This window comes from Mya arenaria, chromosome 5 (assembly GCF_026914265.1).
Source record: "Mya arenaria isolate MELC-2E11 chromosome 5, ASM2691426v1".
In the NCBI taxonomy this organism is placed as follows: domain Eukaryota; kingdom Metazoa; phylum Mollusca; class Bivalvia; order Myida; family Myidae; genus Mya; species Mya arenaria.
The window spans coordinates 56,687,276-56,748,223 of NC_069126.1; the positions used below are offsets into that span (position 1 = coordinate 56,687,276).

Consider the following 60,948-nt stretch of genomic DNA (forward strand, 5'->3'; position numbering starts at 1 on the left):
GGTCAATTTTCTTTAAACCACCAATAACATAAAATATATTCAATGTATTTCGTCTTTTACAATATATGATGCTTACGTGCAAATAACGCTTGTGCTTCTGAGTAATCTTTACTACACAATGTATTAAATCGATTTGATTCGCTAAAGGTTTTCTGCTTTCAAAGAGAGATCATAAATATTTTTGTAAAAAATGATTTATCTTTCAGATCCACCAAAAATAGCAATTCTTCACTCTTCTGTTGAGGTCATTGAAGGTGTTAATTTTAGTTTAATTTGTGATGCGAGGCCAGGAAATCCAAATGTTACAACATTTTATTGGACAAGTACACAACTGTCTGGAAGAAATACATCTGGCCAATACCTCATCATGCTGAACATTTCTCGAACCGATGAAAGCATATTTACTTGTTTAGCCCAACATATCATGCAACCAACCTGATGTACGGACATTAAAGGAAGCGATATGCAAACAGTTACTATCGATGTACAATGTATGTATTTTAATTTGAATTACAATTGTAAATTCGCATCCCATTATTGAACGTTAAGATTAGATTTGCATATCGCCATGTTTGCAAAAATACTTAAAACCAATGCTCCGAAATGTGCTTCTTAATCAATTATGTACTAAGCATAGATGTATGGCTCACCAGAACACATATCAAGTTCGATCGGTTATTATGATAACTGTTATGTAGTTCATGATCGACCACAATTGGTCTGTTAAGCGATGCTGTGGCTGTAATTTTAAAAACGTGATACTGCTGCATGAACTTAGCCTTTTTTTAGAGTTCGAATAAGACGTATAGCTCTTATACTGACTTGCAACCTTATTTATGCGTTAACAATTATATCCACGAAAGGTAACGTAAAACGAGATATGTTTATTTAAAGTATTGCATTGGCTGAGTAGAAATATAAATAACCAAAACTATCAATTTAATGTTTATAATTAATTGTCAATACTACAGGGTTCAAACAACTATTTGAATTATTAAGGAAAGATGATAGCTGTATGTTACTAACTGTCCAATCTATGATGCTCATTTAGCATTGTTATCAATGAAACAGAACTACGAAACAATGATAATACACTCTCAAAATACATCGACAAAAACGGTATGTCTGTAAATTTGACTAATATTAACAGTTCTAAAAAGTGGAATAATTTCAAATACTTTTTTATAAAGACAGGTAAATAAAGCTTATTACGACATATAGATTTCTATGGAATTTCTCTTATCTAAAATATGTCTTCACTGTCCGAACGGTATTTTTAAAAGAACATAAAATAATTTCAAATTGCATAATAGTGGAGACTATCAATACAAGCCCATTGAGAGCAAACTTTTAAGTACAGCAGTGATATTCCTTGCGAAAAGCTAGTATAAATGTATGCGATATGGGATAAACGAGGCAAAAGAAACAATATTTATTGAGAGCGAAGAATTACAAATAATATTACTGTGAATTTATCTATATTTTACAATACGAATACATTATGTACCACATATTCTTCCTCATATGACCCATGAATTGAAAATATATTAATTTAAGTTGTATTATAAAACGAAGATAACAACGAAAGTTTACATTTTGTTCCATTAATCTGTATTAGTTAAACTGTTTATAGATCTCGTTTCTTATCCTCATGCAACGCAACGTTACAGTGGATGTAAAATGTTAGTGCTCACGTTCGTCTTTTGAACATTCTAGAAAAATATGTATTAAATAATATAAATATAAAATGGTCCCCGACTCGAGATTTTGGTCTTCCGACAAAGTTGTTACTTTTTAGATAAGTTCAATTGAAAAATAATTTATAATATTTAATTAAATGCGTTTCCATATTTATGCAAAAAGCTACAGAAACAAGCTCAGTAGCAAAAAGTTTAAACATAAACCCGGTTTAGTGGCACTGGGCAAACGCCAAAGACATATAACACAATATCACAGACAAGAAACCTATATATATATTACTCTCATAGCAACTAATATTAGAAAGATAATATTATAAACAAGATATAAAAGCAGTCAGTATAAAAATCTTGCATTCAGGTTTTATGTCAGCCTTGTATTATGGTTACTTGCTCTCATCATTTGTAAATTATGTGTAAAAAAATAATAATAAAATTTTAAAAAAAATAATATTAAAATGGGTAGACCCAAAGCCTAGCGTCGTGGAAATTAATTCATTTACTTTAAAATCACAACTTACGAACGATATGCATTAAGAATATTTCTATTTGGGTTTGTTTTGATATTAGTATGTCAGTCTGATTATGCCTCCTCTTCTGTAATATTCATGAGAAACACTACAGAAACGAGCACAGTAGTTGAAACTTTAAAGATAAACATTTAAATATTTAACTTTTAAAATTGTATTTACAGGTTCACCTTTATATCGACCAAATTATTTCCAAAAAACAACTTTCAAAACTAAACAAGGAAGAAAGGTAGAAGTCATTTTTATATTTTCGAACCCTCAACCAACTCAGTTTTCATGGACAAACATATCTAACATTATGCAACTTCCAATTGACCCAACAACATCTGACAGGGTGTTAATCAACACTACAGATGACATGTCTTCTGCACTCATTATAACACGCGTAGAGCCCTGGGACAGTATCTATTCTGTAAGGGTTCGGAAGGAAATTGCGGCAAAACCGAAACGTTTCTCATTGTTGTAGATAGTAAGTATGGATAAATACCGTTACTTCAATCTTTCCTAATTCTATATCGCTTCAATTGTAAACGTAAAAAATGGTTAAAGTGGGAGTCACACTAATCATTATCAACTATTAACACGTCATCATGTTTAATATCACGGTCTACTAAAACAAGCTTTAATGCAGCAAATTTTTAAAAGGTTATAACTCATTAAACAGGAGATTGGAATTCGCGATTCAGATTCTAGGTCGGACGGACACCTTAGAATGTCGTCATTAGCGTACATACAACACATGGTTATTTTGACTCCATGATAGGATTTTAAATTTATTAAATGTCACTCTTCGTTGTAATCATGAAATAATTTATATAGAATGTTAGCATCATGATAAACTTGATGTAAATGGAAATGTGTGAATGTATTCTACGGATGTTTACCTTTGCGATAACCTTGGATTTTTATTTGGCTTGTTAATACTTATTTTAATTTGCTCGTCTGTGTTTCGTCTTGCCCTAACATTGACATCGATGGCGGTGTCGTTGGCCTACTGGCCATTACTAAAATGTCAAGATATACACGTGTAAATCTACCATGCTCATGTGTATTAGATCCATAGCTTTGACATTAATAATCTTTGAGTTGTGTTCCTTGTTTGAGTGGGAAAAACAACAGAAAAAATTTGGCATACGTTAGTGGTATCCTTTTTCTTTTTAGATATACGTTTATTGTTTAACACAATAAATGTTTCATAAATATAAAGAACATCAATGTATTAAATGAACGTCGAAATGTATTGTAGTTTACACTGAACATTCCGTTGGAAGCTCTACGTCAGCCAATTCTGACAATGGTACTGGAAGACTGGTAGGAGGTACAGTCTGTGGTTATTGCAGCGGTTCTGCTTGCTATATTTGTCCATAGAAAAAGACAAAGTCGTTCCGGTAATGACATAAACGTTTCATAAATGGTAAATATATTTCATATGCTAAAGGAAATTTTCTAAGTTGTGTCATATGGCACAAGTCATAGACTTCGACTGTCCTTTTGTAAATTACGTAAATATAGTCCTTGAAATGACAGTATAATACAGCTATGATAGGGCATAAACTCAGCACCGTAAAAGAAATGATTAAATACTGAATTGCCTAATGACTGTAATTCGTCAACACTTACTTACATAATAAAGCATATGTCATAAATAGTATAATACACATGTCATAAGTTTCGATAACATCGAAATAAAATCTAGGTGAAATGTTCTCCAGACGTGTTATACAATTCGTTCATTTTTCACGGTGTGTCAACATATTTTTCTCACTTGACCGTATTCTCATCTTGAATCGTTTGGCCAATTTCGTAGTCTTTTGAACCGAAGCTTCATATAACTGACCTTACTCAAGCTATTTGAATAGTTCCGGTTCATGATCGCAATATCCAATCATATCTAATCGTCATATCCAAAACAGCATGTCCTACCTTTCCGGTTTGGTGACAACCAACCAATCACACATGCAGGGAATCTCAGTTTATTATTCCGAACAATCTTGTTATGACTGTATTTTAATTACTTTACATACATAAATATCATATTTTATTTTTATACTTTGTCAACTGTTGTTATTGAATTTTAGACAATGACCGACTGAGAGATGAAAGTACATTGAAAGAGGAAACTCGATAAGTTTAAACTTGCTTAACGACCATATCAATGCAATAAAGGGACTTTAATAAGCACTCTACATAGGTTACTTGAAAATTGACCGATTATGCTGTTTTTGTAGGTACAAAGACATTGATATGGCTCCCAGTCGAACACCAACCGAATATTCTGACCTTGGTATTTATGAGTTTCTTTTCAAACTGGAATTACTATTTCCTATAAGGATTATTGTCATTTTTTTTTTCAAAAACGATTTAAAATTTAACATTACAAGAATTAAAGTGAAAAAGATATTATTAATTGTGAATTGTTTTTCAATTAAACAAATTGCTAAAGTTTTAAAACAAGGATGTAACAAGTACAAGTTTTATGTGGGTTTTTTTTCCGAATAGGCTTGTAGCGGTGGTAAATTCCATAAAAAAATGACGTATCTAAATACCCTAATATATATGGCCTCCGTTAAATATTTTGAGGCGGCTGCAAAAAAATCGCAACTACTGCTTTCACAGTCTAGTTATAATGACGGGATCATTGAGAGCGGAGGCAATCGTTCAAACCGATGTCAATGGCGTGACAGTGTTTCATAGTGTAAAGACCATATTGTCAAAACTGCCAAACTGCTTTTGTCATATTTCCGATGTTGTTGATGCTTCCAATAGATCACTTGTCAGGATTGTATAAAAGGCTGTATAATGCGGCCTAGTAAAATTTTAAATCAGCAAATGTTGAAGTCTGGCAGTCTTATGCTTCAGTACCACAAACAAATTCAAATAACAAACGATATCAGTTTCGATTTTGAGTGGAAAAATCATGGTGATAACAACAAATGGTATTTGAACATGATATCTCCTTGTTTCGTCCGAAGCGGTATTGAAATATGTATTAGCGTTGAGATAAATGTATTAATGTGTACTCCCTTTTCCCGCGGATACTTCTAGGAGTTTATATTCCTTTGGAGAGAAATCAAATCGTGTACTTTGAAAAGATGACAAAATGTAGAGGAAAAATTAAATTCTTAAAATGCCGTCCATCAATTCAGATTCCGATTTCCGTTTCACATCTACAATTCTATATACATTATATGTCCCAAACATTTACAACTCGAATGAAACACACTAAATTATTTCTGTTTCGTTTTAGATTTTCAAACCGAAACGAGCAGGAAGCAGATTCCATTGAAGGAAAGATATGTGTATGAAAATTTAAAATAAATTAACAGCAACAAAAAGCCGTACATTTACGTGAACTTCCTGTTTGCGATGGACGTACAGATGTGTCAATATCTTCAAAGAGATTCAAGGACAATTTAAAACTTAATCCTTTGTATAAAAATGCATCCCCAAACCCTTTTATTATTATATTTACATGTATATATTTTTAAGAAACGTCTACTCTAGGTTGGTCAGGTGCAATTATGTAAAGAAATCTCATAGAACTATTATTAAATTATGTTATGAACCCATCTTATATCAATAAGAAAATTCTGGAATGATAGATGCTATGTCAAGTCTTTGGCTTCGATTGTATGGGAATCATTATCAGATGATAACTTTATCATGGTTAAGATATAAAACAAAATACTGTCGAAACAAAAGCATTTCATGATGATATATCCATAATAAAAACATAAAATGTCGATACACTTAATTATACTAATCAATTTTGACCATGATTGAAATATTTCTGACGATCATAACTACTTAATCATTGTAATGAGTTGTATTTGATAATGGCCAAACAGTTTTGGAAGTGGGAGTCAATTTACGAACGTAATAAGTTATGTCATGACATCACTTCATCATTGTTAGAAGTGTAACCATAACAAACCCATGTAATAGGCATGTGCATAAGCAAAGCACAGATAGTTTGGGGTATCAGGTATCACACCATTCATTTTTGTACATTAACTTCTTTCGTATTTTAACATATTGTTAACGTAAAGTTGTTTCTAACTTTCCGCCTATGTATTTTGAGGTTATTCTTAAGTTCTGAATTAAAGAAGGTAAAAAAATATTTTTTAAACTAATGGTATGTTCTAGAGTAAGTAATTTTCTGTTCAGATTAAATCGGAGGCCCACAAAGAATCTGTCTTTTTATGATTATATGATGAATAGGATAATTTAATTTTGCTGAGCGAAAATTGTACTAACCAGTCTAGTTAAGTATTACCAACTGCATGATTTTATTTTGATCGTTGATTGATGAACACACATTTTATTTTAAATTATAAATTGTATTAATTAACACAATTTTCGTAAGTTGTTTTGAATAGACATGATGCCATGTTCTCTGACTTAGGGAAATAAAAAGCGGACGGCGTATCCAATGATCGAGCTGTTCTGACCCAGTTGCCCGAAAAATCTCAAGATATCACTTGATTAAGGCATGTGGGTAGTGTAAATGAAACGGAAATAAACGTTGTTTCTTCATATGTTTAATTTGTGTTTTTCACTTTTTAATATTTCATCCAAGTTATGTGTGTTTACTTCACTTACAAGGTCTTTAAATACGGGCACATTTGTCTATTAAATATAAAGAGGATCTGTCAAGGGTCGTCATTTTAAACACACAGGTCAGTAAATAAGCTAGTTGTCCATCTTACTAACATACTTCTTGAGCAAGTTAAATACAAGTATGTATCATAGGATGATGTCAGATTCTTTTTTTCACATGCGATTTTCAAGTAAAACAGTAAATACGACCGACCTGTTTCATCTGCTATAGTGATAAGCCAAATACCACAAAGCAATCCCATTTCCCGCGCTTCTTGCGTTGCAGAAATGTAGGTACTGGTACCATTTAAATCACAGAAACATCCGACATGATGGCAACATATCAGCTAACTTGTGAAGTCATGATTTGATTAAGTTCACGAAATCATTTTCTGTTTGAACATATAATGCTCTGAACGTCTTCTATTTATCGAACAATCGGGAATCAATGTCAGCATGTTCTATTTCGGCAAAAAACAAACTGATAAGGTTGGTTGGATTCCAACGACAAACTGCCGATTCGCTTGAAAAACATTCCACTGTATCATTTCGATTGAGAATTGTTAGCATTGTATTTGCATTTATCATTGTAATAAGTGTTATAATTCTTATCATTGTGACCATTGTGAGCATTGTGAGCATTGTAAGCATTGTGAGCATTGTGAGCATTGTGAGCATTGCAACCACAGTCATCATTGCAATGGTTGTACACATTGTCAGAATTGTTACCACAGTCAATGTTGTAATCATTGTAATTATTGTAATCAGTAATCACTGTTGTCGTAGTAATCATGGAAATAGTTGTTATCATCATCGGCATTGTGACCATTGTCAGCATTGTAACTATTTTCATCAATACACATATTTTAATCATTGTAGTCAATACCATCATTGTAATCATGCTGACTGGCTTTAATGTAATAGTTGTAATCATTGTCGCGATTGGAATCCATGTCGTAACTGTAATCATAGTCAGTATTGTAATAACTGTTATCATTTTTTAATGTAATAGTTGTAATCATTGTCGCGATTGGAATCCATGTCGTAACTGTAATCATTGTCAGTATTGTAATAACTGTTATCATTTTTTAATGTAATAGTTGTAATCATTGTCGCGATTGGAATCCATGTCGTAACTGTAATCATTGTCAGTATTGTAATAAATGTTATCATTTTTTAATGTAATAGTTGTAATCATTGTCGCCATTGGAATCCATGTCGTAACTGTAATCATTGTCAGTATTGTAGTAACTGTAATCTTTTCTCTGATTATATCATCGTAAACATTACAATCAAAGTCATTATTCTACTAGTTGTGTTTGCTATCATAATTGTACTCATTGTCAAAGGTGTTATCAGTTTAATTATTGCAATAATTGAAATTTGTCTAATCAATGAAATCATTGCAGTGATAGTCCTCATTTGAATAGTTATATTCTTTGTCATCAGTGTAATCACTGATTGCAATCATAGTAACTTATCATATTGTAATCGTAGTCATCTTTGTATTTATTGTCATCAGTGTCATCAGTGTGATATTTGTATTAAGTTCTAAACGTAGCCATCATAATTGTTGTGGTCATTGTCATTTTGAAATCAATGGAGTCTATGGCATAATAGTCTATGACACCAAAGTCATCATTGTAATCAATGTAATCAGTCTCATTTAATATTTATTGTAGTAGTTGAAAGCATTGCCATAGTTGTGTTCATCGTCATCATTGAACACGTTGTAATCATTGAAATTATCGTCATCATTGCAATCAGGTCATCAGAGACACTGCTATCATATTCATCATTGTAAAAGTTGTTATTGTGTCAAAACTGTATATTTACACCTCAACTTCCATTCCTTAAATGAACTGCCTTTCGGCAATTGCGTTAATCAATCGATGAACGCAACATCTTCGGATATGTTCGGATCGCAATTCATCGCATAACAATATACATGCAACCTATTGATCTTGTTTTGTTTGTATTGTATCAGCAGGTCCCGTAAAATATAAATCAACTTTTTAGAAAGTGCTAAGTTATTATATTTTAAACGTTTTGTTGCCAAAAGTGTTTTAATTTTACGTTTAAAAGTAATTTCAAGTGGTTGATCTTTTCGCGCGTTATTGTGGCGTCATTTGAAAAAAAATGTTTCCGGTAACAGTCGGGTCGTCCTATTTACAGAATAGGTAAGAAAGGATTACTGAAAGGTATTTCGAAATGAAATGAAGTATTTTTCTAACGTTTCTTGAATAAAATAATGAACTATTGGTGTAAATATAAGGAATGAATTGCGGGGTTGATGTCATTATCGGGGATATGAACGCAATTGGGTTGGTCAAAGTACGCGTGGAGTTCGGACTCCACACACTTAGACCAGCCCAATTGCGTTCATACCCCGATAATGACATCAACCCCGCAATTCATTTCTTAAATAAAGCGTCATAGCTACCATTTCCATCATCGTCATTATTGAAGACATTTTAATTATCACTCATCGTCATAGTAAAGTCATCGTTTTTAGCCTTGCACCATTTAGATATTGTCATCTTCTTCATTGTTAATCAGTGCAATTGCCGTCAACATTATCATCATTTTAATAATTTCCATCACCTCTTTTGTTAATCAGTGCCATCATCATCATCATCATCATCATCATCATCATCATCATCATCATCATCATCATCATCATTGTCATTGTCATCATTTTTATCAGAGTAATTATGGTCGTCATTGTCATCTTATTAATCATTGTCATCGTGGTCAACAAGCTAGTCATGTGGGGTTTCTCCTCGCGCAACATCTTGCCAACGAGAGATACTTAGCATCAGTTCGCATAACTTTCTTCAGAATCTTTGTCAAATATAAAATGTTAAGACTAATCATTGTCATCTTCATAATTGTAAATCAGAGAATATATGGTCATCATTGTCATCATTTTAATCATCGTCGTAGTTGCATCATCATCATTTTATCTTGATTGTAAAGACAGCTGAAAGCTGATATAAATCACTCTACGGTCCTGTGAGCAGAAACCAGTACTGTGTCATTTTTTGGGGGGCCATGAGAAAGTACCCTTGGTTGGACCTGATTCCACAACCCCAATCTAGGGTGAAAGGCGGATGCGTATACCATTAGGAAACACTTACCCCTTGGTACGATTACGAATGAAGATCAAAAAATGCAATTAGATACATTTAAAATATGAACAAACAAAATATCATGACAATATTGGAAGCGTTAACAACAGCGGTAATCTAGTTCGAGTCGCTTGCGTGTGAGTTAATGCTGTCTTAATTTCAATGCGTATATATTCTAATCATGGTCTTAATATTTAATGACCTACATAATTATATTAGTCATAGTGATAGGAAAGAAGAATGATTCACATATTTATTCTATCAAACTGTTGGTATACAGTTTAAAATATCAATTTAGAACCAATTAAATTATTTGTCAGTTATTAAACATAATTGATGCCAGCTGACTGATATTTTTCTTGCTTGTATTAAGCACACGACTCAAGTTTGAAGTTGTCAAAATCCACGTCACCATTGCCATTCCGGAACATAGCATAACAGTTGGCTTGTTTGATGGGCTGAAAACAAATACGCTTTCAATATGTTAGCCACATACTAAAGCTCTCCGTTAGCAACTGTTGTTTACACTAAATAGTATAAGTGAGGGGTTTGTTGCAGTACAATACCATATGCGTTTATTAAATTGTGCTTAAGCCGATACTTTTGATAGAAGTCTTGTTAATGAACAGTTTCAATACAAACGAGACTGATACTTGCTAGTGTATCCTTTAATTGTATTTTGTGCTTCGGAAGAATGAATCCTTTCAGAACATGATCAGGTATATAAATGATTGAGATTTGTTTATTTCAAAAAAAACTTAACCGTGTGCACATCCGCGTGAGATTGAATTTGATAGCATTAAATATAAATATTAACATTACATACACGCACACACACACAGGCGCGCGGTACACGCACACGCGCACGCACCCAAACATACATACATATATACATGGAATATCAAAGTATACCTTAGTTTCTTTCACGTGAAGTGAGACGTTATGCCAGGACGTTAAAATACTAAAGCGGGCAATTTTGCCATAGCCGCTGTTGCCGTCTGTGTACTACAACGTAATAATGTGGAAAACGTTCATAAAGAAATAATTGAGAACCAAAATTATTTTACGTTTGTGACGTCGTTCGCGATCGTGTTTCCTGTCAAGGTATTATCAAAACAAATTAATGGCAATGTGAACAAGTAAATCTAAGATATTTTTATGACAATTCATCAACATTATTTATCCTGCTTATGAAGTAAAACATCATTTTTCCTCTACATGACTTATTCTCACTGACCACGTCACATTTGTAAGCATATAACATGACGAGTGTACATATGCAATATGCGGAAGTTGGCCAAATATCCGATTCATATAAATGGATATGAGATGGGTCTCTTCATCTCGAACCTCACCATCCCAGCTTACGGTGTGACGTGTCACAACCGTAACGTAATGGTTTTCTTTACAATTAGCGCAATAGTTACAAAAGTAACCCTGACAATCAATTCAAAGTATATATACTTACAATCAGGTTATAGTAGACGGAAGTCATCGTCAGTATATGGAGCAGTCTTCAGGGTATCTTTCAAGTCACATTAAATAGAGTAGTCGTACGGGAAAATGTCAATCAAGTTACAGAAGATGAATAAGTCGTCCGGGTCAATGACAAATAAAAAGCCCATATTAAAGGTTGACGCAAAACAGGTTTAAATGAATAATCAGGTTTTATTCATTGGACTTGCATGGTCAAAACCAAAAAGAAATGTATTAGCATTTATGAATAGGTTTTATGAATTAATAGCTACGCGACCGCACATTCCACAGTTAATAAAGCGCCAAAATATCGCTCGTATTTGTATCGGTACCTAGTCGCAGTAGAGTCAAGGTCATACACATTCAAGACAAAGTAGTTAGAGTAATAGTCAAGTCAAGGCTACTTACAACCAAGTCGCAGTAGAGTCAAGGTCATACACATTCAAGACAAAGTAGTTAGAGTAATAGTCAAGTCAAGGCTACTTACAACCAAGTCGCAGTAGAGTCAAGGTCATACACATTCAAGACAAAGTAGTTAGAGTAATAGTCAAGTCAAGGCTACTTACAACCAAGTCGCAGTAGAGTCAAGGTCATACACATTCAAGACAAAGTAGTTAGAGTAATAGTCAAGTCAAGGCTACTTACAACCAAGTCGCAGTAGAGTCAGGGTCATATACATTCAAGACAAAGTAGTAAGAAATATAGTTAGGGCTACTTACAATCAAGTCGCACTAGAGTCAGGGTCGTACACATTCAAGACAAAGTAGTAAGAGTAATAGTCAGGGCTATTTACAACCAAGTCGCAGTAGAGGCAGGGTCGTACACATTCAAGACAAAGTAGTTAGAGTAATAGTCAGGGCTACTTACAACTAAGTCGCAGTAGAGTCAGGGTCGTACACATTCAAGACAAAGTAGTAAGAGTAATAGTCAGGGCTACTGACAACCAAGTCGCAGTAGAGTCAGGGTCGTACACATTCAAGACAAAGTAGTTAGAGTAATAGTCAAGTCAAGGCTACTTACAACCAAGTCGCAGTAGAGTAAGGGTCATACATAGTCAAGACAAAGTAGTAAGAGTAATAGTCAAGTCAATGCTACTTACAACCAAGTCGCAGTAGAGTCAGGGTCATACACATTCAAGACAAAGTAGTTAGAGTAATAGTCAAGTCAAGGCTACTTACAACCAATTCGCAGTAGAGTCAGGGTCAAACACATTCAAGATAAAGTAGTAAGAGTAATAGTCAAGGCTACTTACAACCAAGTCGCAGTAGAGTCAGGGTCATACACATTCAAGACAAAGTAGTCAGAGTAATAGTCAAGTCAAGGCTACTTACAACCAAGTCGCAGTAGAGTCAGGGGCGTACACATTCAAGACAAAGTAGTAAGAGTAATAATCAGGGCTACTTACAATCAAGTCGCAGTAGAGTCAGGGTCATTCACATTCAAGACAAAGTAGTTAGAGTAATAGTCAGGGCTACTTACAACTAAGTCGCTGTAGAGTTAGGGTCGTACACATTCAAGACAAAGTAGTTAGAGTAATAGTCAGGGCTACTTACAATCAAGTCGCAGTAGAGTTAGGGTCGTACAAATTCAAGACAACGTAGTAAGAGTAATAGTCAGGGCTACTTACAATCAAGTCGCAGTAGAGTCAGGGTCATGCACATTCAAGACAAAGTAGTTAGAGTACTAGTCAGGGCTACTTACAACCAAGTCGCAGTAGAGTCAGGGTCGTACACATTCAAGACAAAGTAGTTAGAGTACTAGTCAGGGCTACTTACAACCAAGTCGCAGTAGATGGAGTAGTCGTCAGGGTTAGTGACGGCCGGAGAATAGTGTGCCCTGCTGTAGCCGCTCAGGGTGAACTCAGTAACGGGTGCACTGAAACAAATGACAGTCTTGACTGTTTCCATGTTTATGGACTACAATATTCGTAAAAGCTATAAAGGACTTTTGGTTTCTTTTTCCCCCTTTTCAGACAAATGAAGTGTCTATTTTGGTTTGTCATGCATGCAAACTTCTTATGGAATACGCCTGAGGAATACCTGTATTTACTCCATCCGTTAATATCTGAATATCTGTGTGAGAAATGGCTTTATTGTTATGCAAACTTTAACACAAACTGATGTATGTAGTTGAACATAAAAAACAACTCTTTTTTTTCAAGCACACTGTAGTTAAATGTTTTCATATAAATGGCAGCCAGTATTATTGAAAATATTGATAATGTGTTTGAGATACGTGTATTTTCTGGTATATGTCGAACTTGAAATGTAGGCAAGTAGGAAGTTTAAACTGATAACGTAACTTAAACATTTGTCTTTTTTCCATTCTTTTATCTTACCAGGCTACTATAAACATCCAAAGGTGACTCATATTTCAGCAACAATATCAACGACCATATTAGCAATATAATGTGCTTTAATGAGGCTCTTGTGTTTACCCGTCAAAGTGTATATCCTGCTCCGCCCCACCGTTGGCTACCCTGATGTAGCGACTTCCGTCTTGTGGCGCGGTACCATGAGAAGTGTATCCACCTTGGTATTGGGTCCATGCGGATGTTCCTTCGAACGATCCGTCCTTCAAGGAGTATGGGCAACCTGTAGAAAGCAATGTTTTGCGATCAATTTTCTTAGCTTTGAAAATGTTGCCTTTTGACGAAGCCATTCTATAGAGACATATACGTAGTTGAGATGTACAAAACTAATTATTGTTAATTTCATTACAGCCTAGCCTGCTCTACCCAAACACACTATGTAAATGTTTTTCAAGAAAAATTGTACCCGTTGGAATGAACCAGCATTTAATGCCAATTAAGTTGAATTAACTGATCTGACATCTACTGCAAACATGTCAGACATGTTGAAATAGGTAAGAAGTATAAGTAGTACATGTACGTGATACTGAACCGATTCTGAAAGGGTCTATTATATAATTCAAGTAAGCTTTTCGCATAAATGTTGAAGAGAGCACATGTATTAATCGGTTATTGGCCGATTCATTGCATGCCATAATAAAAGGGGTTTGCATTTTGTTTATAATTGATTTGACACTTATTTCATGTATTCAATGAAGACTAGAAGTCGGCACATTTACGATGACTCAGATCAAGGGCACAAGATTACTTAAGGCCTAACATACACCAACCAGGTAACAGAACAACACAGACATTGAACCATGCATCGAAGTTTTACAAATACAAGTCTTATATATAATATAGATGCAATCTGATCAAACCTTTTCAAAACGGGGGGTCAATCACCAAGACAACATGTTGTCCAACATTCTTTAATAAGCAGTCAAGAATAAATTTTATATAGCGTTTAAAAAGCTTATTTTTTAATATTGGTCTTAAATTATACCCTTTACAACGTGGTTTCATAATCGTCCGATAAAATGTTCACCATACTTTTCCATAGATAAAACCTAGACACCAATATGTCATCCCATTTAAGTCTGTTCCAAATAACATTTTATATTTTATCAAGAGGAACAATGTGAACACGATTGATAAAGATTGGGATAATAGCCACTAAAATGTTCACAAGATTCCCCTGATATTTGCCCATTTAATTTTGAAACCCATGATCCACTCTTTGCCAATTCAAGAGCCATAACCCCTGAGTGACTGACGTGACAATGCTGGTTATCGAACTTGACCGACATAATTTGCCGATGTATTATCTTACCAAATTAAATGCTGATTTGAAAAAAGTGTCTTCTGTTATTGACCGATTTAAAGTTATTTCCATAAAAAAGATTGGAAACTCTCGAGTGGCTCAAATGATATGTCTGTTAATCGAACGTATCTTATGTATTATAACGATACACATTTTCACAAAATTGGTGATGATTGGACAAAGGCTTTTAAAGATTTTGATCGGCAAAACAGATTTGAAGAAATTTCTATAATCGAGGGTGATTTATCACACGTATCTCAAGTGATAATAGGGGAAATCTACATGTCCGAGATATAATTTCCATACACATTCTTGCCGTAATTTGTGATAGTTGAACAAAGGATACTAAAGGATATTGATTAAACATTACCGAAATTTGATAATTTCTAAAATTTAAAGGCGATAACTATCGAATGACTAATGCGATATGACTGGTTATGGCATTACGAACAATTGGTGATGATTAATTGAAGGCTTCTAAAGATATTTTTGGTCACCATTCTTGACGCCGCCCGACTGCCCGTCCGCCCGCAAATACACCGTAGGTAAAAAAGTAATACGTCCGGTTCTATGAATGGGTGTATAAAAATTAATGCCAGGGAAACCGTTTTTTATCGAACCTGACCCAGTTTTGCTACGTCCGAGCGTTCATTTAGAAGATTATTTAAAGCAAATTTCGTAAAATGCACTTTGCATAAAATTTAGCCTGAGGAATGTTCTATTGACGGTTGGGGACCGACGCCGCCACACAAAAAGCAACATCCTTATAGCTCACCAGGGTGAGCTCATAAATAAAATGAAAATGGAGATGGGCATTACATAATTGTTTAGCCTAGGCTACTTATTACTGTTCGTTTATGTAATAACCTGCACACGTGGTCAATTTGAATTGGTCGAAATCAGCTGATCCATGGCCATGTCGGAACATTGCATAACACCATGCTTCCCGTATGGGCTAGTAAATAGATAGTTAAAGTATTCATATAAGTTGGATTACATATTCAAGAAAATACATAAAGTTTGAAGTGATTTACTAACCTATTAATAGTATGTGGATTATTAGACCGCTTGTATATATCAGCATGCATGTATAGTTTTATGAAGAAAAGTTAAAAACATTAACGCAAGTAAAGTTCAGAAAGACGCTAGACGGACTTTCCGTACAAATTAAGATTTGTATTTGGTATTACTGTTGATGAGACGACATGGAGTTCCCTTTGGTGCCAAGAGCCGGAAGACCCAGTCGGAAAATCCTTGTGTTGGGCATCCAGTGACGATCCATCGGTCAGCTGAAACGGGCATTTTAATACTATACTAGTGTGTAAGAGAATACGAAAATACATATGTTAGAGAGTCATCGATACTAGTTGAGAGCTTGCTTTTAACATTAGACTTACGAGCCAATACTGTTTAGTTTGATACACCTGTCAACAATTATAATTTTGTTTGAATGTTCATTAATGCTCCAAATGTCATATATTTATTTATTCGATTATTTTCAACACGTGATTGCATAACGGACGCGCATGCTTCGCATGGCATACAATTATTCCGCAATGTTCACTTCAAATGTCCTAAGTTAAACCAAGGATAAAGACCAAAACGCTTGAAAAGGGTGCGAAATAAATCGGGATCGTCAGACACTCATTTTTAGAGTGACATAAATCCTCTACAATGACTTTAATCCATTTTCGTTTGTTTACAAACAAAACGTCGAAAATTTGTCAGAATCATATACCAACTACTTTGTTGATAAAATATGTAAAATCGTGTAGGTAAATAATGAATAAGTTATCTTACATTGTTCTGTACAATATGGAATATATTTTAACTTGTACCTGAGTAAAACACATTTTACTCGCCTATCGACTTGACCAATATAGTTTATAAGCTGTGAATTTGTACAAATGTATGTCTGTATTGATGAGAAACAGTGTCAAATTGCCTATGAATATTCCAATAGTTTTTATTGTTATTGTAAATTCTTTTAGATGATTTTCATTCTATTTTTATTGGTGTCTAGTCTTTTTTCAGATGTCTTTGTTCACTATGCAATATATCTGCTTTGATTTTATGTATTGTATTGCTAAACAATATAATGATCTCTATATCATGGCTAGAGCGCTTGTACCTGGATGTGTTCATGTTCTGTGTACCGGTATTATTTTTAAATGTCACACACTTACTTAATTGAATGCATAATCAAGCATGTCCTAATCAATCTTTGCAATGGCTATCCATTGCAACCACTTCGTATATTTATCAAATTTAGCTCAAAATCAGTTTTAAGCAAATAATAAGAAACTATACAAATGTTCATACCGTAACATCACAATATATACTGTAATCCGCACTGTTGCTGACCGAGGAACCAGAATTGAAACGGCTGTATCCACTGAGGTAGAACTCAGTAACTGGAGATCTGCAAATAGTCCCAAGGACTAAGTGGAAACAATCATTATGTCTACAGAGTCCGCAGGCTTTTGTTATTCAATTCTAAATTAACAGTGGTACAAAACAAGCCAAACAAACAAATAAGTCCGTTTCATAAAACAACTGAATTTGCGTGTCGATATTAGTGTGTCCTGGGTAAGTTTTTTTTCTTTTTATCAACAGACAAATAACTCACAATGAAAAGTCAATCACTTGTCTAGCACCACCATCAGTCACTTGAATGAAGTTTGTACCGTCGTGGCCGCCTGGGGATTCTACCGTAAACCCGCCCGAATATCTTTGCCACTGCTGACCACCACTTTCAAACGAACCATCTTTTATTGAGAAGGATGACTGACAGCTACCACCTGAACTGCCTCCTGTACAACATATGTTTATTAGACCATTAGATAACCTTACCCGCCAAGTTAGATTGTGATTAAACATGCAATGTATTAGACAAGAAACACATGTTACCTCTAATATTATTCTCGAATCAATGTAATTGAATAGTGATTTTAAAGTCTTTTTGCGCATACAACATTAGATATAAAAGTTAAAAAATAGTTTCCGTGTGTATACCACCTGATAATAAAAGCTTCGTCGGAAGGCAATATTTTGACTGGAATAAATATTTTGAACAAATATAACTTTACTATTTCAGCACCATTTTAAATGAAACATAGCACAATATAGGCCTCTTACAGAGCCTCGCCTTCGGTCTATTACCAGAGTTTGATTGAAAGTTTAGTTTCTTACGTTGACAAACCTTTCCACAAAACCGCTGCCTGATGGAGCACTGCTAAAACATTACTTTGAAAACAGGTTTTTCGAAGTATTTGAGGAACCTAATTACTAAATCAAACTCCAGTAATAAATGTATGTTGTGTATGTTGTGTTCTTTCAGCAGCATAGACTGCTCTTTGTTTCATTTAAAATGGTGAAGAAAATAAAAAGTTATCTTTGTTTTAAGTCATCATTTGGTGCACAAAGCTGCCCTCCCATTTAACGTTCATGACGTAATTTATCCCGTTGTTTACACCCGCTGCTATATATGCGGGTCCAGGATTTGACGTTAAAGTGGGCGTTACCTTTTGACTTGCGGTTCTTCCTCAGAACCGGAATTAATAAACCTAAAAGATACTCCTACTAAGAAGATTTGAACATTTTCAAGTTCGAAATGGTGCAATTTTGGAGTACTTTATTACATTTGTCTACTTTATTGAAAAAACGATTCTTTAAATACAAAAAAGGAGCCCATGATTATGTAACCCGCAAACCTAAAAACTATGTGTACAAGATTCAGAGGCTCATAACTGCACTAGCGGATTCTGTAATACTCAACCAAATAGAATACAATTATTCGATATTTACCAGTCGAAATATCAGTCCTATCTGAAACCGGGAAACGTCCAATCGAAGCTGGCCAACCTCGCAATAAAGGCTCTGTGGTAAGGCTACATTGGCCAGACGTAATTGTTATGGTGTGTTTGAGGTTGTTCTCACGTCGTGCAGTGTCCTGAACGTTACCACCGTTCGCCAATAGAACGTTGTACTTCATGTTGTACGAATTGTCTCTTTCAACGGCTTTATGCAGAATTACGAGGAGAACCTGCGCATATTTAACCGTTTAAATAAAAACAAAACAAAAACAGTCCCCTAAATAGTTTTTATGAAAACCAGTTTAAACCATTTAGCCGCTTCAAAAACAACATATCGAAACACGCACACCATATATCAAACATAATAAACGTTCTTATAAAATAATGACAAACACAAATCTAAACCCTTAATTAAAGCTTGTATATAGCTTTAATCTAATCCAAAAAAAAGTGCAGTTATATAAAAAAAGGCAGATATGAAACAGGAAGTTGTCTAAACATTGTATCTAGAAAACATAGCATGGCGACTGTTTCATTCCTACGATGCACATTTTATGAATATATATACCTGATAGTCACCATTCGGCAAAGTTGCGGGAACAGTGACGGAGCCCTTTTGGGAATACGTGGCTCCCGGCTGCATCCGTCTCGTGTCCATTGGTATAACTGCGCTATAGCGATGCCTGACAGAAAACAGTAGTATGTCACAAAAAGAGCATGCATACATTACAACGACAGTTTCTTTGATACTGTTTGTTAAATTAGTCTCCATATTTATGTTTCCAAATGCGTTAGTTGCTTATTTTACTACGAGTTGAGCGATGAGGATGCACATATAAAACATATTTTCATTGAAAATTTAGACGGGTTTGTAAACAGTATAAACAGATTATAGACTTTCGTTCAGATTAGTTATACGTATAAAACAATGTAGAGAGAGTACCCGTCAATCGAATTTTTCAGCATGAGATGGGCCTCAAAGTCCTTGTGTGGTGCTGCATACCCATCATTGCCTATGTCTATCTTATAACACAGTTCTTCACCACGCTTCACTTGTGGTGGCAGAACAGCCTAAACATAAAACAAACATCTGCATGTAATGAACCATACTCCGTCAGCCCATTCCATCATACGGTTTATAATATAAATGTCTGAGATGTTTTATGAGTATAGGAATACTGAACTATTGACTTTTTTAATATTCATGTATTGTATCAGTGTCGCCGGAAAGATTAGGCAATTGTTACAATGTAGCGGTCTTTTATATGTATAGAAATTGTTAACTAGTGCTTGAGACAAAGACACAGCTAGTGTTGTTTTCCAATAGCTTATTGGTGGTCATGTGGCCGGAGTCTTATATGTTCCGGAAATATGATACCACAATAATAACAATAATAACAAGAGACTTATTGACCATAGCGCTCACCTGAGTCGCGTTCATTTACAGAGAAATGCATTTCATACAGTTTGTCACAAGTGAGCTATACCGTAAACTGCATTAGTAATTTGCATCATAATACAGGTTATCACACATCAATAGTATATATTAGGTTTGGTGTCTTTCTCTTTATGAAACTTTTAAATTTTAGCGGAAGTGAATCAATAGTGTGGCCCTACCCCGATAGACATGATTAGAACACATTTGAACACACTTCATGATGGTGCTTGTACTTTACTGTGACATTTGTTAGCTCTGTTGAGGATGTTGTTATTGTAAAGTTCCGTCTATATATATATCTGTGAAACTTTCGACTACTATTGCGGCCAATCCATGGTCCATGGTCCTATCACCTAAGTTATGTCTCTTCTGGCGCTTTGATCCAAGAGAAGAAGAATTTTAATAACCCTATATATTTTTGGAAAAGTCTTGAACTTCCCTTATCTAATTTGGGCAAAGAATGGTTGAAAATGATCATGCGGTTCAGAAGTAGACGATTTTTTGAACGGTTTACGCCGTCATACTGATACAAATAGAAACAAACATTCCCTGGACAATATTTGACCAGAAAGGCCCGATTGAGGCTAAGGTGACGTTAAAACGTTACAAAAACCATCCGTATAAGAAACTTCCAAATGCATCACCTGTTTCAGAAACAGACGGTAACCAAGATGTGCGGCTATTTCAGGGTAACATCCGTCACTTTTCCATCTGTTGGTAACGTTTTCATTATAACCGCCGTTTAACATTGAGAAATGTAATTCCGCCAGTCTTTGTTTCGCTATTGGACAGCCATACCTTAATTCGATCAAAAGAAATCAGATATTGTAAACTTCATCAGCCAGAAACAGGTATCATGTTTGATTAAAACATAAAGTTCTTAAATATTTGATTCGCCTTTTTGAATCATATAGTTATCAAAATGAAATATACCAGTAACAGATAACCAAAAGTGTTTGCATAATATTTCGTTTTTGGACTAGGGCACTTGTGGCCTAGTTCATAGCCGTAAACGCGCTATCTGCATTCTCAAGCCGCATCTGGGGGTTTATTCATATGCTGTATTTTGATTGGATTGCCGTTAGCGAAATTGAATAAACAAAGTAGTACCGGAACTGATTACAATGAAAACATCCAATAAAAATAGTTCTACTAACAATTCAAGCTAACTGTACGTTTTTTAATGAAACACAAGAAATTCATACGTAGCGAGTGAGTTAATCGGGTTAACTACATGAATGTTCCTGCATACGGTCAGATTATATGAATAAGAATATAAACATATTGGAAAAGTACGCATCGAAATTTTTCCGTTCAATGGTCTGTATTGATAGACTGGTACCCTCTTTCTCTTTTATCCGAAAAGAAACCAGTATCAGCTAACCGCGGTGCCCGTCGCGCATTCGAAATGTCTTGTGAATTCATACGTATTAAAAGCGAATAAAGCGTGCGGTCTAAGTGGTAAACAACCAGGAAAGTTGGTTTAAAAAAGTATTGGTATCCTTTGTATACAATGTTGGTATTCCGAAGTCGGTCCCTGATCTTTTTTTCGACATAATTTGCATGTCTCCGTGATATTTTCTTTTCGATACAAAGTTTTTTTTAACTAATCATCGCATGGCACTTAGCACTTTTTTTAAATACAACATGATTTTTGGTATTTATTGTTCAAATACTATTAATGTTAACTAAAAACCATATGCCGCATACCTGTATAACTTTATATTTTTGAGGAAAAGTAAATCAGGGTACCAGTCTACTTATTGACTTAAAAATTCTATCTGATCAGAGCGGCCGAATGATTCAGACATGTATGTTATCACTACTTCCGGATGCTGATGATGTGAATTTCATAGTGTTTCTGTAGCTTTTTGCATATTTATTGAGGAAATTTATCAATAAAGCCGCCATCGAATGATAACCACCACCAAACGGATTTATTCTCATCTTACCGTGGGCAGCATTTTTAATTTGACACGTAAATTTTCAAGCAATACAAGTTCGTTTGAAAAAATCATGTGATTTCAATTTTGCAAAATGGAGATAAAAAATATCAAATATGAGCATACTTATTTATGAAGTTTCATTCTAAATGAATCCAAATGTATGTATATGTGCACAGCATCTGTGAATAAGATGATTGTTTACCTATGTGCATAGAAAAATCTTGGAGCCACTCTCAGTGTAAGTACATGACATTGTGATAAACCATCGCCATTGATAAAACAATCTTGCATGCTCAATTTGTATTTCCTCTCTTATATAATGCACCAGTCAATTGTTACCACGGCCCCCGGGGATATACCAGGGAAAAGGGCTGTGTTTTTACCTTTCAGGTGTCCTCGTAGCTAAAGAACTTCAGCGAAAACATTATATATTGCCTGTTGTAAACATCAAAAAAATAAATATCAACATTAAAGTTATGGAAGCCAAAACTAGTGTCCTCGCAAAGCCGGGTGATTGCGGTGGTTTTGTCTTCCCTCAAATTATATCAGGCAATTCCTCTTACCTTAGATCCCCGGGGTGTGGGGTTATTCAGGGGATTTTACCACCAGTTCGTTCTCGCAAGGCATGGATTTTACCGGGGATTGGCTGGATGGAAATCCGGGGGGGGGGGCGTGGTTTAAATTGACTGGTGCATACTTTACAAGTTCTTTTACTGAAGACGCTCTGTGCTCACTTTTTGTTTTCTAGCCAAAAATGAAAATCAAAAATCAGTCAGAGATACAGTATGGTGATGCATTGTTGTTGATAGATCAATATAATTTTGTGAAATATTTGAGGGAAAGGTATTTGGTTAAATAATTTACAAAAGTGTAACTATTGAGTTGTATTTAACAATGCAGTGCCGAATATTGGGCATATAGAATTGAATTTGTATTAATTAATTAGTTGACTTGTGGCGTTTAGGGAACAAAATAAAAATATTCAATAAAGATCCCTTATCACCGAATGTTGTGGAATAGTAAAGTAATGAAGATTTAATCTCACAACAGTCTTTCTCAAATGCTGTCAAGGCTTTTTTATGCTTAAGAAAATCTAACCTCGCGATGTCAGACCAGAAATCATCTTGGCATGAGATTGGATCACTATGTATCATTATGCACCAGTCAATTGTAATCACGACTCCCACATCCAGGGGTATACCGGGGATAGCCGGCGAAATGGGCCATGTTTTTACCTTTCAGGTGGCCCCGCATTGCCAGGTCTTCCCGGAAAATACAGTGTGGATGGGGCTTAACCTAATGTCCCTTGGGTGGGGGCATTTGGTGGGGACTTTACCATCAGATTATCTCCGCAGGGCGGGGATTTTAGCTGGGGTTGGCTAGACCGAAAGTAAAAGTCCCCGCTATTCCGGAACCGGGGGGCGGGCGACATGCTTACATGCTTGACTGATGCATTAGCTTGTGTATTTAGATAAAGTTAAGAATATATATTTATTTATATAAGTTATACTTTGTAATCTAAATCAAAGATTTGAAAATGGTATCCTTTATCAATAAATGCAAGTATACATAAACGACTGTGCAAATCTTTATATATCATCCAAATATGTGTACCTTGCAGGGTGAATGTTATTTGTAAAAATTATACTAAGTGAGCTTTCAAGATTACCCTTCGAATCGCATACACAATGCAATTTGAAACCTGAATAATTAAAACAAATCTTGGTTGTAGACCATTACTTTTAAATATTTGATAAGTCACAGACATTATGAGGTACAGTTTAAAGGGGCTGTACTCGGTTAATGATGAAAAAGCAAAAATTTAAAGAAATTTGTAGAAAATTGACATAAACTTGGTATCGATGTGTACAATTAATGCATTGAAACTATTAACTGATGATCTCCATAGTTTACAAATGATTTATTAATAGCAGTTATTTCGTGTTTTTTCATTAAAAAAAGATTACTAGGTATGTCTACCGTTGATGTTATTACATGATATTAGCGAGTTAGGTATACATCTGGAAAATTCCACCCAGTAAAAGTAAGTCTTCATAGCATAGTGGATACGACACTTCACTGCATTTTTTTTTCATTTTGGTATTGAATTACAATAACGATATCAAAGAGTAAAATATTTTATTTAAAAAGTGTCCTTAGATTCGTTACAGGAAAAAAAACACTTGTTGGTGCCAATTTGGTGTACAGTCCCTTTGTGAAGTGAAGTGCTGTATTAATTTGAGACAAACAAAAAGAAGACAGCACAAAGTTCAAAAAGTGTGACCAATGTCAGAATACCTTACATAAATTATAAATTTCAATGCGATTCAGAAAATTTTAATGCTAGAAATCAAAAAATAATCTTTCCCTTGAATTATTTCTGTCATAGTTTAAAGCTACACTCTCACAGATTTACCGTTTTTACAACTTTTTTTTGTCTTGGAAAGAGCAAATTTTTGCGTAAACATCTTCAAACCAATGATATCAGATTGCTGACAAGCAATCAGCTCGTAGTTTGTTATATTTCCGTTCGAAAATTAATGTTTTATGGCTTAAACAGTTACTAACAGTTACTAACAGTTAAAGAATAATGCTTAAAACACCAATTTTTTAACTTTAATGTAAAAATCTGCATCTAAATTTTGGTCAGCAGACTTATATAACTGGTTTCCATGGATTTTCGCAAAAAATGGCTCGTTCCAAGACAAAAATTAAAAAAAGTTGTCAAAATGAAAGTGCAGCTTTAAACTCATAATAAAATGTCAATGCACTTCGTTTGACATAATTTTAAACAGATGAAAAAAAATATATTTTTTAAAAAGCACAATTTATCCTTTATGTGACCTTACATTATAATGAATTTATTCAGATCAGTGACTTTTCTTATACTTAAATGTGAACAAGAAAGCTTCGGATTGAACACTTAATGAAACAAGAATGAAATTAAATGAATCACAAAATATCATCAAAATTATACACACAAATGTTCTTTGACATACCAAAAAACGAAACTTTTTAGACTTTCAAAAATTTAACATTTACTAGATATGGTTATATAAAATGATGAATACATTTGTAGGATTTGATATCCTACTAGATGTAACTCGGCTTCGTTCATTTTTCTAAACATTCTCTCAGTGATGAGAAATGAATTTTATTCACTGCAGTTGTTTTCTAAGTTGATGAAAATAAGAACAATTGAAACAATTCATTAACTACTGTTGATCAGTGCAGATTGTGGGAGGTCATAGTTGATTTCAATGAACCACCAATAAGACCTGCCAAAATTGAATACTGATTGGTCAGTCAGTTGCTTTTGATAGGCATATGAATGTTTACACAATCATTGAATATTGAAATAACAAGCGAAATGTTAGTTTGAATGATGAAAGCCATGAAATATGTGAAGTATTCAAAAAGAGACCATTTTATCAGCTTGTTTAAAAAATAACAAAATTGATAAGTAAAATTATTTATTGTTTATCAGAAAAATGTTGAAATCTCATGTTTAGGCCTATAGTGATCATACTTGATTGCTATGTTATTGGCACTTATTGCAATATGTTTTATTCATTGCAATATTTATGTAAAACATTAATTATTATGTTGACTTAAGTTTGTAGATAAGAACTAATGGTATAGGTGATGTGAGGATGATCTCATAAGTCTTTAAAAACCCTTTTGGTATTGCTCAAGTCTTGTTCAGTTAAGCTTTTGAAGATTTTCAAAGTAACTGCAAAACAAGTCCACTTGTCTAGAAAGACTATGTCAAACCCTGACCAGATATAATTTCTTGTCTTTTCAAATTACCAACTTGGCAATGGTTTTATCATAACATAGGATATTGGTTTGAACATGTTAGTGTTTTTGTATGTGGAATGAAATATCATAAGTGGCACTAAATTGAACATAATTTATAGTTCTCATTGATATTACACATAGCCCCAAGTACATGTTGATCTAAGATTTAAGACTTGGATAGAGTCAGGGCAAGAAAAATGCATGTTAATACATTGTACTTTCCAACATAAGAACTGTTTGTTTGTTCAAATAAATAAAACAATCCAAACACCAAGGAACTGCAGTATTGCATAAACAGCTTAATTGACATTATGAGTTGGAGTTCAAATTGCTGCAATTAAAGGAACATCTAGTTTTCAGAATTATTCAAACTCTGATTTAGCAACCTTAATTTAGTTATATGAACTACTTTTGCGAAATGAAAGCTTTTTTAGATTTACAAGGACGGGTGATAGTATTTGCCAAATGTACTGCAACACCTGATACCTGTTGCCTAGGAATTCAACAAATTCTTGGCACTCCAAATGTTACAGTACTATTCAATTTAAGTGCCTGTAAAGAAAGCTTTTTGATTCTACATTCAACATCTTCTTTCTGTATGACATATTGGACCAGGAGAATCATGAACCTACAAACTTTTGCATCTATTGAGATAGGGAGCTATCAGGACAGTGACAAAGGACAATACAAGAATGGCCAACTGCTGCATTTATTGAGTTATCTAATGCATACAAATTAGGGCGGAGAAAATAATTCTTAATTTTTCCAAACTACTTCCTTAAGCATCTTGTACATGTATGTAGTTGTCTTTTACAATGATTGTTCAAAGTTACAATGGTCCTGTGGGTTAAAGATGCTCTGTCCACGGGGTAACAGGTTTTGTACATAATAGGGTTATAAGTACTGCGTTTTGATTCAGGAGGTTGTATTCTATTTAGATTTTTGCAGATTCGGATACCATAAGGCACAAGCCGAGTAAAATCAAAATCTACAAAAAACTACCAGAATCAAATATGACATTCCGCCATATCCGGATCAAAACGCAGTACTAATAACCCTTTTATTATATACATTACTGATTAGATGACTTAGAAGCCACATCTTTGCATAATAAATATCATTTTAAGAATGCACTCATTTGTTTAATGACGTCAACTTAATATTGCGCAACATACTTGTTATGACGTGACGTCACAGGAGTGGTATATGGCCGTATTGCACTGGAGCGGAATATGGGTTAAAGTATTTTGTGATATGTATTGCATGTGGATTGATGATGGGTATAAAATAAAGAATAAAATTATGTTTGGTATTCCATTTTCACTAGCAGTGTGATGAACTGCTGGCACCATATTATGACATTTGATGGTCAAAGCATTTTAAAGACATTTCAATATTTCATACTTTAAAAACGATATTCATCTCATCTTTGCCTACTCAACTTGCTTTGCTATGTACAAAAGTCTGCAGCAGTTATATGAATAGCATTAGACAGAAGGCAGTGCCTAATATTTATCAACAACACTAAGTTATCAAGGTAACATGTTATATGCACAAATTAAGAGGGAGAAAATAATTCTTCTCTTTTTAAATAAAAACTACTTCCTAATAGCATTGTGTATGCAGTCTGACATAGGTGTACAATGTAGATGTCTTTTACAAAGATTGTTCAAAGTATGGCCCTGTGGTTTAAAGCTCCCCTGAAAAAGAGGTGACAGGTTTTCTATATACTTTATAATTACATCATTGAAACTCGTCTCAGAAACCGCAAATAACAGTCCTTTGATATAAAAGGAATTGATCAAATTAAAGAAGTATGTGTGCCAACCACGTAAATTAATTTGTACAAGACTGATTTAACGACTTTGAGAAATTCGAAAGAACTATGACTTTATCTGATTTAATGCTTTAGCCCCCCCCCCCCACCCCCCTCACTCTACACACACTTAACTAGATTTTTCAAATTTTCTTTGCAGCTTGCAAGCAGTTTTAGTCTAAAGTTTAAGCTAACCCATTAAACAGTGACCCCTTGTGATGTGAGCCGATATTTTCAATGCTTAGAACATGGTTGTCAACATTCCCCTGAATGAAGCCCTAGTTCAACAGTGCTTTTAGCACTTTGATTTATTTGTGTTATTAGTAAAGCGAATACCTACGTGTTTCCCTTTTTATGTCGTCATTGTAATAAATATGAATACATTAATTTTGACGACATGTAAAACCTTCTTTGAATATTCATTATTGTACATATATCACCAAACTGAATTAGCAAATATTTTACTTGTTGTGTCAGTTTTCGTTTATCAACTCAAGCAAAAACGTACTTACAAGGTGTGAATGGTTTTAAGAGAGCAATTTCCAAACAAAATAGATATTCATTTCAAGACCCTCATTTCAACTCAATTCAAACCATATATCATTTATATACCTGACATAATTAATTATGTTCCTTCTCCACTTAAATAAGTGACAGCGGGCCGTATAAAAACAACATTAGTTAAAAAATATATATGACAGGTCACTATTTTTATAAGGCCCGATTTAGACCAATTGTGTGTTACCATTTAGTGGATTTTACAAACAAAACTGTCGTCGGAATAAGAACTTGCGTGTATAACATATGTCAAAGAGGTCTCTATATCTTTTTCAGTCTAATATAACATGCAGTATAAAATAAAACAGTACAGACGACCCCTGAAAGCATTACAGTGTGCTTTCAGTTAGCCCAACACAGTAAACAGACCTCAGCTTTCGGCTTCGGGTTAAGGTCTGATGATCGGCCACTATAACGCAAGGCAGACCTCAGTGGTCTGTCCTATTCCTCAATTATGCATATAAATGGCCAATGCATTGCCATAACACTGCCTTGACAAACCTGATGTGCCCGACCTTAATTTATTAGTATACATTAGTTGGTAGTGAAAAGATATACTTAGTATGCATTAAACTTGGTGATAATAATTCAACACTTGTGCTTGCCAGTCTAGTTCGTTGTAAAATTTAGTTCGACGATCACCGATCGAATATACGAATACATCCGATACAACAGATTTAACAAAAATATTTGACTGGTCCAGAGAAGTTCGTTATAAGCGTAATGTACTGTTACATGAAATAGCAATACATATAAGTCACAAAAACTCACATTTTTATTGATTGATTAGCACTGTTTGTTTCTCCTATAACGACGTTGTACAAACTATCGTTTTCCATGTTTTCTCTCTCATTTGGACATCGGAATGTGCCTTCATCGCTGTCGCCATTTAAAAATGCATCATTGTGGTAAGCTGAAGAAGAAACAGCAGCATAACAGCTTAAGAATGGAATGAAAGAAATCTCTTACTTTCAAAACAAACTTGGCGATAGTGTTAAATGTTTCCTTACTTCCAGTGCCGGTCTCAGTAAAACTTTGACTCGCATATAACAGGAGACACAGACGTTGTCTACCCAGAAAACTCGCATATAACAGGAGACACAGACATTGTCTACTCAGAAAACTCGCATATAACAGGAGACAGTGACGTTGTCTACCCAGAAAACTCGCATATAAAAGGAGACACAGACATTGTCTATCCAGAAAACTCACATATAACAGGGGACACAGACGTTGTGTACCCTTAAACAATCATAAGCATATATAATTCAACAAAACATCAAAAACACAAAACAAATAATTTTTATTTCCAAACAAACTCGAAAGCCCAAAGGTTAATAGCCTTTAGTTTTTAGCATAAACGAGAATGAGCAGTAAAAATAACATACGATAACATCGATGCACAAAATAATCCTACATAAGGAAATGATATACCTATTCTAGACTTGTCATTCATGCTTTCGTCCTCTTGTAGTGTGGTAGAGGTTTTGCCCCAAATTCCATACTTGAACAGAGGTCTTCTGACACATATTTCTCTGTCAAAACGTGGCAAACAAGTTTAAACATAAAATAAAGTATTCGACCAATACATAAACTAAGCAGTATTAACTTGCTTTAAATCAATATTTAAAAAATGACCGAAAATTGTATGTTTGTTCTTTATTCAATTGAAATCCGACGAGAACTGGCCTGTCTATAAGTTATTTGAGACAAAAAGCGTCTTTTTATATTTAATTTGTCGGGTTTTTTACTCGTTTTTTCTGCATATGAAACTCTTTCAAAGGATTGTGAAATTATGTGTTGCTTATCGGATATCTTAATTCCATAAGTAATAAAGCGTGATTCCAGTTTTAAAATTGATAACTTGCTTCGGACCGTGTGCTGAAGTAAATAAAGTGATTTGCTATAAAGCTATAATTATGTCCATGATTCTTGATATTAAAAGACTCCATGGTTACAAAATAAGGTATGTTATATCAAAATGCTAAATGCCCGAATGTGGCTCTATTTTTCAGATTGAGAATCACATTTTACGTTAAACTTTTAAAGTCTGGGTATTGCAAAATATTTGGTTTAAACAGTAAGTATTTTGTATAACAAACTAACATTTACAACATACGCATATGACATATAGAATCGAGGAGAAAGCCTGTATGAAACTTCTTTTGTAAATTATTTATGGCTGTTAGTACAACTAAGAACTAATAACTGTGAACTAAGTCAAATGCCTGCAAAAAGAGAGAAAAAAATCCCATAAAACTCTCAGATGTTGATATATGTTCTGCTAGATTAGTACTTTTGCAAACGGATCATATGAACAATTAACGGTGCTTCTTAACTTGAAACTGAGTATTTAATCTAACGAGAAACCATCTCATACCGATATACTTTTCAATGTAAGTTAGCAATTTTTGGTCTGTGAACAAATGCCATTGGTAGCTTTCACGAGAGAACCATACATTTGTTTGAAGTTCAGTTCAAATCCAATTGAATTTAGCAGTTATCGGTATGTCATGTGTCTCGTGGAAATAAATACTCAGTTTTAAACCTTACATCTTAGTAGTGAATTGAAATTATCTTAGTGCCAGTTTCATTACATTGCTACATACTAAATGAACACGTAGTTGAGAAAATAAAACAAATCTATGTATTACCATAGTGACGTTCAAACTGATATAAGATAATTAAAATATTTATATGAAAAACTACAGATACAAGCATAGTAGTCGAAATCTTAAACATAAACGCCCTTTAATGGAACAGGGTCAACGCCAAAGACTTATAACACAAACACAAACAGACACAAACCAGCAACATGAAGCAACAGCATGAGAACTCCACGAACAACACATTATATATATATAATATTTAATAAATTATACATAAGGGTGTTTATCAAGGAGTGTTAGGTGCCGTCTAACAGTATCGTCTTAAATCCTTTATTGAAACACTCCTTGTTACTTAAATCACATTTAGTCGAACAGCGCTAAGATATAACTAAGTTTGTGAGAATAAGTCAGAGGCTCCGTTATCTATTGTTTTCCTATATGTTGCTTTAACTTGAATATGTGATGGTGTAGGCTACATACTTTTTTCTTGTTTATTACATTTTTTTTTTACTTTGTTTAAGTTTGAGTTTTGAAAAGGAGTAAATGTTTAATCATTTGTTAATTAGAATGGGCATGCTTTTTAAAATTAAAAGCGAATATTAAGTCGCATTCAATTGATTAATAGTGTTTATTTATATTTATCTGGTACGAGAACGAACATTTTATGCAAAATAGATAATTGTGTACATAAACAATCAATGAATAGTTGTTCAGAAGTTATTTAACTCGAGTTACCACAGTAACCGTTTCTTCTTGTGTATTTTTTCCAGAACCTAACAGTAAAAGCACAAAGACACATTGCAGTTACAGCTTTTCTTCTCTGCTTTGCAATCGTCAAGTATTTATGATATGATTAACGACACACATTTCTGAATCTAGGTTTAAATAGTGTAATAAAGTGGTTTTACATCATTAAACTGTTAAATATTCATAAGAATGTTTGGATTTTCCTAACAGAAAAAATGACATTAATAAATCTTTTTAATGTTCATTTAACGTTTTACTACAATCAACAATATGAACTTGCATGCTTTTAGGGACAGCGTTTAGTAACGCCTCAAGAAGGTTCTTTCTGTTGCTCCATTCTGTAGAACTCAGGTCGACGTCACATGAATTAATTTCACCAAAGTCACTAGTCGAGGAATGCCATTCACCTAAAGAACAGTTTTGTATGTACATGCACTTTGGACTAAGCATTTTGAAATAACAATCATTCAAAGTTTCAAAAAGTCTGCGAAAATACGAAACCTTGGTGCATGCTTAAAACATTAATTCAATGACTCTAGATTATTTAACTGCACAGCGACGCATTTTGATACACCAGGGTTATGGTTTTATTTTCCATGAGTCCAACTTCCAAAAAAAGTAGAATTAGTAGCTGCTAGGTATGATTCGTTCTTTTTCTTCAAATTATTCGTTTGGTCATTAGAAAAACCGTGAACAGGAAAAATGGTTAATTTACCGATCGAGGTACGATCGATCAAGGGCTTCAGTTATTCTCGTCGACGAATCCCTTTGACATCATTCAGTGTCCGTATTTATTTAGAAATATTACTACTAGAGCTGAGATCTAACTGAATGGTATGCTTTTTTCTCATTACTTTCCTTTTGTAAAGGTGCGTTTTTTTTCTGCGTTCATATGCTGTACGAAAAACAAAACTATGTATCCCATTAATATTTGGCATGGTTAAATAATAAGACTGAATAAAAGCAGATACTAGTATCAATGGCATATCAGAATTTCTGATAATATAGATAATATTACTTACCCCAAGCCCCAATAAACCCTGCCTGTATAGCAGCTATGATGCCTTCGTAATCTTGGAATACGTGGCTATTGTTCAACATATGGATGTGTTGAAGAACCTGCCTAAGGTTATTATCTCTCTGGAAAAAGATACAACCATTCAAAAAGGGAAATATGGTAAGTTCTTAACACATTAATCACATGATGCAAGTTAACGCTATCATTTTGTACTTTATAAGTGAAAGTTAAATGCGAGTATATCATACAAGCATACACAATATATATTTTAAGCATACTATTTGGATAAAAAAAACGTTAATTATGAAATATGCACCAGACTATGTACAAAGCATAAGTAAAGTAGAATGGTAGTTACGGCTCCGATTGCTTCGTTGTAGGCAAATCTCAGGATGACCGACCACCCATTCCGTTTCGCCTCTTCCATGTCCGCTCGCACATTGTTGGTAAATGCTGCGTCCATGTCTTTGCCGATATATGTTGTTAGGAAGTAAATCCTCAAAACAACATTTATATGGTTGCCATCCATTTTCGAATACTGAAATAAACACTGCGTGTTTGCGACAGAACATTGTACATATTTTATTAGAGAGCACATGCAAAACACTATTTAGGAGGCTCGTAGACCAATAATAAAGCTACAAAGATAAATTGGCATATGGTCGTTCCTGTACTACCAAAGTATATTATCAAATCAACCTCATCTAGGTAGTCAAAGATTTAACCTGAACGTACAACCAAGAAATTATTCCAATGCATATTCAACATATTTGAAGTGTTCATTGGTATTTGATTTGAATGAAATTATTCGCATTAAAAAGAATAATTAGGCAAATTATTAGGTATTTGTTCCTGTGAAAAACATCACACAAAGCTTACCAATACGATGGTCCTTACTATTGATTTTTTAACAAACATTCTGATTTTGGTTGGTTTCATATACCGTAAATTATGAATAACTGCCTTCTTTAGATTCTAATTATAGCAATAAAAGTAACTAACCACCCAGCTATTGTTAGTCAGCTTATGAAACTGGCTAGTGTTTGTCCCTTCCTGATGGTAGAAGCCTCGCCCTGGGTTCATCACGTTCACGGTGCTCCCCAACTTCTGATAAGGTATCACCTTGTACCTGTTGTTGGAAATCTAAGTGAATGCAAGCTTAAATTCTCTTTTAAAAAAATATTGCGACATACGAAGATCGTGTTTATTAGTAGTGGCAACATATCTGCAACATCATGGTGTGCTCGTGCACAAACATACATAGCATATCACTAGAAGAGATATAGTTTTGGAATTGACGTCGTTGAAATTGTGACCATTTCGTGTTCGCGCCAACGATTGAGTTGGCCGCGAGAGCGGGTTTAATGTTTGAATAAGCGAACTATCCTTTTATTTAATTCAAAAATCACTATAAACCACCAGAAAAAAATAAACAATAAAAACTTAAGGCCATATCATGTTTACAAGCCATTGTTTACGGACGGACACATGGACGCCGGACACCGCGTCATCACATAATGTGTCTGATTTCTGCAAGTAGAGCTGAAAAAGCTGCATACCCGTTGCTGGCGCCTATGGTCGCTGGACACGTACATTGGTCATCCAACACAAAACCCAACGTTGCTCCAAACTGCATCCACCCTACAAAAATCGTTTACACTGCATGTTTATTGTATATACCATTCATATCAAATTTATTACCTTCATTCAATTATATAAATATCTCCCATTTTATCAAAATCTTAAAAAACAAGCGACAGCCTGTGCATGTACCTAAATTTGGCCAATAAAACAGGCTGTGCAAAAATGTAGGATATACATTTTAAATAGTTGGTAATAAAATAAAAAATGAAATAAAATGCAACAAGTTTATTTTCGAAATCAATATAGGAGATTAAAGTGAAATTTGAGAGTATCTTACCGTGTATTATAACTAGTGCAACAGCACTTATCACGGTCACCATTATTTCACCTAGTTCTACTTCGCTTCAATGTTGTACAATTAACTGATATTAAGTGTTTTTCCGTGTATGTATTTAAATATTGCTTAGTCCTTCCCCAAACCGCTATGATGTACTGACTGAAACACTCAGTTTAAATGCTATTTATTTCGGCAGAGACATCATATGTTCTCACTCCCATAGATGTCTATGCAAAGTGTCAATCTTTCACATAAAAGGGGAAAAGTGAGTACATTTACAGAAAGGTCAGTTAATCCTTACTTGGTGGTTTGCATTATAAAAAATGAAAATATAAAATCTTGGTTTTATCTGTTTTGACATTAACCTATTATGAACTACAATGTGTGTCTGAAATACAATTATAATGCTTTCGTTTTAAAAGCTCCAGATTTTCATAGAAGTTACCAAATTATTTAATTGTATAGGTAAAACAATAATAGGCCGAATGTCCAACATTTTTGTTAAAGTTAACGACGTTGTTAACGGCAACATTTTTAACTTTTAATGTGAACTATTTTATGATTTGATCATATACTTAAATAAAACAAACATATAAAAACAGTTATCACGCAACTTTATAAGATATAAGTAAAGTCGTTTTAAAAGATTGTAACCTCAAACATGCTCTGAGACTAGGAACATCTCATTGTTCTTGTTGTAATCTATATAGGTTACAGCACTTTGAAAAGTACTTTATAACTACGTAATTTCATAAAGGTACTCGTCCATGTTGTGTAAAGCTGGAACCCTTCAGCAAATGTCGTCTGTGAACATCACAATTTTCATTAGCGTTAAAAACGCTTTGAATCCCTTATTTACAGGTTTGATATGGCGTAATTGGTTGACAAACATTATCACGTAATGTTATTGATGTACGTTTAAGAAGTCAATATGTAAAATTTACTTCTGTAAAAGTCCGGTGGCCTTGTGGTCTAAACGCTGTTTTTTTTAAACGGCGTGGGTTCGCACCGAACTAAATCCAACATATACATACTATAAATGATAAGTCTTTTCGGGTGTATTTCCGGCAAATTATTTCTTGGTCCAAAATTATGAGCGAGTACCTTTAAGATTATTATTTCGAGTGTCATATATGTTCATAATCTACATTCAGTATTGAATAAGTTGAGTTTGACCAGTTTAACTTTTTTAAGAGAAATGAACAATTGATGCAAATGCTCATGTATTACTTAGTACTATCCAGCAAGAGCCCGTTTAAGGCAGTGTCTTATTTCATGGCATTTTCATAATGTACAAACATTGTTCAAATAATGCACAATCAGTAGAAACAGCGTTACACAATAGGATGTCCTATATCTCGTACTGGTCTACAATCGTTGTATAAGTGTCTAATTAGTTCTCACAGATATGTTTGCAAACAGCAAATCTTGAATACAGGCGTTATGATTCATATATAATATATATAAATAGTTCAATCAACATACATTTTCAAAGTAATGCAGAAACACCATTTAGAATATTTATACTCCCGATTATTTAATAATTAAATGATTAGAAATTTAATACAATGACAATGACAATAACAAAGATTGTGCTATAAAAATACAATAGTTGTTAGTGATACAGCAATGCATGTATACATTCTGTTATGTCTAAGGGCTAGATATTAAAGGAACACATTGATTGTAACTACGTTTATTTGGACAGCCATTTTGTAGAACCGGAAGTACCCTGTTATCCCAGCATGCAATATAGATATAAATAGCAGACTACAGTAATGAGCATGGTTCATTCATAAGGATATTACATCCCTCCTATTCTTGGATTGAAACATCATGTAATTTAAACTTATTTTTATAAACATCAATAAATGATTTGTAAGTCCAATTTCAGAATATGGATATAAACTAATAAGTATTCAAATGATCAAAATCATAAACATGTACATTAAGTTTGTATAGATGGAACACACATTTAGCATCTGATTGTAACTGTCTGAGCCATTTCATATCAGCAATGCTTGCTCTACGTGATCAGTTATAAAGCAATTAATCATGAGGAATGCTGGGAACTGTCTGAATTCCAATCGTTTGTAGGTCAGTTTAACTATAGTTCTATTACAAATGATAACACTAATCAATGAATCTTTTCTACTACATAAGCAATATCAGACATATTACACTTTACAAACATGGACAATTTCTTTATCTTATAAAATTACAATTCCAACATCACAATTAATTAAACACATCCGTTTATGATATCATTTAGCGATTTAGTGATTTAAAAACATCTAATAAATTCCAGTAAAAATCCAGTGGATAGTCCGTTTGAATTATACTAAATTTGTATAGAACTAAACATCTTTTTAATTAAATGATTCCAATTTCTAACGAATATAATAATCACTTTTGATACTTCCGAATTGAATCAATTACCGATATATCCATGGTGTACAATCAAATAAAACACATACAATTGGCATTATTATGGCCAATTCTCACTTTCTTTTTCACTTGTCTTACAACACACTCTCTCTAGCTCGTAACATAATCGTTCAAGTACGATGGAGGACGTCTTTCACGTGTTGGCCTTGTACTCGCCAAACCTGAATGCGGGCTCTCGTGTGAATTTGTCTCATTCCCTGTTGTATCCCCTTCATCGAGGTCGTTTCCAAATGTTTTCGGTTACTTCCCGACAATTCCCTGATCAACAGTTTTCATAACTGATGAATTTCTAGTCATGCAATAACCAGCATCACTCCTTACGCTTATCAATGTCCCTTTTTGTCAAAAACCGTGTATGGCGTAGGCTTATAAATTGCATCAGATTTAGTTTTTTTTTTCATTTCTTACTAACACACGATCCCCCACGTTAATTGATCTGTCCCTTGCATTTATGCGTTTATCTTCATATCTTTTCGCCCTCATTTTAGACAAGTCGTCATTCTGTTGTGCTATTTCTCTTGTTTGAGAATTTCCACTTTTTTCCTGCCCGATGTTTGGCATTCGAGTTGTCGGATCTCTACCAAACATTAACTTGAACGGTGTATAACCAGTCGATACGTGTGGTGTTGCTCTGTATTGTCTTAAGAAGTCATACAGTCCTTGCTTGTAGTTTCGTGCCTCAATTAATGAAGATTTGACACTCTTCATCAGTGGTTTGTTGAAGGATTCTGCTTGTGCATTTGCTCTAGCCCATCTCGGTGTTATTTTTCGATGAACTATTACGTAAAACTTCATGAAATCAGCAAATGCTTTGCTTTGAAAGGGAGGGCCATTGTCAGTTTTAATCACCTTTGGTATGGCAAACATGGATACAATCTTGTCAAACACCGGTATTACTGTGTTTGCTGAAACACTTTTAACTATTTCAACTACCGGATATCTTGAATACTCGTCTATTACCACAAATAAATAGTCCCCGTTTTCGAGCGGACCGCAAAAGTCAGCGCTTATATTCAGCCACGGTCCCGACGGCAATTCACTCATTCTCAAAGGTTTACGCGGTCTTGGTTCATTTGAATTTGACTGACATGCTAAACACTTTTGAATCGCAGTTTCAATTTCAGAATTCATGTTTGGAAAATATACTTTCGATCTTATGTAACTTTTTGTTTTCACAATTCCTTGGTGACCTTCATGTCCTAGTTTTATTGCTTTTCCACGGAGTGATTTTGGAATCACGAGTTTATCATTTTTCATCAATAATGTTTCATTGTACACAGTCAGTTCGTCCTTTATGCTACGGAAGGATGCTAACTCTTCTTTGTCTATTTCCGGGTCATTCAGTGTTTTAAATTCATACCATTTTCCATTCTTTGTATATTCGACTGCCTTTTGCATTGTCTTATCTTTTAATGATTCCATTTTTACCTCATCTATTGTCATTGCATTCGGTACTGATTGCTCTGTGACAAATGACACGTATTCCTCCGCCAAATTTCGTTCCTCCATTCGTTTTAATGGATGGCGCGACATGAAGTCTGACGGGTTGTCTTTCCCTGATCTATATTCTATTTTCATCTTGAATGGTTGTAGTCGCAATCCCCATCGTTCGATTCTTAGTGGTGGCTGTTTCTTCTCCCAAATCCTAGTTAACGGCATGTAATCAGTTATGCACGTGAACGTTGGTGCTCCCTTTAGATACATCGCAAAATATTCGCATGACCATACCAAAGCTAGGGCTTCTCGTTCAGTCTGACTGTATCTCGTTTCCACTTGTGTTAAAGATCGAGATGCATAAGCCACCACCTTGCCTTCTTGTGTGAGTATTCCCGAGACTCCCACAGGTGATCCATCGGTTATCAATTCAATGTTTTTGCTGGGGTTGAAGTATGCCATGACAGTTACACTGCTTAATTCACTTTTCAATTTATCGAATGCTGTTTTCTGCTCAATGCCCCATATCCATTGAGTGTCATTCCTTGTAAGACGTCGTAACGGTTTTGATATCGTCGCGTAGTTTTGTATAAATCGCGATGAATATGACGTCATTCCCAGGAAGCTTCTCATTTCCGTCACATTTGTGGGTGCTGTCATTTGTTTGACTGCCTCTACCTTCTGATTAGAAGGAGAAATTCCATCTTGCCCAAATACTACCCCGAAAAACGTGATCTCTTTTTTACTGAACTCACATTTCGACTTGTTTAGAGTCATACCGCTTCCGTGTATAGCCCGAAAAACTTTGTCTAGCGCTATATCATGATCACCCTGATTTTTCGCGTATACAATTATATCATCCGAAATGTTTTTAGATCCATCTATACCCTGTATTACTTCACTTATGGTCTTTTGAAACACCTCACTAGCAGAATTTGTCCCAATATTCAAACGTTTATACCGATAAAGCCCCATGTGTGTAGCAAAAGTTGTTATATACCGTGATTCTTCTTGTAAAACAAGTTGATTGTACCCGGCTTTGAGGTCGAGCTTACTAAACACCTTCGCTCCATTCATATCATGAATCAGTTCATCTATCGTCGGCATATGATGTCGTTCTCTTTCTATGGCTTTGTTCGCCTCTCTCATATCAACGCACAGTCTTACATCGCCATTTTGTTTTGGATGTGTGACAATTGGCGATACCCATGGTGTAGGTTCATTTCTTACTTCTTCAATAATATCATTTTCTAACAAGGTCTTAATTTCCTTTTCCACTTTTGTTCTCAAATGAAATGGTGTTCTTCTATTTCTCTGTGCTACAGGTTTCACATTTGGATTGATATGCAACTTCACTGTTTTGCTCTTTAGTTTTCCAATTCCTTTGTAAATTCCAGGGTATTTTTCTTCAATCTTTGTTTCTGAAGTAATGTTTTGCGTTATCTTTACTAATTCCATTTCACACGATGTGTCATAACCGATCAAAACTCCATAGTTTCCTTTCACTAGATAAAATTTTGCTACAGTTATTTTCCCATTCTTTTCAATAGATAAATTCATGCATCCTTTGACTTGAAGTGGATTGCCTCCCCCGTAAGGCAAAAGTTTAGGTAGATGTTTTCTCTGAATTCTAGGTTTTCCAACGTATTCATAAGTCCTTTCATCCATAATGTTTACACTTGAACCTGTGTCAATCGTTGCTGTTATGTTCTTTTCGTTCACGATTATTTTTGTTTGAGGTGTTTTCCTTTTATATTCTTTTCCAACACTTTTCACTGTTATATTATAGAGGAATTCTTCCTCTGAATTGGACTGTAAATGCTCCTCACGGCGTACTTCATTTACTTTGCCTCGTTTTGACTTTTGACAACAACGCGCAAAGTGACCAACCGATGAGCACATGTTACAGGTTTTGCCTTTCGCCGGGCAAGGGGTACCTCTATGGGGAAATTCATATCCACAATTCCTGCATTGATTGGCTGGCAACGCGCCGCGATAGTTCCCGCGCTGATGCGATTGGCCATTTCCCCGAAAATTCCCACGGCTCTGCGAGCGAAATCCACGTCGTGTAGCCGTTCTCCCACGTGTTATCAGCCTACCTCGCCCTCTTTGAGTGTAATTTTATACCTTTCTCACGAAATTGGAGTCATTGTTTTCCATTACTTTGGCGTGTTGATCACTCTGTTCAAGCATTCTACCCATGGTCAAAATATCATCAAGTTTCTTGTCATGTTCACGTAAAGCCCTACGACGTAGCTGGTTTGACTTACCGTTTTGTATTACTTGCTGTAATATTTCGGCATCAATATCATTAAATCCACAATTTTTCGCTAGCGTTCGTAATTCCGTTACATATTCATCAAGAGATTGTCCTTCCAACTGTTTATATGTTCGGAAATTGTATATTTCTATCTGAACGTTCTTCTTTGGCGAGAAATAGTCCCCAAGCACTTTCTTTGTTGCATCATACGTTTCTGCAGTATCCTTCTTCTCAACATCATAAATGTCGTACACTTTTTCACCGGCATAGTGTAACAATAAAGCTCTTTGTTGATCACCATCATCCACTTTCATTCCCTTGAATAAATTCTCTAAACGACCAATCCATTTTTCCCACCGTGTTCCTGAACTTGATTTGTCCGTCTCAAGATCGAAACTTGGAAAATGTGGCAAGTTGTTCATTTCTTTTCTTTTTAGTTTACTTCGTCATCCATCCATAAACTAGTAAAATGTTTATATCCAAATAATCCACAAACACTTATTCACATATTTTGGTATCCTCGTCGCCAGATGTTATGTCTAAGGGCTAGATATTAAAGGAACACATTGATTGTAACTACGTTTATTTGGACAGCCATATTGTAGAACCGGAAGTACCCTGATATCCCAGCATGCAATATAGATATAAATAGCAGACTACAGTAATGAGCATGGTTCATTCATAAGGATATTACACATTCCTTACCTGTCAGCAGCTATAACGGGTCTGCTCTATACTGTAAAACATCGTTTTATGATAATACATAACTACAACTTATCTATAAATATATGTGTACAATTGGTTATATACTATGATTTGCGAATTTCACTTAGTAAGCGCCTGAATCTGGAATGCAATTATAGCTAAGCGGTAACATAAATCTTATTAAGTTAATCAGTTATAATGTTATGTAAGTAAGTAAGTAAATTGTTTATTATAGTGACATGTGTATATAACATAATTACATTTTCAATACAAACATATAGTACATTTTACATGTAAAGCATATATTTATAGTTATACATTTTTAAATTTGTATGTTACAGTGCAGTTAATCTGGTATAGGTAATCGAGTTTATACATATATAGCATCTATGAGTTATAAATATGGAGATTGTTCAAAGAGGTAATAATTTCATTCGATAAAGATTAAATGAAAAAAAAACGAAAGCAAACGTGTACATGTGCAAATATATGGAGGCAAAATAAATAAACATAAACATGTATATTGAATAGAAACACAATGTCATTCATGCGTTAAGAATATAACGTATTTCTCCTTATAGTGTATGCCTTCACAATATATTTTGCTAACTGTCTGACATGTTTTTGCATGAGATATGTGATTTTGCCTGTATCAGAGAGGTTTACAAATTCATCGTTGGACATAAGTGGTCCTAAACATGTAGTTCTTGCAGCATTGTACAATTGACATTTTAGGACAAAATGGCACTCGTTTTCCACTTCTTGGGAATCACAAAGTTTACAGAGTCTGAAGTTGACTGGTTCACCTAAATAACGACCTGTTTCTATTCGTAGTGGCAATATACCAGTCCTAAATTGAGCAAGTAATGAACGTTCGTTCTTCTTAAGAGCCAAGCTCAAATACTTTTCACATTTAAATTCTTGTTTAAATTCACGGTATGTTCGTAGTTTTGGCATGGATCCTACATCTGTTGACCAAATGTTTTTAATGTAATGATTTCGCACAAGCATATGCACAGTCGGGATTTCAACAGGTAGCTTGGCATTGAATTTATCCAATAATCCGATATGCATCATGATGTCCTTGACCTCGCTTATGTATTAAGTGGAATTCGCAAACCATAAGTAGATAACCTTTTAGCGCCTTATTCTGGAATGCATTTATGGCAAAGTGATAACACGAATCTTAGTACGTTAACTAATTAGTATGTTACTTGTTAAGTGGAATTTGCAAACCATAACTAGTTAACCTGTTAGTGTTGTACAACTAAAAAGGTAATAGGTTGCAGTTTTATGCACCTTCAAGCCTGTTTTAAGTCTTATGATAATTATATTACCAAAAAGGTTTCGCGAATAATAACTAGATAGCTTGATATTATTGCGAACATTAAGTGGTTAATACGAAACAATTCGCTAATGTTAACAGGTTTCTTACGTCTGTTTTATGCCACCATACTTAATGTCTCCTATGCTTTTTATTAGTGATGGAAACCGGATACTAAATCGGTATCCGGATATTCGTATCGAGTATTCGAATACTATCCGGATACTCGTATCAAATTGTTTTCATAATAAGAAAATTTTCTATTATATGTCACCCACCTTCTGTTATTTGACATAATTGTCCACTTAAGTTATAATTCGTCATATGGCAATTTCACTTTTTCATCCATTCTTTCTCAGTCTTAATAATTTATAATGTTATAATCAAAGCTAAACAACTCATTTTACGTCATAAAACTCATGATGAATACCACATAAACACGTGCTTTCGAGTTTGATATTTATCAGCAGGTTTCATGACGCTTTGATTATTTGATAGTCGGTTGTAATTTTATTTCATTACATTGTTTGATTTAATGCAATACCTACAATTTCTGCGGTGTTTTGTAGTGAAGGATATAATTGCGGAAAAGATAAGAAGACAAAAAGACGATCTGATTTTTCTTTATTTGCATGCGTGTACTTTTTGTATTTATCAATAAACTAAACATGTTTACATATCGTATGAAAGATAAAATACACTACACAAAATAAAACGGATTAATGATCAATCCGTTTAATATCAACTAGTGCCAATTAGTGTCAATTAAGCACATCTGAGATCATAAAACAACACCTGTCATTGTGAACAAGGTCATAGAATTTCACAGGGTGCTGCACAATAACACAATATCACGCCTTGTGCAAACACCCAATTAGCAGACGATTTGTGACACATAAAAGCTTCGCGACAGACACTGTTGATATCACCTGAAATATTTCATCTGAAAAGTTTTAGTTGACAATTGCTATGTCTCTGCTAAGCTATTTTATTGAAATTTTAATTCTTAGGCAACGAATACCCATTTTGGTATCCGAATACTTGCGTGATATCCGGATATTCGGATATTCGCTTCCATCCCTACTTTTTATTCATTGATTCCAAACATGTACGCTTTTCGTATCCGGTAAATGCTCTCTTCTATATAAACCGTATCTTCAAGACAAATGTTGATGCATTATATCAAAAATGTCGTGTTCATTTTAGTTGGAAACTGCATTCAGATTTGTGATGTGAAGTACAAGCACATGTTAGTACATTTAAATGCATCAATTATGTGATGTTAATGCAAGATTACCATATCATACTCGAATGCATACACATATTGGTTCCGCACAAATGGTGCGCAATATCCAGATTGACATACAAAAAATTACATTAGGTCCTTTCACGCTATTTCCTACAAAATAACGTAACGAACGGTGTTATAGACTTGCACAACCGTAACAATATCGTACTGTATTACTCATTATATTGGCCTTGATACTTGTACATTGCAGGGATACTAAGATTCCTGTTAAATAAACTATATATAATTATTTAAGCAATTCCGCAGAAATAGACAAAACGAAGATTTCAAACATATTGGTAACAATATGACCACCGAGCAATCTATTGTGATGGATGCTACTTTAGATTTAATATTAAATTTGATGCAATCACCCTTACCCATTATAGTGTCTTGCGAGTTTCGAACGACCCGTGGGTATGTGAAAAGTGCAATGAATTTCACTTCACTGATTCATTCTTTGACTTGTCCAGTATTTCTTCAAACTTGGTCTGATCAACAAGCTCGGATACCCACCACATGTTTGATCCAATCAATAAACAATTGATGACTCTTTCCTAAGGCAATGTTTTTGGTTACAGGATACCTTCTTTGGTGGGCGGTCCAAAACAGTGAGGGAGGCGGTGTGGTGGCTTCCATGTAGTCTGATATTGCTGCTGATAGGAAACGTAATCTGGATTTTCACTGATGAACTACTATCAATTTTTCCCAAATTGTTCAAAAGTTCCATGAAGGGCAATCTAGTAGCCGTTAGTCATTTTATTATTAACAAACACTTTCTCGCGTGTGTTCTAACATCAATTAATCATGCACTTTTGATATGTTAGATTGCAAAACACCATTAACGCTGTCGTCTGACATATTGTCATCCAAATGTTACATAAAATCGAGTGCTTAACGAATGCTCTGAATTATACTTTACACTTTAGGTTTTTAGGTTTTGACTTTATTCTGAATTGTTGGGTTAAGAGTGAGTTGGGCACGTTAACTGGTTTAATCCCCAAATATTTACATCTCGACTTCCATTCCTTAAATGAACGGCCTTTCGGCAATTGCGTTAATCAATCGATGAACGCAACATCTTCGGATATGTTCGGATCGCGATTTATCGCATAACAATATACATGCAAACTATTGATCTTTTTATTGTTTGTTTTGTGTCAGCAGGTCCCGTAAAATATAAATCAACATTTTAAAAATGGTTAATTTATTATATTTTAAATGTATTACCCATATAAGTGTTTCAATTGACCTTACGACAGCGGCTTCTAAGCCACGCCCTCTGATATCAAGGGAGCGAACTCTGTCTATGTCCGTCAAACAAACGAGGAAGTAATGGCGTCTCGCGTCGTTTCGCTTTCCGATATTCCTGACAAATTATCATAAATGTGACATTACAATGCGAAAAAAATAGAAGTTAAAGGAATTTGTAACTGGCTGCTACATCGGAAGGCTCGATATATCTTTAGAAAATGACGATATCTAACATTTACGGGGTGAAATCTATCCAAGTCAGAGAAAATCGGATAGCCGCCATGTTGTCAACATTGACATCGATACAAAGGAAAAGCGTGTGTGTGACGCATACTGTAAATGCAAACAAGGGTAAGTTTAACTTTTAATAACACCGGTCCTTCTTACAGTATTGTTGAAACAAAGATTAAATCATCGCACAATATGAGTAAATCATAAATGGCCCGAATGGGGAACCCGGAAGTGACATTAAATAACAGTTACATGCCAGCTTTACAGTATAACCTTGTATTCTATAGTATGAGCAGAAATGTTTATTGGGGTTATGCATAAAAAGTTTCAGTTCTACGCGATTGAACACTCCCTCTGATGAATAATAATGTAATAGTTGACAAGTGACAATCGTGGGTGATACCAATCTGTAACTTTTGCATTGCTCAAACATTCACATGCTTTGATTTTTGTTCTTACAGAAATTGTGGAATATGTTCACACACTCTGGCTGTAAAAGTAGACCTGGGAGGAAAAGTGCCCTCGGTGTGGTGCTCGAACTCACAACCACCAGAACACTAGCCCGGCGCTCTAACCAACTAAGCTGACCGGGCAGCTGGTTCTAACCCACACACACTACCCTCCCCCATTTACCGGTTAAGGTTGGTGGAGGGTCTCCTGCTATTTACCGTTGACACCATTAAAGTATTCTGATTGATGGAGATAAGGAAGTCCCCTTATTACTGTCTTCAACAAGCCTACCGCCACAGGGGACCTAGCATAAGACCGGAAACCGCCCCCCCCCACACACACACACACATGATATTTGCCAGTCCAGGCAATGTCAGCAAGAGAAAACCAGTGATGACAAGTTTTACAAATAATCGGTAGGATCTATTTTAAAGCTTTTTATAACATTTAGTTTTACTTTGCTGTACAAAAGTAATGGACTATTTGTCCAACAACCACAAAACATTAGCTATTATCTTGTCAATATTTCATTATGATATACATGTAGAAAGCAAACATCAAAGGCAGTAGCATTTACAGCTAGTATTAAAATATTTAACAATACATGTAATATTTATTTTAATATTGGCATCTTTTATTTATTTGAGGATAGTGTGGTCTTTTGAAGAGAGTTCTTGAAGTTGTTCAGCATGTTGTTTTGATGGATTCTTGGAAGGATGTACCTCTATGATGTTAGCTTCAGTTCTGGAGTATAACACCAGTTGTTGCATATTTAATATCAGATTTATTAAATACATTGTTGTTTTGCAAACATTACTTACACTTTGATATTTCTTTGGTGTTTATGTATGATATTGTAGGTGAATATCTCTATTGCAATGGCAAATATATTTTAAAATATATAGCATTAGCAGAAGTTATTTTTCACTGTTAAAGCTGCACTTTCACAGATTGATCACTTTGACAACTTACACAGGATTCGATTGCATTTATCATATTTTGGCTCGGAGAAGTTTGCTTTGTGATTTATATATTAGGTCTTAATTTAAAGAATGCCAAAATAAACCGATTCTGAGACAAAAAGTGTCAAACTAGAATTCTGTGAGAGTGCAACTTTAAGAATACTGTTAATCGAGTGTGCATGTGATCCGGACTCTGAACATTGGATGAACTATCATTAAATATTGTAGATTTACGTAAATGGCCCAAAATATAAGAATAACAATGAAAATATGTACATGTTTGACTTGTTCTTTATTCATAATAAGTCTAAGTCTTTACAGTACATGTTTGGCAGAATCAAGTTCTAATGAACATAATAATTGATTTAAATGTACAGTGAAATAAATTGTTTTATACAGAAAATAATACCTTACCGATTCAGACCGATCTGTTCTCGTTTTTTTTTGGTGGCTCAAATATTTATCTGAGTTTTGGAGGAGGCCTAGCTGGTGTGAGCTGGTCAAATACAGTAGCTGCTTGAGGGTCAGGGTTTTCTTGATTGGATTTCCCGTCGACAAAGTGCTGATATGAAAATAAGAAATCTATGAAATGTGTCGGAATGACAGCTACAAAAGCCATTGTTTACATAGGAACCATACGAGTAGATGAGATTCGGAAGCATGCGATGGTTCGGACAAAAATTTAGTTGTACGATATTTCCTGATTTACTTTGAAAGCAAAGCAGTTTATAAAAACTACATAACGGTATCAACAAAAATACCTCTATCTTGAATGAAATCAATCGTGTCCATGTTGGACCTGATATTTAATGGCCATTAATGCCGATTTAACAACACAAGCCAAAGCGTAAATGTACGATGTTTATAGTTTAAAAATAGTAACACTTATTTAGGTCATGCACGGACAATTTCAGTATTAAATAAATTTTGAGCGGATTGAAATAAGTAGTTTTGTTCAAAAAATACTTTTGTACAGACGTATAGATGTTTCGCCTTTGAACGATCTTTCAAAATTTCCAAGTTCAGCTGTTGATGAGGTCTTCCACAGAGTCTGATACAGCACTTGCATTTTTCTAAATAACTCGCTGGTTTCGAATACGGAACGAATTGGAAGCCATCTTTAGTCGGCCTGGCTACCTTGTATCCGAATTACAAGTGCCATGACAACACCTTTTTACCATAATACTTAAAAAGGCGAGGAATTGCCAGCGCATGTATATGACGGACTCTGGTCAGTTTGACGGACAAAATGGCGGATAGCAACACGGCTTATCAACCCTACATTCTGATTGGCTGATAGGACCTGTCAATCAAATCCTGTCGTAAGGTCAATTTTACGTTTAAAAGTAATTTCAAGTGGATGATCTTTTCCCGCGTTATTGTGACGTCATTTGAAATAAATGTTTCCGGTTACAGTCGGGTCGTTCTGTTTACAAAATGAGTAAGAAAGGATTCCTGAAAAGTTTTTAAAATGAATTAAAGTATGTTTTTAACAATTATTGAATGAAATAATGAACTTATTGGTGTAAATATAAGGAATGAAATGCGGGGTTGATGTCATTATCGGGAATATGAACGCAATTGAGCTGGTCAGAGTACGTGTGGAGTACTTCGGTCCTCCACACACTTTGACCACCCCAATTGCGTTCATAACCCGATAATGACATTAACCCCGCAATTCATTCCTTAAGTAAATTTACATTTTACTGACCGTTCAAAGGCCGTGCCTAACAATCCTTGATAAACACACCTGCTTTTTTAAAAAAGTATATATGCACTGTGTTGTTTGTTGAGTTTTGTACTGTTGTTCCATGTTTCTTGTTTGTGTTTTTTTTTGTGTTCTACGTCTTTTGTGTTTACCCTGTACCATTGAACGGGGTTTTTGTTTAAACTTTTGGCTACTTAGCTTGTTTCTGTAGATTTTCCCAATAAATATTAGCTAACCACAACTAGTTAACTCCCTGTTTCTCTGACCATTCCAAGGCGGTGACCGTTGATTCCTGAGGTAGAACGTAATGTTTCTGTTACATACGTGTTGAATCAGGAAGTTTGAAAGGCATGTCAGTCTCCCTTTGTTAAATGTCATATATAATGTCAGTCACGAATCAAAACCAGTCTAAACAGTTGGTGCGATAATAAGATTGTACTATTGCTACACTGACCTAGATACGGTGTATTACATCCCACTGGTAGCAGTGCGCTCATGCGTTCATCCAAACAACCAGCATTGACGACGACTTTAATGGCTCATATGAAGTAATAAAATATAACCGATGATGCATTTTAAAATATGGTTTATCTGTATGGTAGGTTAATATATTACAGCTTGTTTTTATTTCTTCCGTGTGTACAAAGCAAAGCATTTTAAATTATTGCAAAAACGGTTTTAACAGACTATATTGATACTTGAAAAAAAAAATGCGGTATTCGAAAAATATTAGTAAACATATGTGGATGGGAATGGGAATATGATCATTCTGGCCCAAAAATGACATTTTGAGATATTGTAACCTTTATGATGCCAAGTATTTCTAGAACAAAAATCCAAAGTTTCAAGTCAAAATTCACAAAACCTAAAAATATATAGTACTTTTCGTAACACGGGTGTAGAAATTGAAATGAACAAAATGTATGGTCTAATGTGTTTATTTAGAATGAAATATCCATGTCAGATAAGTATCATGTCAAGGACTATTTACATGTAACATGTAAGTTTTAGCATAGAAACAATAAGCACTCATAGTTTGATTACAAAAGTTTACGAAAAGTTCATAAGTGCATTTGGTTGCTATGGTAACTATTGATAATGCCATTTTCACTCATTTTATAAATGTTTCTCAAAAAATAATGTTTTTCATAAAGTTGTGTTTTAAGTTATTGACATTTTTATGATACCAAGCAATTGCAGAAATAAAATCTGAACTAGTCAGTCAAATATTAAAAAAAAACAATGGATATGGAACATTTTGTAACAGAGAGCTTTAACACAATTTGAACGAAATGTTCGCTAAATCTGTTCTTATTTTGAATGAAGTACACAAGTCAAAATATTAAAATATAACACTATCTTTACTAGTATCACATAAACTACAAAAGGAAAATTACAAGTATACATTGCTAATGTCCATAATGCTAAAGAAACTTACAACAAAGTGCTATTACCAATCATTTTTGAAAGTCTGCATAATAAGAATTATCTTAGTAAAAATATTTATGAGTTATTGACATCTTTATGATATTAAGTATTAAGTATTTACAGAAATTAAATCTGAAGTTTCACGTCAAATTTCACAAGTTAAAAAACATATGAAACATAGGGCTAAAAAACAATGTGAACAAAACTGTTCTAATTTTAAATATAATATATATATATGTCAAGATATTTTAATATTTAACTTATCTTTACTAGTGTTACATAAACTTCAAAATCAAAATAGCAAGTACACATTGCTAATGCCCATAATGACATAGAAATTTGCCACAAAGGTCATAGCAAAAATCGGTTGCTATGGTTACTAATGAAAATGCTATTTCCTATCATTTTCAAACCCTGCCACAAATAATGTGTTCTCAATATACAATGTGTTTTAAGTTATTGGCATGTAAATGATACCAAGTATCTAAAGTATAAAAACTTAAGTTTCAAGTCATTTTTGTACAAAGAAATCAAAAGATATGGATCATTCTGTTACACATTGGTAAGCCAGTTTGAAAACAATGTCCACTAAAAACGTTCTTATTTCAAATGCAGTGTCCATGCCTAAATACTAACTTAACTGTCTGTTATAGCTAACACTTAAACTAATTCATAGAATTAACAAGTACACATGGCTCATTATATGTACATCATCACATAAAAGAACTACGGAAACAATAGTCTGTTGCTATGGTTACATGTGATAATATTCAATCAACATTTCAGCAACAAATGAGTAAATGACAATAGTAAATTCATCGAGATGTCATTTTCAACTGAAGTAATAATTATAAAAAAATGCATCTTCTAAACTTGTCAAGTCACATTTTGGTAATGCTAAAGGCCAAGCAAGTGATAAAGAAAAAATATGCATGGTCATTTGGAAAAAAAAGAGTTGAAGTTTCCAATGATTTTGTAATAAAAAACACTTACAATACACAATGCAATGCAACCAATTAATGATATTAGTAATAGTATTACACAAAAAGCAAATATTCTTTCTCATGTTTCAGATACATAGATCTTAATTGTGTTAGTCTTTAGATGTAGAGGATATTACTCAAGTTGTTCAATACAAAGTTGATTAAACAAGGGTTTTCTTTCCAACTAATATAAAGGGACTTGACAAGCCTATAACAATCTAAGTAAACAATTCCAATAAGTTATTTTGCATTTCCTCTCCTGTTATATAATATTCATATCAATCCTACTAATGAGTATTTACAGTGCTAAACACATTAATCGATACTACAAAGCGTTCACATTTTTAACACCATTCATTTTTATGATGTAATTTTACAATTTATTACACTTGCTTAAAATGCCATTTATGACATGAGTATACTTCCTGACTGGTTTGACAAACAGATCTATGCAGCACTACATTTAACCAGTCCACATTCAATTAACACAGAAGGCTATGTTTGCGTTTACTGCCTTTCGGTGTGTCATTTTTGTCAAAATCAACTTTGACTTCACACAGAATTGGTTTAAGGCATATTGCAGATCTTGGTGACTCAGATCTAAAGAATGGACCAATATAATCGCGAAGGTACCATTGACGTGCAGCATCTAGGCATGGTGCGTGCTTTAGTTCAGGCTAAACACCACATTCTGGACTCATCCTTAAAAGATTAACTTCAATTTCTGAGGAATCTACAAACTCTTTGCATACTACAACTCCTGGTTTATGATTTGATACGTAGAAATGTTGGTATTTGGTAATATTCTTTAGAGTTATGAAATATGTATCTAGGAATGATTTCCAACAGTGAAATGTGACTGGCTGCTGAGGGTCATTAGCCAACTGTGGGATGTTGTGGCCGTACTTTGAGGAGGCAGATACAGTGTGGGCAATTTCTTGAAGATTCTCGGCATTACAGCATCGCTACTTGACCTTCCAGATGCCGAAGTGACAGTCAGGAGCAAATTTGGTGTGCCCAGCCAACATGTTTAGCGTTACACTCTCATGCAGTCCTGAAACTTGTTGGAAGATCTGTTTAGTGTAAATAAAACTTATCTATATTCACAAAAATAATATAACTAAACAAATGATTTTAACTAGGGCATAATAAAATTTTCAAGACATATAAATCTTACAATAAGAGTGTTTACATATATGTTTATTTAGTTAACATATTCCTTATATCACATTACTGCCAAATACGCTTTAACTTCATCCAGTTCTGCATCCTTTTAAATTAGAGCACCAATCGCAGGTATCAATGATGTAATTGATTTCAAAAGACAGCTCAATGCATTTGTCCTAACAAACCAGACAAACAATAATTAACAGACAAGAAAACTTACCTGTCATTACACGCCACATGGCATACCAAAGCACAGTATGGTTCTTGTTTTGGCAGACGGCATTATCGAAAAGAACCTTGAAAATTTAATATATTCTTTTTTCATATTTAAGCTATATGCAGTACATGAAAAAAGCAATGTTATCATGAGGGACACACTTCATAAGCCATAGTTGAATCCAAATATCCAATCGTTATCAATCATCGAATGTGAAATGGAAAAAAAAATTGAGTAAGAATGTGTTTCATGGTGTAATATATGTTAAGTTTCATCATCTTTTATGTTCACTATTGATTCTCATAATCTCTTCTCAGCAATAAGGATGAAGTTTGCATAGACTGTTAAAACCTTTAATCCATTAATTATTCTAAAGATAATTTTAATGGGTAATCATTTCGAAGCACTAAATACCTAAGCATGTTTTTCACCGACACCATAGTGCTGAAAGTAGTGGTGGGCCAGGCTCACGACACTGTCACTTCCTTTCCCTGGCATTTCGGCCTCGTCCACCAGATAAAATGTCTACTTTCCTGTATAAATAAATGTTAACTATTGTTAAAGTGACTATACACCAGATTAACACCAAAAAAAACTTTTTCTGTAGCAAAGCTCAGGACAATTATTAAATAAAATGTTTTACTCTTTGATATCATAATTGTAAAAAAAATACCAAAATGTAAATGTTCGATTAGGAATCGCCAAAATTGCAGTCCAGTGTTGTATCTACTGTGCTATGAAGGCTTACTCTAAACCTTTGGAATATCTAAGCTATATACCTAACTTGGTAATATCAGGTGATAACATCGACAAGCCAATCACGCATAAAAATGAATTCTACTAGGTATACATACAAAGTAATATTTTTTAATGGTAAAATACGAAAAAACTGCGAAAAATAAATTAATTGTAAACTATGTGGTACTTCATTTAGTAAATCAATGCTAAGATCAAGAGTGTTTTACTGTTACTTGTTTACGTTAAATCTTTTGAAAGGATTTCTAAGTATGGCAAAGGTAAAAGTTTTTTAACAAGAATGCAAAGCTGACAACATAACAAATGCAAGCTAAAATATTAATTCTGACTTGAAAAGACAATTTTTACACATACATATGGTATAAGATCTGTCTTATTTTGTTACTCCTTGTTTAATTCAGAGTTACATCTAACCATAAAAATATACACATGCCAAACACTTGATACTTCCGTGGGGTGGCGAAATATATCGGCCTAACTTGTTGCGCATGATGTGGATAGTGGACTTGCTGGGCAAAATCCCATGAGTAGTGTTAGTGCACATCTTGTCTACATGGTTCAGCACCTTCAAAGACAATAATGATAGCAAATAAAAAAATAAAAAAGTATTGTATTTTATGAAAACAGGTGATCCGAACAGTTATTCAGTAACATTCAAATGAGAGTAGTATACACTGCAGTTTGTTTACATTTTGAATCTCCTCGACATCTTCAGGTCTCAAAGTACCATCATAATATCATTTGACAAAGTAAGTAAATCATCGTTGAAACTAGTTACAGAAAAATCATGTTCACTATCAGACTCGTGTTCAATGTTTATTTCACAATCAAAATCATCATTATTTATCAAACATGATAAAATTGACCTTTCATCTGAATCTTTTATATTTTGACTTTGAGAAGACTGCACAAATTCATTAAAATAAAGATAAATCAAGTTAAAGGATTTCATTTGCAAAATCTGGATCATCATTTTGAATATATTCTTTTTCATAATGTACCGTCGAGGCTGTGACAACGTTTAACATTTAACCTTGGCGGTCATTATCGGTTGCTAACAACAAAACAGATTTCCAATAGGTGTCGCAGAATTCACTTCCGGGTTTTGTCAATCACTTTGATTGCCATGTGAAAGTACTGTCAAATTGCATTATCAAGCTTACAGATTGTGTTATACTGATTAAACATAATCAATAAATGATTAAATAACATTTTATTTGCACTTACCACTTGTAATTCCACAATTTGAACCCAGAAACGTTGAAGTTTAACACCGGATGTTCCTCGTGATAAACTGGGAAACGGTGTCTCGGTTACTGCGTTGTTTGTCAGAATGTGAACAAATATCGATTATAAACAACCATTTCATGATCAAGCATATTCTGATCAATGTTCTTTCGTTTCAAAAAAATAAAATAATACTGTTTTTATTTCAAAAACGCCTCACATCATCGACCAGAAATGTTTGCACCTTACCGTCATACAAACGTAGTTACCAAAGTCCAAAAGCCGAACAGCTGACCAACTCTTTCGGTAAATTAAACACACGTTAAAAGGTTATGATCAACTAATCGTCAATAAATAGTGTTGCAGAGGGTATATTGCTGAAATTGACGTGTTTTTTTTATGTTGACAACAAATAACTAAGTTTTAAGCTCGAAAATACCATGAAAAATCAAGGGGGAAAGGGTGCGCGATTTGATTCTCGCTTTTTCTCGTTATTCACGTTAGCGCCACAATGATCAAAATCGCGTTCCCATCCACATATATATAAACACCCAGTGAACTTTATATGCAATAACGTTACTGGTCAATGACGGGTCAAAGGTGGTAGCCCCATACCCCAGTGAGCCCCGATTACACTGACGAATCCAATGTGCTTACCCATACATGCCCAGTAAACTCCATTTTCACTGACTGATCTAATATGGCAACCCAAAACCCCAGTGAACTCCAGTTGCAATGACGGGTCCACAGTGGCAACCATTACATGGCTTAAGACATTTCTCCAAAACATTTTGATCCGGGTATAATTTGTGTTTCTTTCTCTATCTGCAAAGTGCATTTACCTGTGCCTTCAAACAAAATCATCGTTTATGATGTTTGTCAACTTAGTTTCCATCTGTAGGTAGCATCATTATATTGTATGTAATGTATTACATTGACAAATCACTATTTATTCAAAATGTTTCAGTAGAAATCTTCAGACCGGAATTAAAATGTAACTGTATTTATAGACAATATGTTTATATTGTTCAGAATTCATATAAAAAAATCATTGACTGAAGGTGGATTCTGCTTGACATTGTTTTATCAAAATTATATTTGAATATAAATAAAATTTGAATGTTTGATTATGTTCTTTTTGTTTTAACTTTAAAATAGAACAATATTTTTAACGAATAGCTGTTTGAACGATGCTAACAAACAAGTTGATTTACAATATGTACTTTTTTACAATTAAATACATACATTATCAAGTGATGAAAAAGTTGATTTTATTACCAGTGGAGGATACTGCCAGAACAAAGGGCTTCCCCTTCATGGTTTCCCAGCGTGACATTGCTCCAATGTATCGGGAAACAAAAAAAACAACATATTTCATATATTCTAATAAACATTAACATACGTATATTTAGTTTACATACAATCAATAAGATGTTTGTGTACTAATAAGATTTTCTTAAATCTGACAGATTTATTTTTAAGTTTCCCCAAAATAATTTAAAGTTTTCAGATGGGAAAACACCGAAAGTTAATCCCCTTATTTTTCCGATCGGGTAATTATCTCCACTGCTCTGGTTGAGAAATTATCCTTGCAATAAAGAGTTCTTACGTGGTGATTTATTTATCTAACCACTTTTAACGTGGGAGAGCCTCAATAGTATAAGAATGATTTACGGTATCAATAGTTTTCATCTCATCAGAAACTAAACTTATTCACGTATGAAAATTTAAAATGTAATGTTCGGTTTGTCAATCATTTGTAAAATAAGTATTTAATAATAACAAGACATACATACTTGTGACTCAGCTTTGCTGCAAGACTTGGTTATACGCTCGGTCTGTTTGAACATTAAATAATGATAAAAACATACACGATCTATTTCCGGTAAGCTCCATATTTATTCTGATATGTATTTAAGCTGTGTCTGCTGGCATGTAATGCATGTGATTTGGGTTTCTCGTTGAGTGACTGTCATACATTGATTTTTCTGCTGTCAAGTTATCAACTACATCGAACGCATTCTAGAAAGGTCGAGGCGATATTGTAACAACCTAACACTTGTCAAACCGTTCGAGAAAACAACTGTTGGCGAAAATGACGGTTAATCAAATTAAGATGAAATGGGCATTTGTCTCTGACGAGGCAACGAAGTATAGACGCCATGATGTCATCGGTTTACCTTTCTTCTTTCTAACATCATCAGTCTTAACATCGTTCGATATGCCTTTATATACGCTGTATATATTATATTAAAACATAGATAGAAAATGCAAAACTGAAGGAGACAATGGATCTTTACCTCGAAAAGGGGTTCATTGTTGTCGAAATGGGGGAATCATGACACAATTTCCAACGTTAAAAACTAATCCACTGCATTAATAAGCACATGTGTGCATGTTCCCTGATAATAATTCATGTCTTTGCGTACCGCATACCAAGGCAGTTATTTCCTGTGTACCATAGATACCGGTATTAACCAGCATTGGTGTAAAATATTCAATATTATTATAAACACTGGATTGATTTTGCTTAATTTGCTGCGTACAGGCCCTTTTGGATTAGGGTACTTTTGGCTACTGGTCTTTTTTTTGTTGTTTTTCACATAAGTATTCAAACAACGCCATGTGAACTAAATGCCAATATGCCCTATAACTAGGTATCCTTTTTCATACTGTCCCTAAATATTTACAGGTTTTGGAGAGCTAATTGTCATATACATACTATCATCACAAAATTGATCAAAAACATACAGTGCTGCATAATACATCTCACATAGTATTTGAGTTAGTCGTGCGTGATGTTTTTACTATGGTCTTAACAACTTATAACCAACATCACTTTTGTCTTAGTGCAAGTGTTTGGCGTTCATTTTACCTTTCTTTTGATTTTGAAGTATACCTAGCAGCGTTGTGCTTTTTAAACTAATCTCTTGGTATTTTGGAACATGTATGGACATTAAGACGGGTATGTATTTCATCTAAACCCATTTTTTGAATATGACTTAAAAAAGATAAAGTTTCTTATTATTAATTCTTGAATACTAAGGATACACATTTTTGTCATGAATTTAGTGTTATAAGATAAACCATTCATCACTAGATCGCGACTTTTCGACCATTGTCTAACGACGTCGACAATTTCGTACATTTTTCGATAAAAATCGATTAACGCCGGACAATAGTATGGATGAAAAAGGCAGGTTTAATACAATTTGTTGCTTTTCAGTATCAAGGATAAATGCAAATAAAAATATGATAATAATGTTCTTTATCACAAAATTGATGAAAAGGTAATTAACATCCGGGTTCTTCAATAAGGCGGCTTGTATGACAAATTTAATGTTCATTGGAGGGGAAAGCAAAGGAAATCAAGACAAGCTGTGTAGCAAGGTCAAAGTCAGCATATTTATTCACTCATAATCATGTACAACAACAAATTGTTTTTTATAAAAATAATACAGTTCAGAGGATTGGGTCATCACAGACATACCATTTAAATTTATCATATATTAAAAGACCAGATAGTTCCGTTTAAAAAAAGGTAAGATTTATCACATGGCTCTTTGGATTCAAGCAGTGTTATTGTTTACGTTTATAAAATGGGTATAATGGGAGGTCACACCTCTTAAATATATATGAAAAAGGAATTAGATAAATTGGAATATTGATGTTTTAAGGACTTTGTTTAAGAAAAGCAGAGACCATTTTACACATATTTACAAATTCCCGTTTTTTAGTTTTAGTTGTGATCAACTACTTTTGGATGTATGTTAAAGAACTTTTATACTGCTTACGTTCGTTATAAAATATATTACACTCGAATAAAAGTGCAGGTGGTGGATTAAAGATGTGGTTTATAGGTCCGTGCCTTGAAAATTAATAACATGACGGCCATCATAGCTTCAATGTCTATAGAATTGAGACAATTAAAACAGTCATTTTACTTATATTAAAAGGTTTTATTTTCTGATTTTACTGATGTTAAAGTAAACCAAGAAGGAAAAGTGCGTCCGGTGTTGGGCTCAAACACACGAAGTGCTCAAGGTGAGCTATTGTGATCGGTCTTTGTAAGTCATCCGTCCGTCAGTCAGTGCGTCCATCAGTCAACATTTGCTAAAAAAATCTCCTCTGAAACTACCTAGCCAGATTCAATGAAACTTCACAGGAGGCTTCCTTAGGTGTCCCTCTACAAAATACAACAAGGGGTCACAATTGATTACCAACAACAACAACAACAAAATGGCCGACTTCCTGTTTTGCTATAAAAAAAGCATCTCCTCTGAAACTACCAGTCAAAATTCAATGAAACATTATAGAAGGCTTCCTTGGGAGACCTTCTACAAAAATACAACAAGGGGTCACGATTGATCAACAGTATCAACAACAACATCAACAAAATGGCTTCCGTTCTGCTTTAAAAACATCTCCTCTAAAACTACCAGTCCAAATTAAATTAAACTTTACAGGAAGCTTCCTTGGGTGACCCTCTACAAAAATAACAATAGGTCACGGTTTTTTCAACAACAGCAAGAACAAAATGGCCGACTTCCTGTTTTGCTTTAAAATAACATCTCCTCTGAAACTACCATTCCAAATTCAATGAAACTTTACAGGAAGCTGCCTTGGGTGACCTTCTACAATAATACAAAAAAGGGTCACGATTGATTAACAACAACAACAACAACAACAACAACAAAATGGCTGACTTCCTGTTTTGATTTGAGAAAACATCTCCTCTGAAATTACCGCTCCAAATTCAATGAAACTTTGCAGGGAGCTTCCTGTGGTAACATTCTACAATAATTTAACAAGGGTTCACGATTGATCAACAACAACAACAATCTGGCCAACTTCCTGTTTTGCTTAAAAACAGCTACACTGAAACCACCACGCCAAATTAACTGAAACTTTACAGGAAGCTTCATTTCATGACCCTCTACAAAAATACAACAGGCATTGAAATTGATCAACGACAACAACAACAACCAAATGGCTGACTTACTGTTTTGCTTTAAAAAACAATCTCTGAAACTACCAGGCAAAATTCAATTAAACTTTACAGATAGCTTCATTGCCCTTTACAGATATAAAACAAGGCATCGTCATCAGTGAATATATGTTTAAATTGCAACATTTTTATTACTACTTTATCCCAGAGATTTGGCCCTTACTTAGTTTAGGTGAGCGTTTTAAGGCCATCGTTGTCCTCTTGTTATTGTTCTTATATGTCCGGAGGTAAAGTTTGAACTGTATATGCATTTATATATCATCGATTAAAGTTGACTATTATTATTATTATTACTATTATTATTATTATATTTATTATTATTATTATTATTATTAATATTATTATTATTATTATTATTATTATTATTATTATTATTATTATTATTATTATTATTATTATTATTATCATAACATTCTTATTACTATTAGTAGAAATAGAAGTAGTAGTAGTAGTAGTAGTAGTAGTAGTAGTAGTAGTAGTAGTAGTAGTAGTAGTAGTAGTAGTAGTAGTAGTAGTAGTAGTAGTAGTAGTAGAGATATTTTGATTATAATTATTATTATTATTGTTATTATTATTATTATCATATCATTAGTAGTAGTAGTAGTAGTAGTAGTAGTAGCAGTAGCAGTAGCAGTAGCAGTAGCAGTAGCAGTAGCAGTTGGAGTAGTAGTAGTATTTTGATTATAATTATTATTATAATTATTATTTTTATAATTATTATGATTATTATTATTATTATTAAAATAGTTGAACTTTTTAATTTGAGACTAAACTTTAAAGATTTTAGCTGATCTCTTTGTATGATATCAAGATTCCCGTAATCCCTAATTTCTGCGCCGTAAAAAGTTTGGTGTTTTATCGAATAACTCTTTCGTGAGTTTCTTGTTAGTGCAGTCATCAGAGTAGGCATCAATAGCGTTATGCAGGTCATGTGCCGTTTCTTCCAATATTACTGTGCCATCTGCATATCACAGAATATCTCTCTATCGATCTCCCATTGCGTCGGTGGATTGACCTTTGAGATCAAACGAGAGATTTTTTAATGATGTCAGGTGTGGCCACTTGGTGCCGTTTTCTAAACGTTGGTGCAGGGAGCCCAGCATTGCTCCTTTGGCGTTGTTGACCAATATAATCACGAATATTATTGATAGAGCCCAATGAAATCGTTAATCCCGATGATTCTAACTCATTTGGAATATTCCTGTAGGTACGCTTTGCCTTCAAATGTCCAAACACTAGTCCATCTACTGTAACACTTATTTTTAGAACGAAACATCTTTCAAATGATCAAAATTAATGTATAAGCCTCAACATTGTGTATG

At 34.2% G+C, this 60,948-nt stretch overlaps 1 protein-coding gene and 1 pseudogene across 1 annotated transcript; both read right to left on the reverse strand.

Moving 5' to 3' along the window:
- Window positions 1-10,218: 10,218 nt before the first annotated feature.
- LOC128235104 (uncharacterized) lies at window positions 10,219-34,951 on the reverse strand. Its single transcript, XM_052949840.1, has 20 exons — window positions 34,777-34,951; window positions 34,415-34,496; window positions 33,858-33,984; window positions 33,214-33,393; window positions 32,860-32,977; window positions 32,118-32,244; window positions 29,916-30,016; window positions 29,253-29,394; window positions 21,005-21,158; window positions 19,866-19,993; window positions 19,491-19,605; window positions 18,915-19,152; window positions 17,737-17,920; window positions 17,430-17,529; window positions 16,298-16,396; window positions 15,975-16,062; window positions 13,871-14,027; window positions 13,209-13,308; window positions 10,870-10,962; window positions 10,219-10,415 (listed from the first exon to the last, which is right to left on the reverse strand). Exons 1-20 carry the CDS (start codon window positions 34,817-34,819, stop codon window positions 10,326-10,328), a joined length of 2,466 nt encoding a protein of 821 aa, XP_052805800.1. The 5' UTR covers window positions 34,820-34,951; the 3' UTR covers window positions 10,219-10,325.
- A 16,782-nt stretch (window positions 34,952-51,733) lies between these two features.
- On the reverse strand, window positions 51,734-55,954 carry LOC128235810 (uncharacterized; annotated as a pseudogene).
- Window positions 55,955-60,948: the final 4,994 nt, after the last annotated feature.

Coding starts and splice junctions, on each gene's coding strand:
- LOC128235104 (XM_052949840.1), bottom strand. CDS start 34,819: ATGGTGACCGTGATAAGTGCTGTTGCACTAGTTATAATACACG. Junction 32,245..32,859: donor AGGGTTTATTGGGGCTTGGG/GTAAGTAATATT, acceptor ACTGTTCTTTAG/GTGAATGGCATTCCTCGACT. Junction 30,017..32,117: donor AACGCTGTCCCTAAAAGCAT/GCAAGTTCATAT, acceptor ACGTTTTGACAG/AGAAATATGTGTCAGAAGAC.